This window comes from Python bivittatus, unplaced genomic scaffold (assembly GCF_059951505.1).
Source record: "Python bivittatus isolate LINGU-HERP-01145 unplaced genomic scaffold, Pbiv_v1 ctg000080_np1212, whole genome shotgun sequence".
In the NCBI taxonomy this organism is placed as follows: Eukaryota; Metazoa; Chordata; class Lepidosauria; order Squamata; family Pythonidae; genus Python; species Python bivittatus.
In genome coordinates, this window is record NW_028277035.1 from 27,203,530 (window position 1) to 27,275,618 (window position 72,089).

Sequence of the window (72,089 nt, forward strand, 5' to 3'; positions counted from 1 at the left end):
CGGCTAATGCCTTCATGTTTTCCTCCACCCTCTGAAAGAGAAAACTATCACCCAGACATCCTTGGCCGACTTTGTCTTCCAACAGATGTTAGGGTTTTTAACTCCCATTCTCTTCCTACTTCCTTAATGTTTTTTGAAACCTCTGCAATTTGTGTTTGGAAAACATCATCTACTTTTCTTCTTGGCTGATGGAGAGTAGTATACATTAGCAGCAGTGCTGTTTTATTCCATCCTCCATTAATTTTAGCCAGAATGTTCTCATTACGACCACCGAGTTCATTCCTTTGGATTTCTGTACAGATGTATTTTTAACAAACAATGCAACTCCTCCTCTTCCTTTTCTATTGCTTCTCTTCCCTTTGAACAAATTGTATCCTTCAATTTATGTATTCCAATCATGAAAATCATCCTACCAAGTCTCGGTTACTGTTTACAATGATTTTCATGATTGAAAATCTCAGTTTGTTTGCTTTCATGTAATAAGAATTCAAGGTCATCTTGTTTACTTCCCATATGCTGCAGTTTAGTACAGAGACAACAAAGGACGTGAATGTTATGAGTCAAAGTTCTTCCTTATCTTTCACTGAGTAATTTAATAGGGCCCAGTTTGGTTATTCTCTCACTTATGCTTGAAGCATACAGGTCCTGATCTGAAATTCTTACTTCTGAATTTCCACATCCAAACCTGAATATTTAATTTAAAGCCCTTCTGGCCAAGTGTAATATTTTGTCCAAACACAAGGATTGTTAAGTACAACCCTTCTTCTACCAGCACTTCATATCCAGGTAAAACAGATTGTGGTTCCAGGAACCAAATGTTTCCCATTAACTCTATTAATGAATCTAGACTTTCACTTAATTCCATTTCATGTCTTCTTCTATGGATCAGAAAGGATGGATGACTATACCACCTAAGCCCCAAGTTTCTTCAGCTCCTTTTCTTGAACTTCAGAGACCAAACCAAGGCATTTGTAGCTGCTATTAGCACCATCATTTCTCCCCAAATATATGAGCAGAAAGGATAATATCTGCAGACTTTTTAAGTCTTGACACCTGTTCCATGAAATCCTTGATCTATGCCTCTCAGAGGTAGCACACTTCACAAGTCAGTGGGTCCAGTCTGACAAATTCATTTCTGATCCTCATAACAGAAAGTCTACATCTTCTACAACTCTCCTTGTTAAGTCTAACAATACACCTTTTCTCAGTCCCCACTTTGGAAGGATGACTTATGACCAGAGTATTCCATGGATAAGTCTCACAGCAGATAATATGCGTCAGGGTTGAACCTTCCTGTGGGACTTGATCAGCTTCAGTTTCTACCTGCTTCAATGTACAGGAGAGTTAATGTCCATACAGAAAAATGTTGTGACACAAATCATTGGGGAGCAGAAAAAAATGACTTCTTCTTTAGTGAAAACTTAAAAGAATCCTAAATATTCCATAAAAAATAAAATAAAGAAAATAATGCACAATATAGCAATTAGCAAGCTTTAATACTACATACAACTTATACATTCTAAGCCTTGCATTTCAAAATAATCCTACATCAACATATGCCTAGTCTTACCCACTTAAAGCACAGCTGGGGGGTTAGGGTGGGGAAGAAATTAAAGGAGATGTTTGGGAGTTGGTGCTTTTGTGTGTGAACTCATAGCATATATGGACTCAAGGGAGTCTACTGCAGGAGTACTCCCTCTTATGTCTGCATGCAGAGATAACTGTGTAAAACATCTTTGAGGTGTTACAATAGGGAATCTGCCCAAAGTATTTTCCATCTTTTGAACTCTTGGCTTGATCCAGATTGACACCTCCAGGGCTTCTGCCTGAGTTTGCTATCTGTGTTTCATGCCTAAGTTAGGACTTTGCCCATTAATAATTTGTTATCAGAAACCTGCTCAGGAGTTGTAATTAACAAAGACAGCCTGCCTCCAGACATCCCTTTTCTGGAAAGCTGGCATGCAGAACTAGCTGGTTGATGCAACACCAAAATGGCTGATGAACTGCCTTTTTGAACATGATCTACTGGTCCCTTGCACATACTAGATGTGCTTTTCAGGGCTCCAACCTCTCAACCTCTGTTCGACTTGATCCTTTGTTCCTTCTCTAGAGACCCACAGGTTTTGTTGTTGTTTTTTTCCCCCTGTAACTACTGAAAGCTATTTCTGAAGTCCAGTGGTACAGGATATCTCTTGTTTCCAATTCTCACTCTGTCTGCTAGGTTAGCTCCTTTGTTTTATTTGCTTCCTTGTAGATAGTTATTTCTTCTGTCCATCCCTGCTATAGTGCCTCCTCCATTGTGATAGATCTTTGTCCTCTCTTATGAGCTGAAATGTGGCCATTAGCTGCTCCAGTCACTTACTTTTTCTTCAAGTACTGCTACAAGAAAAATTATTTTACCACTGATCAAGCCAAGCTGAATTATAATCCAAATAGTGTAGTTTTATAGTATGAAAATAACCACATAACAAGCTCCTCAACTGCAACATACAGAAGATACTTTACTCTAAACTATGCACTTTCTCACAATCTATAAGCAAATTTCCCTCACTTCTAAGATTACCAGATATCTGAACAAAGGAGGACACAGACAATTCGAAAGGAGGACAAGGGGGAGGACACACTGTTTATTATTTGTATTTACATTCATTGGAGAGGAAGGGATTACAAGTGAGTAAACAGACACACAATGGGGAATATGCATTGGAAGAATGTGCTAGGAAGGCTGTTTGCCTAGCCCACTTGCAGCAGTGAACCCCAAGTCACTAGGGGGCAAGAGCCTTCAGTGTGTAAGTGATTAAGGTCTTGTCAATTTCAGGCAGGGCTTGTTAACTTGCAGCTAGCACTTACTAGGGAAGCTGGGAGAAAAGCTGCTGTTAGATACTCAGTATTTGTGGAGTCCTTGGGGTTCTCTGAGCTTGGTTGTTTTCTTGCAAACATTTCATTACCCAGCTAGGTAACATCTTCAGTGCTAGAATGGAATGGGGTTTGCTCTCTGTTTATATACTGTGGCATGCCCTGCCAGTGTTGGCGTGGGTGTGGGTGTGGGTGTGGGTTTTGTTTTGTTTTATTTTTTCCTCTGGTAGTTCCTTGATTAGGGTATTGTTTACTACTGATTGTATGTCTGGTGATAATCTTAGTGTTGAGTATCCATAGTTTCAGTTGGAAAACTGTCAGCATCTCAGACCAAGCTAAATCCAAAAATGTGAGGGAATTCCTGGAAGCTTGGTGTTCAGACAAGACAGCCATCAACAGACACACAGAGATAAACAACATCTGCACACTATTCAAAAGAGACAATAGAAAGGAAAACAAAAGGCCAGAACATCTCCTCGCTAGCAATCATCACCCAGATAAGCAGAGATTAACACCAAGAATATCACCAGATATCATGGAACAATCATCAGCAAACAATACCCTAATCAAGGAACTACCAGAGGAAAAAATAAAACAAAACAAAACCCACACCAACACCAACACTGGCAGGGCATGCCACAGTATATAAACAGACAGCGAACCCCATTCCATTCTAGCACTGAAGATGTTACCTAGCTGGGTAATGAAATGTTTGCAAGAAAACAACCAGGCTCAGAGAACCCCAAGGACTCTACAGTTCAACCCTGAGCTACACATATTCGCTTCTATTGGTACTCAGTATTTCATTTTAAGACTATGTCTACTCGACAGAGGACATGTCATACTTTTGCCAGATGTCTGGTAACCTTACTCAGTTTCAGAAACCAAATGGTTTGTCATTCATTTAGCACAGAGCTGAAGGTGAAGTAGAAATCCACAAATGTCAATCACCATAAAACAGTAATAGCTCCTCATACATAGACTCCCCATACCTACTTTTTTATTGTTGTTCCGGTTTGGGGGGTTTATTGCTCCTGAAGGGCCTACCAGGTCAGCAAATGTCATCTAATTCTGCTCAAAAATGAAACATAATATTATAGGAGGCTCTCATCTAAACCTCAGAATCCTTTTTAATTTTTTTGTGGCAGTTGGCAGGCTTCACCTACTCAGCAAGTTCTTACATAACCACAAATTCAGTTATGTTAAAAAGTAAGGCTTTAGATTTTTCATGACATGAAGAAAGAAGACATGAACTTTCTGGCTTTGGGACCTTGCTTCAAAATCAGCCACCACTAGAAGTGAACAACTTCCAAGACTGTCTGAATTAAACTATTCCTTAATGTTGAAGATCTGAACTGAATCTTTATCTGTTCTGGGTTTCTGTGGAATAAAACCAATTTTCTGGACATTTTAAAGCTTACTTTTCTGTGGTATGATGAGCAACAGCAAGAATAAGCATAGAATTCCATTCCATTTCATTCCCTTCCCCTTTGTGACTTCTGGGCCTTAAAGATTCAATAGAGGCTCTCATGAAAGAACAGAAGGGTTTTTTTGTTTTTTTGTTTTTAATTTCCTCTTCTCTCAAGTATCCCTAGCACCACTTTCAGTTCTGTTCCATAAGATCCCTTGGAGTGTGGAAGACAAGGAAAAACATGCCAGTAACTGAAGATGAGAAACTGAAGATCAGAAAATATCAGTAACTAAAGATCACTTCATGTCACCATCGGCTTGTTTATTTTGAGGGGTCGGGGTCGATACATCTATTAAATCTTAACAAAAATCTGTTTCTCCTCTCCAAGATCAGATACAGATCAATCATTCTCCCATGTATTCTTCTAATTCATGTGTGAAAGTATGCAAAGCATATGTATAAAACCATAAACCTGAATGAATAAGTATCTATGTTATGCAAAAGAAAGTTCCATCAATCCATTTAAATTGCTATGTGCTAGTTCTCCACTGGGTGGACCTACAGCATATCTAATTGAATCTGCTTTACAATTTATTCATTCACAAATGAAACCCAAAACTATCACAGCCGATACTAGAAAAAGATTTATATTCTTTTTCCGTCCAAAATTCATCAAGAGGAATCAGTAACTGAGCTGCTAAATTCACAGCTTTAGCAATTCAGGCCTCTTTCCTGCAAAACACAAGGGATTTATTTTAATCATGGTCTTTCAAATTAGCACAGATACTATTGCAAGCCTGAGTGAGTTGGGTAACCCTGGTGATGAGCGAAAAAGCAATGCTATTTCATGGTATGTATGTGCTTAATGCTTCAGTTTTGCAGTCTAAGCCAATCTTCCCTCCCTCTTATAAAATCATTTCTGTGCCATTTAAAAAAAAAAAAAAATCTTTTCCAGCCTTTCTCCATTCAAGATTTTTTTTCTCATATAATTTGAATTCAGGAGGTATTCTTTTTATTTAGATGTGGCTAGATAAATACATTATTTTATTTTTTATTTTCTCTTTTCCTAAAAGTCACCCTCCAGGGGAGATGGACAGCATACAAATGAAATAAATAAATAAATAAATAAATAAATAAATAAATACCCCCAATTCACAAAGTGCCAGCGAGAACAGTAATTTCTTCTACCCATCTTATATAATCTCTCACTTTACTAACCTGATCCATACACATTAACAACTAAATTAAACCTATTTCCTATACTAAAAGAGAGAGAGAGATAGAAGAACTACCTTTACACAGTACCCTGAAAATATGCTGAATTTCAACTCCTCATAGAAGTTAATGGTAATGTGTTAGAATGGTAGTTCAAATTAGTGGAAGGGCCACCAGCATACCAATCTTTGCAAAAGTACGTTTTTATTGCCCTTCTGACACCACCACAGAAGGATGTTTGTGAATGAAGACAGAAAATTAAGTTCTTTTCAGAGCATGCTCTGCATTTGATTGACGGACTGACGAGCAGTGATTTGTGAAGAAAAGAAAACATGAAAACTCCATGTCTTTGAAAAATCAATAGACTGAAATGACTGGCACTTGAAGAAGACAAAATATACTTTTCCACCTGTTAGGTCTATGTGAATCAGACTTAGCTCAGTTAATTTTTGCAATTCAAGATTCAAAGTACAAAACAATTCAGTTTGTTATTCGAATTAGAAAAAAAGGTTTGTCCATTAGCTACAATGAGGAAGTATCAAAATACTTGAAGCTGTTTTATATTTTGGCAGAACTGGGCTAAAATAGCAAGAATGATAGACCTATTAGAAGATATTAGCTTCACAAAGATTCAGCCAAATAGTTTCAAGGGTTTTACCTCAATACAATTTTGCACCTCCTTTAAGGCAAATTAGAAAGTTACTTCTCCCACTGATAAAAGGGATGTCAGTTCTCAAAACAGTAATAACTCCTTTGCAAAATAATAAAGTTTTCAGCACTCTGCCTAGAAAAGTAGGATAACATGCTTTAAATTTTTGCCATTTTAAGATTGCCTATAAATGGGTGTCCTGTTTGAAATTAAGTTACTCGCTGGAGTTCTTGTAACTTTTACCTTCTAATAAATATTATTAATCAAAGTTCTTGGATTCTCATTATTTGGATTAACTGTTTCTAATCTAAACTGCAAAGAGAAACATCTATCTAACAGCAACAGTAGCATGGATGCTATCCAAAGGAGCCTATAAATCAATGTTTTTTTCCAATTTGGCAACTTTAAGATGCGTGGACTTCAACTGGCTGGGGAATTCTGGGAGTTAGTCCACACATCTTAAAGCTGGCTGGGGAATTCTGGGTCTCTTTGATTGCTTATCTGTTTACAGATTAATGACTGCCACCTTTGTTATAAGCCCCTTGTAACTTGGTGCAGCAATCTTATTCCCTAAGTCAATGTTGTCCAAACTTGGCCACTTTAAGATGAGTGGACTTCAACTCCCAGAATTACCCAGCCAGCACGGCTGGCTGGGGAATTCTGGGAGTTGAAGTCCACTCATCTTAAAGTGGCCAAGTTTGGACAACACTGCCCTAAGTACTTCATTGCATTTTGTTAAAATATGCTCCTCCTCCTCCTCCTCCTCCTCCGACTTCAGGCTTGGCTTTGTACTCACACACTCCTAAACCTCTTGAGGCCTGGTAACCCTTTATTGAGGAATGAGGAAACCATTTATTTAAAAGCTTAGTCTTGGCAAATGGGGATCCCTTGTTCTGCTCCATCCAGATTCCAGGTCAAGGGGGAGGCACGGCTCTATTTAAGAACAGGAAGAAGCCGTTTAACAGCCTGCCTCTGGTGAAATGCTTTCCTTGGAGGGAAGAGGGTGGAGATCCCAGGAAGAGATCTGGTAAGCTATATCATGTGTTTGCAACACTCCCTGCTATACGCCCCAAATTGGTTACGTGACCTTTGTAGCTTGCTGGTATTCAGCAGCAGAAGCAGGCTGACACAATAAGATCTATAAGAACCTGGCACATTACACACATATACACATACATTTAACTTCATAAAAGTTGTAAATGTTTAGAAAAGTGCCTCAGATTTAGTCTGGCATATATTCACTCATTGAGAAGAGGTTTAAATCTGCCCTAACCATGTAGAATTTAAAAGTATGGTTTGACCTACAATAAGAAAGAATATACTGGGCTGGTCAGCTTTGAGAGCCCTGTTGTGGCCAGCTGAATTCCCAGTTGTGTTGCTAGAATTATTAAAGAAGTATAATATCCCACTAGCTTCGAAGGAAAAGAAGAAGAATGAAATTAAGGCCTCTGGCTGGCAACATTCAAGAAGTTACAAGTTTAAAAAGTGAATAAAGCACAAAGCAATTTTAACTAACCCAGTGTTTCTCAGCCTCAGCAACTTTAAGATGTGTGGACTTCAACTTCCAGAATTCCCTAACCATGGTCTCCCAGCCATGGAGTTCTCCCACTGTGGCTGGAGAAATTCTGGGAGTTGAAGTCCACACATCTTAAAGTTGCTGAAGCTGAGAAACACTGGGCTAACCCAAGCCTTTCTTAGTCATGCCCATGACCCTAAAAATAAACCCATTGAACCTATTCTCTTCTTTGTAGATAATGTAGATTTTGTAGATTGTAGATTCACAGCCTGATCGCTACCTCATACACATTTGGGGAAAGCTTGTTGTTAAGCTGTGTGTCTGCCCATTCATTCAACATTGGCACTGAAACCTGCCCTAGGCCAATGTCACAAGTCCAGGACTAGCACTATGAGATCAGTGGCTTTTGTGGACAGGCAAGTGGCTTTGCGTGGCTCCTCAGAAACACCAGGCAAGCTTTCTGAAAATGACCCAGAAAGATTATCCAATGACAAATCTTGGCGTAATGTAAACTAGACACAAAGGGCTGCAGCTTGCTGGCTATATTCAGTGCAGGAATTGCAGAGTTACATTTCAGGGCCAGATTTCTTGACAGGCAGGCAAGTTTTAGTGAAGAAGACAGTCTGGACAGAAAATGAATACCACTCTCTCAGAGCTGAGAGGCCGTACTAATAAGCAGGCAGACAGCAGATGCAGGAAAGGGAGTTGGGAGAGGCAAGCAGCTGATGCAGACATGGAAAGAGTCACTCTCAGAGTTGAGAGCTGTGTCATGCAGGCAGCCAATGGGGGCAATGGAGCTGGCAGAAATGAGCAGTTGTCACCAAAAGAGAAAATGCCAGTTTAGCAGATTTGGTAGATCATGCCAAGCAGAGTAAGAAGGCTGGTAATAGCAGCGGGCGGTGGAGGGGCAGGAAGCAATACATCCACACACTTATTTTTTTAGTTGTGGTCAACAGCCAATTTGGTTTTCCTGTGACAATGGGCACTTAGGAAGATGAGCTAACAGAGGGAGGCACGTATACAGAAAATATTTGTATGTTCAGATTTCAAAGATTGTGCCAGGAAGTAGAACAGGCAAAGATAGCAGGTGTTAGAGGACAGCTAGCAGGCAGATGGGTACTGGAGAAGATGCCACATGTTCAGAATTAAAAGATTGCCAGGTGGTGGGCCATGTGGCCATGGGACATCCATGCATTTACTGGACCTCTGCAATCAACAGACCAGCTGGGTTACAATGGCATACCAGGCAGATTGAGAAAGATAAGTTAGGAGGAGTAGCAGAGTAATTGTATTTGGGGGCCTGGTCTAATGTTAGCCAAGGCACCTTGTTGCTAGAAGAAGTGAACATCTGCCTTCTTAAAAGTAATACATACTTGACAAGAACCATTAGTGGATCCTTGCCCTAAACTTAACATGTTTGGAGGGACAACAGTCATTACTCTACCTCTATATATAGGTAGTCCTTGACTTATAACCATTTGTTTAATGACCGTTTGAAGTTATGACAGCGCTGAAAAGAGTGACTTATGACTGGTCTGCACGCTTACAATTGTCACAGCGTTCTTGCGGTCACATGATCAAAATTTGGGTGCTTGGCAACCAGCATGTATTTATGATGGTGTTAGTGTCCCAGGGTCACATATCGCCATTTCCAACTTTCCCAGGGGGCTTCTAACAAGCAAGTCAATGGGGGAAGCTGGACTCGCTTAGCAACCGCATGATTAGCTTAACAACCACAGCAAAAAAGTTCATAAAAACAAGTGTGGCTCACTTAATGACCACATTGCTTAGCGACAGAAGTTCCAGTCCCAACTGTGGTCTTAAATCAAGGACTACCTGTAGAAGAAAACAAAGTATTAGCATAGCAGTGCCTGTTAGTTTGCTTCCCAGCAACACATACATAGGGCTAACCCATTTACTTACAGAAGTTTATATCTGGCCACGAAAAGTCTCTCTTTTCTATCTCTCTAACTTTTATGAAGCTCAGAGCTAACTTCACTGAGTTTCCTTTAAGGCAGAAAATCAATGTAGCAGTCCAGCAATGCTTATATATGTGGATTAACATCCTGCCCACCCACCTATTCCCAGAAGGAATAAAATTTGGGTCTAAGCTTAATGGTAGCATTGCCTCTCAGATAAATAAATTAGAGCTGAGAATATGTTTGAAGTGTTGCAGCCTAATTAAAATGATGAAAGTTGCAGCAGAGACACTTGCTCCAAGCCAGTGTGCGACCTACAGTCAGAGTTGCAACACTTGCATTAAATGGATTGCTAATAGCAAACAGAGCAATAATAATAGCATGCAGCAGAGTAAGGGTGGGGTACCCAAGGAATGGGAATTTCACTTTGAGGAACAGCAGCTGCTCTAAGTTGCAAAGACATATTAAAGCATGTTACATTGCCAGATCTGCTGAATGCCCTCTTGCTTGATATTAGTTGTGGGGGTATGATTGGTGCTCCTGAGCATAAGTGGCCATACTTTCTACATTTGGCTTTGGGCTTCTCCAGAATTCAGCAGTTTCTCAATAACTTTTTCAAAGTTTCTGTCAAACAAGTGGATGGCAACCTCTGTATTATCTGCCTTCCTTGACTGAGCACCTCAGAACTGCAGCAAAGAATGTCATCCCCTTTTTTTAAGTGAGGACACCGATGAAATTCATTGGCTAATCCTGCTAAGGAACACAGTATATCGTTGGCTATTGCTGAGGATGCTGGCTGAGAATTTAATGTCAGGACTGCTGCCTCTCCACTATTGCCAGCTAGCAATTCTCGGTCTTCTGAAAGTCCTGACAAACTCAACCCTCCACTGCTGGGACATGTTGATTCCATAGAGAATCCCCATTGTGCAATATACAGAACTTCTCCATAACCACTGGGAACAAAAGCCACTTGATCCCATCTTTCTGTTGCCTCACCAGATCCACTCAGGTGAGGCTAATGATTTCCCCAGCACTGGAACCTTGAATACACGGAAGCTGTCCACTCACTGCCAGAGAGATTTCACAAGGGGAAGGACTGGACTATAGAAACCAGTGCAGTATTTGCAAGAAATATCTTGAGCATCAACATGACCCAACGGATGATGTCCACTCCTATCTGCTAACTAGTGCACTGACACTAATCTCCTGGTGGGATACTGAGGCATCTGAGAAATAAATTCACAACCTGCTTAAGTGGTGATTCAATCAAACTTTCATCAAACTGAATATACATTATAGATCTGCTCAGTCCTACTATCTATCAGTGAATCATTTTTTTCTGTGTTCATGTTAGCTTTAAAGTCCCTTGTGATCATGACTTTTTTTTTTTTTTTTACAAACAAGCATATATCCAGAAAACCAGTGTGTTTGCATTCTTTTACTTCAAATACTTTTAAGAAGCACTAACAGCAGAAAGCCACCAAACTAACAGCAAGAGATTATCTGTGAAATTCACATTTCCATATACAAACAACATATGGGGCATACAGAAAATGATGCCAAATCATTTTACCACACAAGATCTGAATAATATTTTGAGAGCATTCACATGGACTCTGACAATCATACATATTAGCGGAGGATTTTTTTCCCCTGAGCACAAAGATTTCCTCCTTAAGGGATATACAATTTGTGTGTGTGTTCATGTAAAACAAATGTCAATTCTCATTTCACAGCTAAGGAAAATATTTGGATCAATAACACATTCAGTTAATGTATAACAATGTCACTCTTCCACAGTGCATTTGACTTAGGATTGCAGCTGTGGCTACATTTAATGTTCTAGGAAGGCAGCAAGTGATACAGTTTGGAGCAGAATTGCAAAGCGTATGTTATGGCTGTGGATAATGAGGACCCCCACCCCCAGGATTTGGAAGTTTGGAAGAAATCTTTTTTTTTTTAAAGTCACATTGAGCCAATTTCAGAGCTTTCACTGTAATTTTTGTGTTTCACACCTGAAGATGGTAGGATATGGCTTATTTATTTATTTATTTATTTATTTATTTATTTATTTATTTATTTATTTATTTAGCAATTGTAATGGGAGGGACATCACAGGTTGGCCTTTTATTACCTAAATGTATTAGAAGTAAGTTTAACTGTTCAATTTCAAAATCAGTGCCTTCCAAGCGGACCTTCAGAATCTAGGAACACAGTGGCATTGCCCAACAAAGCTTGCATCCCACTGGGTCTCTTCATCCAAGGGGTGGTATCTAAAAGGAGATATCTTCTTTTTGAATCTTTCAGAAACAGCCTTCAGAGTAATATTGAGAGCAGGTGGGCCATACCAAGAGCTGGAGAAGAATGGAAAATCCCATTGATTGCGTGACATTAGACATATGTACTTTTTACAACATTTGCACGCCTTCCATAACTAACTTCTCCAGATGAGTAACTTCATGTAATTCAAGCAGTCACTTGGTTGTATTATTAATTTAGTAAAAATTAAATACTTACCAATCCATTTTACCAACGATAGCAAGACCTTCAGGCATTTGCTAATTGGGTGGAGAGCTAAAAGTGGGGCATTGTGGGGCAAACCTGCCTCTCTTACACTTCCATGTATTCAGATGAAAGGTCTGAAAAGAAACTTTTCTTCTCATACTTGCAGTGCATTAAAGTGTGTTGGCAGGGATGGACTGTAAGACTTGGTTTTAATTACCAGTAAACCATGGAAATAATGCTAACAGGATGGTTCATGAGAACTTTAAGAAATTGATGTATTTTGCTTTGTTTATTTAATTTTGGGTTCATTAAAATGAGCCTTTTGGTTGATTTCCCCCACCTAATCCTTGCTTCAGCTGTTAATCATCAACAAGAAAAGATAAGCCAACATTTGGCAAAGCGGTATGGCTACTGTGGCAGCTTTACTGGGTCACAGCTAGAAACATTTACATTCAGTATGATTTTCTTGTTCTGGGGCTATTTGCCTTAATTAGAAACTCTTGGTTCAGACGAGGTTATGAGATGAGCGATGTACCGCATCTACAGTTAGCCACAGCCAGTGACAGATGTCACATTTTCCCTTTACACATCCTTGTGGCTCCCTTCCCAGATTAATTTTACAACATTTAGGCAAGCAATTAATTTGATTTCTGTTTATGAGAGCCCCAAGCTGGCCCTTAAAGGTTCTAGATTTTTATATTTCCCTCATGGGTAGTGAAACTAAATAGGACAGTCACCCCTTTGTCCTTAGTCATCTAATAAATCAATTTCATTCAGGTAAGGAGGATGGGAAAGAAAATGGATGATGCAAATATAGTTTGAAATAGTTCAATCTTTAAGTTTATTAGTATTTAACCCAACACTCCTACTCACAAAACTGATGTGTATGGGTATATACACACTAGTGTTGGGTTTTTGTTTTTTCATCTTAATTTGAAAATGAGACCCACAACATGGTCTCTTAATTCAAAATGTGCCCACCAGGCAAAAAAAAAAAAAAATTAGAAAAACAAATTAGAGATGTTCTCTACTTCTATAGTTACAGCCGTGCAAAAACCCCTGGTGGAAGAAGAGCTGAGCCCAATAACATTGCCTTCTTCAGGTGGCTTCCTCACTTTATCCCTTCAAATGATGCTAGGAATATTAATTTCCAAAATTTCCAACCAGCATGCTAAATGGGATTTCTAGGAATTTGGGCCCCATAGCTATCCAGCTGCTCCTTTTACCTCCAGTAAAGGCAAGTTTGAGACTTTCTGAGCCTCAGAATTATGATCTTGATCTGTCTTGATCATGATTTTCTTAAGGTTGATACTCTTCTGTTGATGAAGCCCAGAACTGCATTTGCTTTTTTTTTTTTAACTAGTTGCATCACATTGTTGGGCAATGTTCAGTTTGTGATCCACCAAGCCATTGAACTTCTTTTCACATACACTCATTGAGTGCTATTGTTCGATCAGCTCAGCATTGCTCTAATAGTAGTGTGTCAGTATTCAGCAGCTAAGGGCTGTGACATCCTGATAACATAATCTGGGAAGAAAAAGTCTACTTTTTTTTCTCACAGAGAGAAACTAGGAAAAAGAGCAGATGTGCTGACAAGGGGAAGGAGAGACTTAGAGGCTTAAAGAGAGACGTTGAGGGAAATAGAAGGATAATGGCTGGTGTTACACACGCTACTCCCAGGTTCGGCTTATGGTCACTCACTCACACACTCACAGCCTGTTGAGGCACGCGGATCTTGTCAGACCCCTTGCTTTCTACCTGGGTTTTCCAGTTAGGTGCGGCTGGAGCAGATAGACACACAGCCCTGGTCAACAGCTGGGAAATAATTAGGGATACACACAAATCACTTCCAACCAAACACTGAGGCACAAGAGGTTCTTTGTAATACATGGAGACCTAGTGAATTTAAAGTAACAGCAAAACTTTACTGGTTTCAAGGTACATTTGCTCTTTCTCATACACACACACTCATCCACACTTACCCACGTCCTTCCCAACTAGGCTGCCAGGCACTATCTAGAGGGACGGAAGCCACCAAGTCTGGATCCAAAGATGACTCAGATGACTCAGAGTGGGCGGGCTTTGGGACCCCTTTTATCCCCCAAAGTCCTTGCTTTGTTGATTCACAAGTCTGGCAGTTGTTGATGGGATTGGGGTTTCCATGTGCTCAGGCCCAACTTCTTTTGTCTGGTTCAGGTCACATTTTTCCTTTGTTTCCTTAAGGACTTACTTCCTTCTTATCTACCTCCCCGAAGGGATCTCATAGACAAGATTCCTGGTTTTTGTCCTCTCTGCTTATGTGCCTGCTTCATCTTTAGGTTATGGCAGCTTCAGCCTAGTCTCACACTGGCAATCCAAAATGGATTCTGGACAGTATTGGCTGCTGAAGCCTCATTAATTCCAGAGAAGGCTGGAGATGACTTGTGAAATGAAGCTGGATGGGCTCCAAAAACCATGAAAGAAGGAAGCTGTGTGATGAGGGACATATTCTTAGAGCAGATAGCCCATGGGAAGAGAGAAGACTCCATTCTGCCAGTTTGAGAGAGATTGCCAGCCAGCATAATTAATGCCCTTACTTAATTCTAAGTAGGGAGGGTCATAGAAAAATACGCATAATAACAAGATAGGCTTTACTAGATGTGGGCAGTTTTAGTTTACCAGTAAAGAAAGAGTTAAATTAGTTCTGTTTGACCAAGCAAACATAAATTGTTTCCACTTTACAGTATTACTGCTGCTTATCAGAAGGGATGTAGGAAGGTGGGAAAGCAGGGGACAGTCCAGCAAAGGCAGTTGTAAATGCCTTGGGCCACACCATTTAAAAGAATCTGCACTGATGAAAGAAGTTTCTCAACTTGCTTATGCTGAAATAAAAGAGAAAAAAAAATCACAAGAAGGATTTTTGGTATGCTATATGATGGATCATTTCCTTTCAGCCTACAAAGCCCTCATGATACACCAGTGCTTATTTTGTCATCTTCTCTACTAGAATCTGAAAGGAGACCTTGTCAAATGTTTTGTTGAGGTCATGGTATGCTATGTCCACTGTTTTCCCAAATCCTGATTTATTGATACCTTCCCTGTACAGGAATGTACCATTTTATATACTCAAGCAAATGATAAAGCTACAGCTATATGCTCAAGACAACATTCCAAAATGTGTACCAATAAATTCTGTTTCTGCATTCCAAACAATGAAAAAAAAGAATTTTAAAATTTTAAAATATATTCTAATTTTTAATGCTAAAGTACATTCTGATTTTGACAACAGAAAGATTGTCAGAAAGAATTCAGGTGTTCCAAGAAAGTTAGTAAGGAAATAGTTCAAGAAAGCAAGCTTATACTCCCACCTGAAATACAAAGGTTTTACCCAAAAAACAAAAAAGTTTAAAGATGTTCCTGAACATCATTTAAATGTTAGACCTCACTGTTGATATCTCACAAGAGGTATCAGGGGTCATTAAATACACTGATCTTGTTGTTAAATACATTGTGAATATTCATGAGGAGGTGCTTCAGTTTATTTCATTATAAGCACTCAGTAAGTTCTGTGTAGTTTACTTGAATGCTGAAAATTACTTACTAGGTCAATATAAAAGTTACATTTCATCCATGTACATGGTGTCATATTTTAACTATATATTGACCAAGTAGTTGTGTTCTATTCTTTAATATATATTTAATATATTATATTTACCTAACTGAAATGCTTTCTAGTCCTAATAATCAGAGAGGTATATTTAAAGCAAACCCAGGTCTCATCCTTGCCTCATATAAAACAGCATCTTTCTCTGGCATCTACCTGACACTTTAGACCCACCTTCAAAGTCAGTGGAGTATGGAGAACCCAAGAAAGTTTAACATTCATATACAGTAGGGATAATCTCATTTTATCAATATCCTAAATAACTATGTGAGGGTCAGTTCTCACAAGGTCAGAAGGAAAGAGTCTGAAACCAGACAGCCCATAACCAAACAAAGAACAAGTTTCTCCTGCTCAAAAGAAAGTGTCTTCCAGCCCGTTACACTATGTGGGTGGAAGAAAAAGGTGCAATACTTGATTTCACTATAAACTGGGCTTGCATTTGATACATAGCAGTTACTAGAATATTTAATAGTTACTTCACTAGCTTTCTACAACAAATCTGCTTTGGTGTCCCTGAATGCTTGTTTGTGCCAATTTCCAGTCCAGTTTGTTGAAAGAAGCCAGACAACAGAGCTTGGCAACTGACTACGTGGTCTAGGCATGTGCTTATTGGATTTATACACATAAACAACGGTGAAGTTAACACCCTGCATGGACTTCAGGAACAGTGGAGGCAGAAGAGCTGTATTAGATGGTGGGGAAAGACCCATTCCTGCATCACACCACTCATGTGGGACAATGCAACAACTATTTTCTGACTTGCTAGTGATCATTCCATTTCATTAGTGCTATGATTCCTTATTTACAGTATATGCTGGGTGAAATACATAAATGCATGTACAGTATCTTTCTGGAGCTATACTGATGTAACAAAAATGAAAATGGTTCAAAGAATGGGTGCCTAGACAGGGTTTTGAATGCCATATACAGATGGATGGATACCTCAGTGGAGAAACAGAGTTTTGTTTTGTTTTATTTTTTGAGTGAAATCCATCTGAGTTTTAAATTTGTTTGTGCCCTTGGTAGTCACTATAACTTTCTGGTCTTAAAAATATTAATACAAGAACTGCATTACCATATTATACACTTTTTTAGAAATTGTTCACCTTTCACCCAGTTAATAACATTTGTAAAAGCTCTTGTTTTTCATGGTATATATAAAATAACAGTTTGCACATGTGCTTTTTCATTGCTTGTCTGTACTGATTTTCCTATGGAATTTTTAGTGGGAAGGGACCACAGAAATGATTCCAATTTTATAATGAAGTAAACAGCATTTCATAGTGTTGTGTCAATAATAAACTGAAGAAGAAGAAGAAGAAAGAAAAGTAACCCTAGTAGTGTTATCTGGATCAGATTTCCAATGTGTAGCCAAAATACACATTTTGAGAGGGAATATATTTCCTTGGCTTTCCTACACATGTAGAGAAATCGTTATACTATACAGAGGAAACCAAAATTATGCCAGTGAATTCATTCCTTGGGGAGAGACAGAAAGAGAGAGAGACAGAGAGACAGAGAGAATTATTATTGTTGTTATTATTATTATTATTTCCCATTATTGTGTAGACAAAGAAGCTTATTCCTTCATATTAAAAAGTAGAATTTTTACATTTAAATACTACACATGAAAATTCAAATAAAGGTACAAAGTGTCAGATTTCAATATCTGAAAATTATGGTTAAATTGTGTGAAATTCTATAAAATGCTTAAATAACCCATTATATAAATTTGGTGTCTCTTACTAGTTCTTTTTCATACTGCAATACTTTGGCATTACTATCATCACCATCTTCATCATCATCTCCACTTCAGGATAGGATTACTCTAAGAGCAGGGGTATCCCTATTTAAGAAGACCTCAATTTCTGGCACAAACATAGCAAACAAAGTAATTACTCTAAAGGATCCTCCTGCTTTTCCCTATCACGGGTCACTGATGACATCCTGTGATGGACTGGAATGGAGGAAGGGGGGTGAAAACGGTGCTCTCGTTGAGAGCGTTGCTCTGGAGATAAGCGGAGAAAGCTGGCGCATCCCTAAACATTCCAGAAGATAGTGAATAGCTGTGCCTGGGAACTAGTGGTCAGTCTGAGAAGATTCCTGTAAACAGGCGCTGGCTAATAAACCTTGCTGATTGAACTTGCATGGTCTCCAGGAGTTCTTTGGGCTAGGCCTGACATCAATCTTCTCAGACTGACCACTAGTTCCCAGGCACAGCTATTCACTATCTTCTGGAATGTTTAGGGATGCGCCAGCTTTCTCCGCTTATCTCCAGAGCATTGCTCTGGAGACAAGAGCACCATTTTCACCCCCCTTCCTCCATTCCAGTCCATCACACATCCAGATCTTAGGGGTGAGAGGACTGCTCTGTTAATATCCTACTTCACATTTATTGCATATGAGGATGCCCTTCCATATGGTTCAAAAACATGACCCAATAGATAATGTGGCAGAGAGACCGAAGAGTGGGCTTCACCTGATGGCGCTGATCTTCATCTCTAAAGCTGGGATAGTAATGTTTGCCTGAGGGCCAAATTAGATAAGGTGCAATTATGGAGGAAGAGACCAAATCAGATGGCTGATCAATCCTTTCTCCCTCTGTCCACAAAGAAAGAAGCAGCCAACGGTTACAGTAAAACCTTGGTTTACGAGCATAATTCGTTCCGGAAACATGCTTGTAATCCAAAGCACTTGTATATCAAAGCAATCACCCACAATCCTGCAGCGAGAGAGAGAAGAACCATTGGCTCAGTTGTGATCATGTGACGTTCGGCATCACGTACTCCTATTGCAAGACATCGCTCGTTTATCAAGTTAAAATTTATTAGAAATGTTTGCTCGTCTTGCAGAACACTCGCAGAACAAGTTACTCGCAATCCAAGGTTTTACTGTATATGCGTATAGTCTGCCATTTTATTTATGGACCAGTTATGGAGATGAGGAAGCATGTATGAAAATGCTCTCCAGGCTTTCAACATCTAAATAGCTGCCCAACAATGAAAATTCTCCTCCAAGACTCTTTTTTGGATCCCCCCTAGTTGCAGAGATACAGCAGATCACTTTAACCGGGATGGCTGTGATTCCCCATCCTGGAAATAGTTCATTCAGGAGGATTTGCCCAATATTGGCAGCTTGCCTGCTGATTTTTTGAGAAGCAGAGGAAGATTTCTTGGAGCTGGTCCAGGGGTCTTAGGCCCTGGGTTTGTATACAATATTTTTCCAAACAGAATATCTGATATTGTGATGGAATGGAATTATGAAGGCCAGGCTCAGGGAGAAAAACATTTGGGAAGATTGATGTCAGGCCTAGCCCAAGGAACTCCAAGAGACAATCCCACAACATTGTGAATTCCTTAGGGAGGTGCCAGTCTCATCCTCTTGTATCTCCCACGCTCCTCCAGCGAGCTAAGAAAATGTTTTTCTCCCTGAGCCTGGCCTTCATAATTCCATTCCATCACAGATATATTGCTTTTACTGTTGCAATTATTGTATCGGTTCTGTTTATTTTTCATGTGTTAATGTTGCTTTGTGTTTTATTTTTGTTAGTGCTCTAAAGAGGTTTTTAGTTGACCAATGGGACCAATTTTTTTTTTATAAAATAAACATCCTTTCTGTTGCATTTCTTTCCTAATCCTTCCTCATTCTGCTCTTACAAATGGTTTGTTTTCTGCTGACTGAGTAACAAGGGTGAGATAGGAAGAAGAAAACAGGAAAGAATTCTGAATACTTTGGTAAAGCAAGAAAACTGGAGTGCTGGCAAAAGTCTATCAATTCTTTCTACTTAATGTTATCCTGATGAAGCTCAAAACACAGTCTTCTCTCTTTGTCTCAATAAGGCAGTAGAAAGTTAGTTTTATGAGAATATTTTCCATGGAAACAACATAATTCTGCCCCAACTCCTTCTATTGCAGTCTATACAGGCTTCATGTTTGGATAGCAAACAAGTTGTCAGTTTGGTTGCTATGATCATATTTTCTGTTTTCTTCCCACTTTTGATTCAAATAAGAATGATAAAGGAAACAGGCAAAAGGGAATTCAGTATCTGAAATTTTCATTCCAAATATTCTAGCCAGCAGGCTTAAAACAGGCAGGTACATTTTACACAGTTCTGATAACTATTTGAACCTGCATTAAGATACTGTTTGAGTAAAACATTTTTATAGCTGATTTCTGACATGTTGCAACTTATTTCTCACCCCATTTAAATCTACCATAAATTCTATCCGAAGACCTCTATTATAAGTCCCTAAATCCACCTAAGTGCTCAAATTTTGACTTTCTAAGTTTGCTTGGAGATACCACGTCCATAATTCTGAAGTGCTGCCCTTCAGAGGAAGCATTATGATGCGTGATGCTTTTCAAGATAGTGAGAGCAGACTCATGTTACACAAGAGGGCCTTTCCTTCCTTTATTTTCAGTGAAGCCTATGCATCCCTCCACATTTGATTGGGAGGTTCTCTCAATCTTCTAGAGCACATTTACAAAACATACAGAAGAAATCTCCATCCATTCTCACCACAATATTGGTTCCAACCGAGATACAGATAGCACTGGATTCCCAAATTTCTGAGAAACCTCTACACATTGTAAAATTGTAAAAATGGGTAACCAGAAACACTCACCTATAAGCACTCATGGAGAACCAGTTTCCAACCCAATCACTTGTGACAGAGAAATGGATGGAATAATTTTGTCACAAAAATGGAAAAGATTAATTCTGTCACAAGGGCAGCTAGAGATGATATTGGGTCCCACTATATTAATTCGTAGGCAACAAATTATAAACAGCACCTTACTGTAAGCTCAAATGTTTATAATAGTTCAGGAACCAAGAATTACTGAAGACATTTGACTTTGGAGTCCAATCAAGATAATTTTTCCCAATGTGGAGACAGAGAAATTTCACCCTCTCAGGCAGCTGTAAGAAGTATGAATCAAGGAAGAGAAGATCAAGCCACACAAGTACAATTAAACTGATTCTAGCTTATTTTAACGTAATGTGTTTTCTTTAACTGATATTTCTCTCAACTAGGAAAAAAAATCATGTTCTAAGAATAATGTTTTGAATGGTAACTGTGGCAAGATTACTGTAAGCACAAAGATGGAAGAATAATGAAATACCCACAGTGGACAATTGGATAATAAATTGACAGCGCTTGTGTAAATGGCAAAGCTGACCAATTTGGTCAAGGAAAAAAATGATAGAGACCTTTTTGAAAGACTGGAAACCTTATATGGACTTTTTGTTGAAAGAAGAAAAGACTGAGTTGATGATTGATGGATTTGGGACCAAAAGGGGTTAAAAGGGAAGGGGAAAGGAATTACAAAGTAAGGGGGGGAAAAAAAGAAGGAGGCAAAAGAGTAAGATGGCAACTACTCAATAGAAAGAAGGGCCAAAGTCATAATTCTATATTTCCTTCCTTCCTTCCTTCCTTCCTTCCTTCCTTCCTTCCTTCCTTCCTTCCTTCCTTCCTTCCTTCTTTCCTTCCTTCCCTTTTCTTTTCTTTTCTTTTCTTTTTTCTATCTTTCCTTTAATTCTTTATACTTTTATTGCATTTAAAAATTCTAATAAAAATAGTTCTAAACAAGAATGTTTTGAAAAGAAACCTTAACAAATATAACTCGTATGTGCATTCCCAGTACCTTTCTATACCAAGAACACAATTAGTATGGGTCTCAGACCAGCCCTTGACAATTGATTCCCACAGTAATTTCAAAATTGATATAAAATTACATATGTATGCCATCTTGAGCTCCTGAGTGAAAGGTGGGATCTAAATCTAGCAAATAAAACTGACCTCTTATATTATAAATACACATTCAACTGTTCTAGGGGCTGCTTTTAAATCAAAGTTGGCTGAAAATTAGTACTAATTGATAAGTGAAGAGCTTACTGAGTAGAAAGTGTTGAATCTAATTGTGCCAAGATTTGGGTTGCAGCTGTGGTCCTCTTATAAATATTAAACTCCTGTGGATAGAGTCTTGTTCATGAATGCAGCAGTTGAGAAAGCCTCCAGTAAAATCTCTTTGTTTATGATCTGTTAGTACTTAAGGAAAATGGATTTGGTGCAAAGGCATTTAGCAATCATCCATTCAGCTTAGTTAAAATTGCACAGAAATGGCCTCTTCCTGCACTACAGTCTTCAAAATGATTTCAAACCTCCACCATGCTAATTTTCCTAGTATGTAGCCTGATTCTGTATGTTTGCTCAGCCTTCCCACTAGTTTGATCGGATTCGTGAGTAAGGGGGCAAAGGAAGAAAGCCTTACTTAATAGATTGAACAACCAAAGCTTTGTTAATGAATCAGTGAAGATGACTTTAATTAGGGAGGGCAAGTTCTAATTAGGAGGCTAAATGGCTAAATATTTGCAGGTTATTTTAGTTCTGGTGTTTGTATTGGTCTGTGTTCCAGTAAAGTATCAGCTCAGGAACAAGGAAGAATGTTTCTTTATTGCACAGTGAATATAATTTAATCAAGATCACATATGTAATCTAGCCAGGGACATACAGAACTAGCTTTTCCTTCTATCCAGCAGCAGGATGAAAAAATCAAGATGGCAGGCAGGCCATGCAATTGAAGCCCTACCCCTTTGCATGTGCATGCAACATTGATGCATGCATGAAGAGCAGGGCTTCAATTGCACAGCTGTGCCTGCCATCTTGACATTTGTGACTACCCTTCTGTGGATGCCCCTCCTCCCATCCCAAAGTCCATTCCCATTCCTCTGTTCTTCTGTAGGGAGCCATAGAGACGACCTTGGACAAACTATGCAGCAACAGTTACAAAAAAAAACATGCTTTAAGCCTGAGAAAGAAAGGCAGCTTTAGAAAGAAACTCAAATTGGCTCCACCTTACCTCCATGGGATGTAAGAGGGACTGCAGGGAAAACACAGCCAGGCTGTCAAGCTTCTGTTACTGTAGCCTATAACAACAAAGCAGAATTCCAGTCATTCTTAAGGAGTCTGTTTTCTGACCTGGCCTACTTGAAGGGCTGACATCTTTGGACTGGAATATCCCTCAATTATAACTATCACATCTTCTCCTCATGAAAAAAAAAAAAAGCAAATATAAAACATTTCTAGCTAACCTCTGCAGAATAGAGATCATTAACGCTTGACTCTAGTTGCCAGTGGGCCTTTACCACCCACATCTATCTCCTATGCTGAGCTGTTTTCCAGCTTTCTGTTAAGACCTTCTGGGCCTTCACCTTCAGCTGCTGAGATTTTTCTTCAGGAATGTTATAACTTGCAAATGCTGCCTTTAGGCCAGCAGTCACTGAAGGGCTGCTAGCATTATGCAGAGAGTAAATTTCCTGGCACAAAGGACCATAATCTCCTACTATTAGATACCCTTCCAATTCCATGGGACAAGATCAGCACCAACCTTCTCAAATGCCTCAAAGAACTTGGTGACAGTGAGAGGCTCAGACTGCCAGCACAACTGATACTTTAGCTGATGGAATAGCTTATGCTTTTATTGGCAGTGTCTTCATTGATTCATGGCCAGAATAGCCATCTCAAGCTCATTTCTTATACTTTTCAATCCCTAAGTGACAGTGGCATCTGCTGCAAACCACAATGACATCATCATACAAATGCTGCCGTTACATACTTGTGTCCCAAAGTCTGATGCAAATATGTAAACTGCAGCCTTTCCAAAATGACCTCACTACTTTCTCCGCCATGCTAAATGACCTTTGTGAAACTTCAGGAGCATCTCATGATAGAAAGTGTATGCGTATAATTCATATGTGTGATTCAAATACACCTACATAGCAACAGCACACCTGACATGGGTTTCAGGCCAGTCCTTGATAATACGTTCTCATAATAACTTCAACAAATCATCATGGGCTGTCTCATCTTTGATGTGTACAGCATCCTATCTGCAATAGGAAGGGATTGCACAATCACAACAAAGTCAGTTTCTGAGGTTGGCTCATTGTGCATGGAAAGCAAGGTATCTCATGAGAATGCATCTGCTATGAACATCAATTTACCTAGGGTGTAAGAGAAACACAATTCAGATTTTTACAGCTTGATCATCATTCTTGAAATTGAATTCATTCAAAGGTTCGTCAAAACTTTGATCACTGGTTTGTGGTTTCTCCACGCACTTCCTGTCAGTAAACTGTGGTCTCCTACATACACAAGCAATATTCTGCATCAAGCTTGGTCTGCAAGGCTGAGATGTTTCTGGATTTCCCAGGAGCACTAATCTTTAACACAGAAGCAATCTATAGCTTTTAGTTCAAGACCACACTTCTTCCTGCAATACAGTGCAGCACTATTCTTTTTTTATTATTATTATTTCAAGAATGGCTCACACATTTTGCTTAATGGCCAAAGTAAGTAAAAAAAAAAATGTTCAGGTCATTAATTATTCTCAGAAATCTTTGCACATTTTTCTTAGGTATACCCCCACTGCACTCCTAAGCTATTCCTGTCCTGTGCTTATGTTGCCTTGACTCTAAACCAGCTTAAGAAAATCCTGCCTGGACTGAGATATTCTGGCAACAGTTTGCAAGGTACTGTATTTATTTCAGACTGCAGACTCCCATGTCCTTCAACAGGACAATTCTCCTGTTGCAGTGCCCTCCCATCTTTTTGTATCAGGAAAGCAATGGCCAATCATTTCCTTCCTGTGGATGGATCTTCCTACACAGATATGCTTTTATACGTTTGCTCACACATGTAAAAGCATTTATTATTTTACCACTTTGATACTTCACTGAACTTAAAAGACTCTGAGTGGGTTACAATAGGTCAAAATAATAAAAACAATAGACAGGAATCAAAATTATTTTTTTATAAAACCCACAGCGATAACAAATCAAATAATATGCCAACTTGGTAGATGCATATGAAGTTAAATTAAACTTACATATGCAAAGCTAAAGCATGAAAATGTACACATGTGCAGGAACAACAGCCAGCTTTAAAATAAAAACATAATTTCTTGTATTTTCCCAATTTTTCCTGAATGAAGTCTGCTGCAGCCTGTTATAGCATATTTTTCTAACTAACATATAGGTTATGACATTTCTGTAACATGCAGAATGTCCCCAGTTCAAAACCTGGAAGAAGTTATACAAATATATGTATACATGGTATACTATATATTTCTTTTTCTCAACTATCTACTTTTCCACTAGGCTTTTTTTTTAAAAAAAATAAAATCTGCTTGTGTTTTCATCATTTTTCCAATGAGGGATTTGGAAAGTAGGTATCTCAAGGAGAGAAAAATAGTAATAAAAAGAAAGAAACAAAGAACATTCCTAGCAGGTTTCAAACTGGGGATATTCTGCATATCAGGCAAGTATAATTATTGTGCTAGTGAAGAAGTTCTGCAGTAGCAAAAATTTCAGCATACATTTTTCAGGAAAAGCTGGGGAAATGGTGAGGGGATTTCCTGCATCTGAGAAGTAGCCAATCCAAGTGCCAGGGATGTGCTAGAAAAAAGTAAAGCCCAGCAGCCAGGCAGATGCTGCACCTGACCTGACAGAAGCAGAAAACTGATGGATTGATTATGTGCCATCAAGTTGTTTTCAACTCCTAGCGACCACATAGATAGATTTTCTCCATGACAATCTATCCTTAACCTGGTCCTTCAGGTCTTCCAACAGTGCATCCATCACCAGTGTAACTGAGTCCATCCGCCTTGCTGCTGGTCAGCCTTTTCTTTTCTTCCTTCCACCTTTCCCAGCATTAGAGCCTTTTCCAGAGAGCTGGGTCTTCACATAATGTGTCCAATGTAGGGTAATTTAAGCCTGGTCATTTGTGCCTTGAGTCAGAACTCTGGGTTGATTTGTTTGATGATCCATTGGTTTGTTTTTTGACTGTCCATAGTATTCTCAGGAGTCTTCTCCAACACCAACATTCAAAAACATCAATATTCTTCCTATCCTGCTTCTTTAAAGTCCAACTTTTGCTTTCATAGATTGTCACAGGGAATACCATGGCTTGAGCAATTAGCAGAGCAGGACAACAGGCCCGGAAATTGCATTTGTGGTGGGTGATGAGTGAGCGCAGGGCAAATTCTTCCATTCCTGCCCTCCAGAAACAGTTGCTGGCCTGTACTGTGACAGGCAGACAACATGATAGTTTTAGATAAAGCAACATGCTTTAGACTGAGGTCCAAATTTTTTTCTCCTCAGGTTTAGCCCTTCACTAGCAATGTCATCACTCAAGAAGGTAAGTTCTGGCACCTCACTCATATATTTGTCTAAATTTAATTTTAGATTGGTAGCTTGTTGCTACAAGATTTCCTGAAGTCTTTCCCCCCGTGATGGTCCCGTATCATAATGTTATTTACTGAGGTGGCAGCATTATGTGTGGTAGAGGCCAAAGCAATTCCAGATGGGAGCTGAAAAAACTAAAGACCAAACCGAGTATTAAAATATACAGTGTGGAACTCTGTGAGTTTCAGTTGACTAAAATTGGGTGACACGTGCATTTTACTGGGAAAAAAAATGAACAATTGGCAAATTGTGCCATGATTTCTTCTCTAGTGAGGGATTTGAAATGCATTATTAGATAGCCTTGTTAAGATTCTTGGAATCTACACATTCCCTAATTTACTATTAGGTTTATACAAAACGATTTTAAAAAATCACCTGTTCTATAGGTTCTTGAACTTTTCATGTGACTCACATGTTTCTATCCTCATGACCTGTTCCTTAAGCTGATCATAACGTACCAGTAGCACTTTTCCTGATAGAACCAAGTGCCAGGAAAGTACATTTATCTACCTGTAAGTGAAGTTCCCTTAGTAGGCTGCCTAGTCCTATAAAGACATTGTGATATATGAAAAGAAAGAATTTGTATTCTTGCTCAACTACAAAAACAGGTTGGATCAGATTAAGTTTCCTACAAGCAGCCACACCTGAAATAGTCCACCTATGTTTAGGTGCTACAGGAAATGGCAATTTAAATGATGCCTGCAATTTACAGTCTCATAATGATATCTGCAGGCTTAAGTAGGCTGCTATAAGATTCACCCAAGTGGGAAGAAATTTTAGTCTGGGATTCAGGGCTTAACATTCATACATTGGAAAAATGTTGAGATCAGTTGAGATTACTGATTTTGTAACCAGTTTAAAGAAGGAATTTGTTCCATGCACCTCAGGAAGCTGAATGCATCTTCTATTTAGAATTCTCTGAGTCCACAACAGCTGTATGTTTCCCTCCAAGCAGTGTTCAACCATTTGAGCAATGTATGTGTTCTGCAGCATACTAAAGAATCAGTATTTCTCTCTGGCATAATAGAGCTTTCCAAATGCAGTACATTGTCCATACCTATGGGGCATGCCACAATTCCTGCATTTGATTGGGGGGGAAAATGAACAATTGGCAAATTGTGCCATGATTTCTTCTCTAGTGAGGGTTTTGAAAAGTGATGTTCACACTTTCTGCAATACCAAAACCAAAAGCAGTATTGTATTCTGAGGTGGGATTGATACCAGTACTGTCTTGATTCCAGTCTACTTCCTCTTGTTCAACCCATATAATAAAAGATACTGTTGTGGGGCATGTAATGCCTAGTCAGATGCAGCCATCCACTGTTCAGGCTAATCACATTTTTAGGAACCAGGAGACACCACAGTATTATAGCATGGCTTAGATCCAGACTTAGTCATACTTTTTAGATGGCTTGAAACCAATGGGATTTTAACTACCCATAGTGAGAGAGCCAGTTTGGTGTAGTGTCTAAGGTACCAGGTATCAGCCCTCCCAGTAAACTAGACAGGAAACAGAAGCAGATGAGCTAATTCTACTTTATTGTAAGGCTACATTAAAAGAATCTTGCAAATCTGAAAGTACAGATTTCCTGCCATCCCTTTTTACCACCTAATCAGTTAGGGTGGATCCTTTTTAAGTTTCTTTCTCTGCCCATTACTCTGTTGAGGGCTACTCCCCCTTTTGTCTGATCATTCCCTGGGCAGCATCTCTTCCCCCACACCCCCAGCATCCAAGGTCATTTCACATTTCATGACACCAGGCTAGAACCCTAGAGATTGTGAGTTCTACCTTAGGCACAAAGCCAGCTGGTCACCTTGGGCCAGGCACACTCTGTCACCTCTAGGAAGAAGGCAATAGCAAACCACTTCCAAAATTGTGCCAAGAAAACTGCAGGGATTTGTCCAGGCAGTTGCCAGGTGTCAAGACTGACTCAAAGGAACCAAAAAAGAACAAATTGAAGGCCTATGGTTTTCAATGGTTTGCTCCTCTAAGTATGATTAAGTCTGAATCCAAGAGCATGCATTTTCCCATTCTTTCTCCTCCAGGAAAACTGATTCCCTAAAAATGATGGACTTGGTGGATTAACAGCATCATCAGAAATATTCAACAGGCCTGGCAGCATATTTCTCAGTTTTTGCACCCATTTCTTGCAGGCAAGCAAAAAAGGGTCTCTTATACCATTTCATCTACAAGGATACTGATTACATCTGGAATATTCAGTTTTATGGAACACTTATTCTCAAGAACACCAACAGATCATTTATGTCCTCTTTTGACATGCTGATTCACAGGGTTTCTCCCCCCCCAAAAAAAAATTAAGTTTCGATAATAACATCTCTGCAGCTGTCACTGTCAGAGGTTTGTTCAAAACCAGCAGACATGGAGCACAGAGTTCAGTATCACTTAATGAGTCAGGCAGCATACAAGTTTAATAAATTATTGTTATTATTAGAATCTTCACTGCACACTTCCTTGCTGTGGTTGTAAGTCTAAAGTCTAAGATCTTCTAATAAACACACACCTGTTCTGTAATGATTCGCTCCCTGACCCAGGCAGCGGTCCCTATTTTAGGCTTGCTCTTTAACTGTAACCATAACACCAACCATAGCTGCCCCTTTATAATGGATCTCTTCTCTGCCTGGGTAACAGGTGTTTTGCTTTCTAACTAATCTCTGACCTCCATTATCCACTCCATTTAATTCATCTGAGAGCTGTTCTGTATATACTAGGTCTTGACATAAGGATTACATTTAATTTTTATATTACCAACAGCCTAAGGCACCTTGGTAATAATTTCAATCCATCCTACTACTAGGCTTTGAAATGATTACACGGTAGAACACAACAAGGACTGAAAATGAAAACATGTTCCAGGTTGTTGTTTTTTTCCGCAGCCATGCGCCAGTGAAGAGAAAAGCAAAGCAGAAAGAAAAGCTATGTGCAGGCCAACCTTTTGGCAAGCGAATAGACTTTCCCTTCTTGTATCACCAGCTCTGCACATTCAGCTATCTGCAGAAAACAATACCGGAAATGGGTAGGTTTCTTCCATGTAAGGCTATTTCCCCTTTTAAAAGTAACTGTGTATGTATTTTTGCTTCCTTGTAATACTTTAACAGAGAGATGTTTAAATACAATTTTGGAGGGCTCCTGCTGCTGCATGCCCCAATCTGACAGGCCACTGAGCTGTTGGAAAGTGAGAGTGTCTCAGATTTATGTCTTCCTGGGAAAGTTGACTACTGCAGTTCTAATTGGCGGTGCTATTAATTCATGAATTGTTCAAGAGATGATTAATGGATTTCTTGATGCTGATTGTTTTGCTTGCATCCTTGGCTCCTGACTCACATGCAGAAATCTCTCCCCATGCAATGATTTGCTGACTTAATATAACACTTTGTGCTTACATTTGTGTCTAATTCCATGAATAATTTTCCTGAGGTTATTTCTTATTTTTACAGAATTTCCCACAAAAAGAAAGAAAAGATGTTAATGAGGTTTCGTCTAACGGGGGGGGGGGGTGTGTGGAAATTAATGGTACCACAGCATCTAATTGATGATGGGCCAAGCTCGTTGTCTTTTAAAATGTTTAATAATAATACAAGAGGAATGCATCAAGCACATTATCCTGGATATGACATTTCACATAAAAGGCATAAAGACTCCTTGTAAAGTAGCTCTAAAAAGCTGAAGTCTCAAAATGGTAAACAACCCTTCCCTTTTTTATGCTGAAAAAAAGGATAAATGTATTCGTATCTGCTGTTGCTGGTGCAAGTGGGAATTACAGAAAATAAGTATGGTTTTCTTCTGTCTCATCACACATGATATAGACTGAACACAAGCTGCAACTTCTTCAGCCAAGTTCTGTATATTCATTTATGCCTTAAGCTATGCTTTATCTTTTTTTTTTTTTTTTGGTAAAGCATAAAAGCACCTTGGAAGGAATAGGAACTATGTTATTCTAGGAGTGAACAAGCTTTTCCCACAGATGCAGCTGGGGCCAAAGTTGGATGTTTCCCTGCTAGCTGATCCATGTATCAGACTTTCTCCAGACTAATACTGGAACTGAAAAGCTTGCAGCAGGACATTCAAGGACACAGCTCTGATAAGGTACAGTACTTTTATTTGCAGATACTAAAGAAAGCTTAGTGTCAAAGAAAATCAACTTCTGCAGACTCTAGGATTCAAGTCCACTGATAGCAGTCCCAAAGTTCAAATCCTATGTCTCATTCTCCCTCCCTTATGCCAAAATGAACAGAGAGTTTCTCATTGTTCAGACTGAAAAGTGCTGGCACTTGTGCGGTGTTATTGTAACAAACACATCTGCTCTCAGGCACGTTGCTTTTGACCCTGGCCAACTCTGATGGGATGAGACCTGTCTAGAACAAAATCTGGCTAGCATTCATCTCGTTCTGAAAAAAATCCACAGGGAGGTGGGCAGGGTTACACTTACTTTCCAAAAACTACAAGGTGGCCAAGGAGTTGCTTTAATCTTTCTTCTACCTTAAGAAGCTCAGTACATTCACAGCAATTTCAAAATCTTAGAACAGCAATGGCTTCTGCATGCTCATGTGATTGTAAATGTGTAAACCAGTGCCTATCAGTAAGAAGCATATAGACATTTGGTGTTCTCTGTGTCATGCTGATAGCTAGACTAGCAAAGGAATGCTTGCAAAAGATTGTGCATAAGAAGTCCAAAGGCACTGAGATCTAGAGGCAAACCCAGGTCCAGTTCAGCAAGTCAAACGGATTAAACAAGGGGAAAACATAGGTGGTCTGAATGGACAGCAGCCAGGAAGGTCCAGAAGTGCCTGTTTCTGAATCACATTAAGGGTAGAGGCTGGACAATGGCCCCAAAAGTTTCAGATGTGTGCAATTGAATATTTGGAAGCAACTGCTTATACTGTATATGGAAAGCTGAGTCATTTTCCACATTGACACAGCTGGAAGTGATTTATAACTTCAGGAAAGACACAGGTCCTGCAATAGTTCTGTTTTTAGCAGGCAGTGAACCTCAGAACCAGCATTTTAGGAGACATCTCTCTTTAGGTCCAAGGGAAGGGGCCTCCTCTGTTCATCATCAGTTGTTATAATACCCTGATAGCAATAAAGACCTGTCCAGAAATCCAAGTAGTTTGTGAGTGTGTTTGCCCCAAAGAGTTTCAAAGCCTCCCTAGATAATTCTCCTGCCCAATTTATACCTGATACAATTAAGATGGAGTTACTGAAACTCTTCTTCCTCTGTCTTACTTCCTCCGTCCCTCAGACTAAAGAATCTTTTCTGCAATAGTCCTGTTCCCTCCTTTAACTGTCTTGCTACCTCCTCTGTGTTCCCAGGGTATGGTAGTCCTTCGGGTTCGAAGAAGACACACCATTAATGCAGTTCATCTATGGACATAGAGGTGGTTCTGCAGTCCCAGTCTGGAAATGCAGAGTTTAACACAATGGGGGCACTGGAAGTCCACTGTTATAGTAACTCTGGTGTTATTCTGTGATGCTGCTCATGGTTTTCTATCAGTTTTTGGCAGTGCCTGTCTTCAAAGCCAGTGGAGGCTTCATAACACAAGGCTGGCCAGCAGGTTCTGTCAGCAGCTGCAGCTTCTAGTTCCCTTGGCCAGATCGCATAGGGTTTCTTTCACAGCGTTTTTGTAGCACTTGCATAGTCAACCTCAAGGTCTCTTCCCAGACTCCAGTACACTATAGAGCAACTGGCGAGGCATACAGTGGTCATCCATTCTGATGACATCCCACCCGCCACATCTGGGCTTTGATCCAAGACCTCCAGGTTGGAGACACAGTCCTGTTGGCTACCCTCACCTGGTTTGGTCCATCTGCTGAGACGGTTTATTGGGGTGTGCTACAGCATGTTACAGCTATTTGGAGCCACAGGTGAGTGCTGAGCACCAGGTGGGGACTAAAGGTGAATGAGCAGCCCTAGAAAGGGCACTACAGGCCCTTCCACCAGAGGTGCTACCCCTCCCTGGACACCCCATACACTCCAGGTTCTGTTAGATATTTCATCACAGTACAGTTACCTGGGATACTTTACTGAGCACAACGGAATGTACATATATTCAGCATCAGATAGATCCCATTTCTTCAAAAAATAATGCAGGGGACTATTATTTACCAAACATTGTGCTCAAAACATCAAAAACATAATTAAGCAACCATTATGTATCTAGTGGCTTATGTAGATGTTCATGTATGTGTATTAGGGCTAAATTGAAGCTTAGAATGGGTGATTTGATTAAACAACCCTTTGATCACATCACCCCATTATAGCATATTTGTGACTCAAAACAGGCCTTTGTTTCAAAGAAGCCATTCAAATCTGGTGGCTCTGAAGCCTGTTGCAACTTTAATTCCATATGTGGAGAACAGTGCGGGGGGAGTAAGTAAGTGCCTGACTAGACATGAGCAGCCACCCAATGTGATTCATTTCTCTTTTGGAGAGACAAGACTAACATTGTCACAGTCAGCTCTCATTTTTTTTAATATGTCCAACCATAAACTCTGCTCTCTGTTGTACTAATGGAATGTCCCATTTCCAGGCTGGTTCTACCATTCTAACCAGGAGCTCAGCCAAGCTCTTAGCATTCTAAACATGGGCTTATGGCTGTTTTTGCTTTTGAAAATCCTCTAGGCTAAAGGCAGAACTGATCATGAGTTAGCCGCCCCATATTTCGGCTGCTGTAAATATAGGGGCAGGGTGGTAAAATTTCAAATGTCACTTTATCTGGGCTAGCGTCTTTCTCTGGGGCTTGCAAGTCTATGTGGCATTATATCTCATTGCACTATACTACTTCTGCTTCTCCTAGGTAACACCAATAAGTCTGAACCCTGAGATTCCTGCCAGTGATGAGGGGGTCCTTTCTGGGGGGGGGGGAAGCTTACCATACAGGTATGCCCACACTCTTTGCTCCCAAAACAACCATTGAGCAGAGGCAGTAAAGCTCTATTACCCCAGAAGGGCAAATCAGTTATCGTTCTTCCAAGTCTTGCTCAGAAGAGTTTGAGCTTTGACAACGTGTCATCCTCAGACTGACACCCCCTGAAGCCAGTGATGAAAGGACCATCCCAGAAAACCCATTCATCACAGGCAGTAAAGCACAAGCCTGTGACAACCTAGAAAAACAAGTGGAAAAGCCAGAGCTTATTTTCAATACAGTTTTGAATATTTGTAGTTTTAAATTGGGGCAGGATACTTTCTGCACAAATTCAGCCAACCGCTCTATGGGCTTTTTGCTAGACAATGTGGAAGGTTCTTTTGCTATCCTTTCCTCACCTCTACTATTGCTGCCTTTAAGGGAGGGGACTGTTTCAAAACAGTGTTGGGGTGTGAACCCTTTCAGGTATCCAACTGACATTGGGCATCCAGTTGTGCCAAAAAGTGAAGCACTTCAGATGTTTTGAACTGCCCTCATTATGGCTTATGGGTGAAACCTTTTTTCTTTTTTTAATTGAACCTTGAAGTAGGTTTGCTATCAAATCTTGAATCACAAACTACAGTCTGGAAATCTGCTGGGAAAAGAAAGCAAGGAGAAGCAGCTGTGCGTGCACATCCATACACAGAAAGTTGGGAGTAGCTCCTGGACAGCCATATAAGCCTGGAAAAAGACATGGTTGCTTTAATGAGTCAAAAAAGGTGCTTTGTAAGCAGTCTTTTGTGCCCTGTGAAGCACTTCTTTCAAAGCATTTGCACAGCCCAACTATAACATTGCAGATATTAAAATAACAATGTTTAGCAGTCAACAAACATTCCTCTTAAACCCAGAAATACTGTGGATTTCTTTACCCTTTGAAGTATCTATGGAGGTAGTTTGGACAACTTTATAGCATATCAAGGCTCTCAGGGGGATTAAAGCAAAGAAGCAAAACAAAACCTTAGAAAATGAACCCTAGTTCCATTCTTGTTTAATATTGGTTGTCACATTGATTACTTAAAAAATGCATGTGATATAATTGTGTATTCAGCTAATGACAAATAATGTTCTGTCATACTGTATGTGTTATAGAAGACAAATAAAAACTGCTTCTCCGATAATGTGACAAACAAGTATATATTTGTACTGCATACATATTACTCTGGCAGGGCTATCAAAGGAAAGACCATTTTGTTTTGGAAATTAAATGTGGGACAGCAAAACAGCAACAAGTTTTTGTTCTATAGTACCTAGCACATAGGACCGGAAGGCCTGGCGCAATATGGTTCATGGGGTCACGAAGAGTCGGACACGACTTAACGACTAAACAACAACCTAGCACAGGTATTATAGCTGCAAGGTACAATGTTTATTTGTTTGTTTATTTAAAATAAACATCCAGGAGAGTAAAGTACCCAAAGGTTATGTAGTGTTATGGAACAGAGAGAGGGATGACTATCAACAACAAGACACTATCAATTGATCTGTTACAGAATCAATTGCTAACATACCAATAGAGGTGACAGTTGATAAATGAGGGGGTTGTAGTTCATAAAGCACTATGACTTATGGACATAAAAGCTTATGAGTTGATGGAGTGGCCAAAAACAGTCAGATGGGAGGGGTGACAGCATGGCATTTCTTTGGGAAATGCAGTGATAAATAAGATAGCTTAAGGAATCTAAGATCTTTCCAGTGATGGTTGAGACTGGATTGCCTTGAATTCTACCAGCTACTCAGCTAATGCTAGGGTGAAAACAATTCAGACTTGTGGTGCCTTAAAGTTCATCATTAACAAGTCAGAAGACCCATGGAATGCAATTCGTATTTGAGGATTGTGTGTAGAAGGATGTTTGACTCTAGGCAAATGTGATGGAATGGACTTATGAAAGCCAGGCTCAGGGAGATAAGCGTGTTCTTAGCCCCCAACAGGAGCGTGGGAAGTTCAAGGCTGGCACCTCCCTAAGGAATTCACGGTGTTGTGGCTGGCTGGCTTGGGAACTAGGGTTCAGTCTGGGGAGATTTTCTGTCTGGAGGTTGAAGCTAATAAACGCAACAGAACTGTATTTGCATTGTCTCTTGGAATTCTTTGGGCTGAACCTGACAGCAAAGTCGTTGCTGGCATACAAGGCACCATTGTGCAGAATTTCACTTAGCACCCCACAAAACATTTTTTCAATATTCAAAATTTATTAAATTTATGGAAGGTCCTGCTGGATCACCGTTGTGGGCTCTATCAGCAGTCTCAGTGGCCAAATGCACATGAGCAAAGTCACTGGGGCTGTGCTGTTGATACTGTTTCTCTTATTTTACTTGCAGTTGCCACCCTGCCCTCCAGTGTTGTACCCCTGGATGGCACACAGTTTTCAACTGGGTTGCCAAGGCCCTATCTCCATAACTTTGTCTCACTGACTTTTCCAGTGTATGTAAGGTCTCAGAACAACAGGACGATGACTAAATTGGAAGGTTAGCTTAACCTGTCTTGGCTTGGTCTTCACCTAGCTTAATTCCACATTTGATTACAGCCCATTAGCTATCATTTCAGACTCCACAGCATTTGCGTAATTTGGTCATCATGATGTTTTTTGCAGTGGCTTTTTGACACTTTCCCATTGAATTCTCTTATTTATGGGTGATTTTTTTTTTTTAAATGCCAGTAGCTCAAGTCAAAAAGTGTAATGCTAGATCTAAAAATGATATGTATGCATGAGTTTTCAGTAAGTTGGCAAGGCTTTTCACAGAATGTATTATTTCTCATTTAAAGGCAGAAAGATTTTTCAGAAGTAAAAAAAAAAATCTTTTCTCAGATATGAGTTTTATTGAATCTCGTGGTAGATATTTCTTATTACTCCCATGTAAGTGTGCATAGAAGTTCAAATTTACCCACACTTGCCCATTATTTTCTATGAGTCACTGCTTTTTCTCCTCAGTTCCTATCCCCACACATCTACTATGACTATTTGGAAAAAAGCACTATATGAAACTCTTACCCACTGCACTGAATATGAGCTTTTCACCAGAGTGAGGGCACAGAAGCACAGATGTTTCCTGCATTCTGACATAAAGCCTTATTATATAGTATTTCTGAGCACATTATTTATACCAAGTATTTGCACTCTATACGTGTTTTAAATGCATTTCTATTCTTTCCCAGATCATAAAGAGACAAAGGTCTGCATCCAACAGTGTGCAAATCTGTCAATGCTTCAAATTGTTAAAATAGTTGGTCCTTTTACCAATTTGCACAGCTGCCTTGGAAGCTGCTGCCAGCTGTTTTGGGGTCACCTCCCCCCCCCCCCCCCGGTGAAGCAAGATAGCCAGGCATGCACATACTGTACATACAGCACAGAGACAGGCAGGAGCAGCTTCTGAAGGAGTCATGAGAGCTTGGGAAAAGGTCTGGCTGCTATAACAATTCAAAAAGAGGTGTTTTCCATGCATTCTGAAACATCCCTTCTGAAGAAGCTGAAAATCCCCAGATCTCTGCCAATGCAGCAAGATCTCCCCTTTCTTTCTTCATCTCTCTTGCACACCTTCATGTCCCAAAATTTTGGTCCAGGACCTCTGGAGGAGGTTTGAGCATTCAGAAGTTTGTGTACGGTAAAGGAAGGTCCATTTCACCAGTAATACTCATTCCATTTGTATATCAGCACAATTGGACACAGATATCTAAAGATTTTTGTGTTCAATTCAGTTGAGCACATTCATTTCTCATGTTGATTCTTCTGGGAACAGTGAGTCTTTAATATTGAAACCTGAGATCAAAGCCTATTAAGGAGACAATGAAACAAATCCATTACTTGGGAGAAATGATTAATATGTGAAAAAAGAAAATAAAGAGCTATTTCAAACCTTTCAGTAGTTTTTCAGCAGCTTTATAGTACAATGTAATAGGTCTCAGTTTTCAGTGGGTTCGCTGCTAGGAAACGAATAATTATAGAAAAATGGTATAAATTCTATGCTTATTTTTCTCCATTACTATCATTGTCCAGCTTCACATAATGCTTTGAACACCTCTTTAAAACTCCTCTGAGAAAAATGTGGGTGATACGTAGAATCAAACATCCCCATCAACAAACCTGCAACCTTCCCACTTATTCCCTAACATACCTACTACAAACCACACAAACACTAACGAAGCACACTCAAAAGCTCTTTGGGGATGACAGGGTCATTTAAAACAAACAAGAGAAGACTGCTTCTGAGCTGTGTCACTTACGAGGTTTGGAAGACAAGGTGGGGCTTTCACCAGAGTGCTGTCCTTATCATGTCCAAATACACCTTTCTGATCCCATTCTCCTGCTGCTGGCTCTGCAAATTAGAGGTGTCTTTTTAAAATATATAATTATCAGGGAGTGAGGTTGAGAGCTGAGTTTCAGCACAGCCTCCACTACTTCTTACTGTTCATTTATTTATATTAATTTCTAAGATTTGTTAACAGCATCGATCTCACACAACTCAAGATTAATAGAGAATAAGTCCACTCCCTCCTTTGTGTGACAGTCTGTCACATATTTGAAGACTGCTATTATTTCTCCCTTCACTTGTCTCTTTTGTAGGCTAAACATACCCAGATCCTTTAACAATTCCTCACTGGGATTGATTTCCAGATCCCTTATGTTGGTAGCTGTCCTCTGAGCTCTGTTTTCTCTGTTGACCAAAGAAATATGGGATCTCTTCCACTAATACTCACTGCTATTTTTTTTCTTTAATCTATTGATTTACTTTTAGTAATTCTGCTAGTCAGGATCATAGAAGAATGTGTTACCATTGGATAAGACTGTTGACTAATAAATAGGGACTGGCCCAAAGTCATCCAGTGAGTTTCCACAGCTAAGGATAGACTTGAAACTTGGCTATTCCTTGTCCTAGTCTAACACTTTAATAGTAACAATAGTCACAATTTTAACTTTCAGCCTGTTGTACAACGTGCTTTCTAGAGTGAAATAATGGTAATTTCTGGTCATAATGTCCACTGCTGCATTTAATTCAGTGGAGTGTACTTCTGAGTAGATACCCATGGGGTGGTGTTGTTAATTCCATAATTTCAACTACAAAGCAGGTATTATGGGATTTTTCTCCATAGGTGCTGAGCCACTAAAACATTTTTTGCCTATGTATTTTTCTAATACATATCTTTCATATGTGTATTTTTAATTGAAACACCATTTCCTGGTATATAAACTGGATGGATGGGCAGAGATAAATAGAGGGTACCATCTGCTCCATTTTAATTTAAAATCATAGAGGTGTACTTTTGGGACCACTACCTGAAATAAAATGTATAATGAACAAAATTGGTCCTATGAACAGAGAAGATAACAGAAGCCATTGTAAAAATAGTATAGCACCAACAGTTCAGGTTTTGCAGAATATCCAGTAACATCTCAAGAACTTCATGGTAGATCAAAACAAAATCAAAATGAAACTCCTTTCCTTGCATATTCTTGGTCACTGCATACATATCCCATTCATATCTACTGTCTGTATTTCTAAAAGATTTTAAATCATCTTTCACAAGCTACTTTTTGTGCCCTTTGGGATCAAAATAAGAACCCATTCTTTTTATTTCTCAAAAGTTTGAAATACCAGCAAAAGTAGAAAGTATGTGAACCAGTCTTCCAAGGGGGCAGGAAAATGGCATAACACATGTGGCAATATGATCATGCAAATGCTATATTTCTTATGTATTTGTATCACAACATCCCACACAAGTATGTAAATTGTGGCATTTGTCTGATCAAGTCACCATGCATGCTTGATGTTGGCATCATTGTGACTGGCTGTTGATGCCACTGCTTCTAACCACACAGTTTTTCTCAAATGTTTACATATACCTTGAACAAACATTAATGGTGTTCTCTATGTTCCTTAGTGTCTTTCACATCAGAATTGTGTTGTCAGCCAGTATAATAGTTTAATGTTGATTAAAAATAGGAGTACATTTTGTACATGCAGGTTCTTTCTTCAGTAATCTTTCAGCAAAACACATTTACTTGAATATTCATAGTCAGAATTCAAGATGATCCTATGAACTCAACAAATAATAACCACTGAAAGCTAACTTCCCTCTTTATTGAAATTTTGTCATTTTTACATCATGATCATAAGCAATTTTGAAAAAGAACTCAAGTGCAAAAATTATGTTTGTGTGGACATTTGAGAAGAAGATTTGATCTAAGGGCACTTGCAGACATAGTTCCCATTCCCAAGCTCTCAACAGTGGTTCGAACCAACCTACAATTGTATTGGCTGGCACCAACCACAGTAAACTAAAAATAAATGAGCCAATCAATGGTCTCTACCCAATAGGGCCCTCTTGCTCCATGCAGCATCATCCATGGGGAGAGGGTAGCTGAGTGTTTGATGGATAGCAAACCAAAGACTATTGAAGGTTTTGTCAAGGAAAACTCCAGGAAGTCCAGGTCTTTGGGAAAAAGTTGCAGACCCGGGGAAGCATGACATGTAAGTTCCTGTTTTGTGGGGACTTTGGGGTGGGACTAGTAACTGAAGGCTCCAGAGAGATAAACTATAGCTAAGTATAGAGACAGCAGCTGTGTCAGAGAGGGGGAAGTCAATGGTGTGTGGACAAGATGTTGAAGGAGTTTGCTTATTATCACCAGTGGTTAGAGAAGTCAGTGAAAGAACATCAGCAGCTCCATTAACTATGATCCACCTGGTAACAGAAAAGCTGTGGCAAGTGGGGAAGGGCAAATACCGGGTTGCCATTTGAAAAAAGTATCACTTACAGCAGTAAATTCCAAGCAGGTGGAAGAATTCAGTTGTGCAGATGTTGTAGCAGTCACTAGATCAGACCAGCCATCCACCAAGCTAGAGCCATCAGTAGTTAGTTGTAATAAAGAATAGTAGCAAGGGGAAGAAAGAGAGCTCTTTCTCTTTAGCTTCAATTCTGGCACTAGTCATAATGTTAACCTATAAACTATAGGCAGGAGGAGAAATCCAACTTCCCACATCACCAAATATCCAGGTCCAACCAGTGGTGGGATATAGAGGCTATCTGCAAAGGACAGGACAGGCAATGGGGAAGGAGTGGATAAAAGCATCTAGTTACCAGAGTCAAATGGATTCTCTTCCCCAAAGCATTGCCTGCCAGTGGGAAAACAATCCCCAATCACTCTCCCTAATGCGGGGCAGGACAGAATTGGGCAAGTATACGAATGTACTTAAAAAAGCAAATTTAGCTGCCTGTCAAGTTGCTGACTTCTGGGTTGTCAGCCAAGCCATTTCTGAATATGGGTGTAAGTGCTGCTTTGAAAGAAAACCAAACATGTGAGGTCACAAATGCAGAGGAGGGGATTGCATGGAGAAGTAGCATCAGGAGAGCTTCCCCACTTCATCATACACCTCTTTTCTGCACCTGCAACTTGTTGGCTATCTTTGAACATGGTTTTAGAGCTCTTTCAGAAGAGTTCTAGACATTTATTGAGAAATAACCCAACTGAAAGGTCACAGGTGGGAACAGCATCAAGAAGCTGCTCCCTTCTGCTTCACCCCAGACCCATTCTTTCAAAAGAACACCAAGTCCATGTTTAAAAGAAACCTTATATAAAACCAGAATAGCAAAAGAAATTTGAATCCGCTTCAGATAAAGCATGAGATAAGGGCAAGAGCATGAGGACATGGCATTAAAAAGTGGTTACCAGAGCATGTTCATTCTGTGGTTAGGGGAACATGCAGAAGAGCTTCTGACAATAAAATGATAAAATCTCTTCTCATTCCATTTTTAAAGGAGAAGAAACATCTCTGCAGTAGGCAAAGGCAAAGTAAAGTCAAAAGTAGGCTTTCTCCTGGACACCTCTTGTCTTATGTTGTCTTGTATTTCCTTTGTCAAGGAACATTTTTTGCCTTGGGACTTGGAAAGGAGTTTTGAAGGTTCAGGGAGAAGACAATCCTGATCAGAGCAGGCTTGGAAGAGGAATTTAGTTTGGCATTAGAGTTACAGGTTAACTCTTTTCTATAAAGAAAGAGTTATCAGAATAAAGTCAGAGTCAAACTCATTTTCTAAAAAAAGCAGTTTCTCATTTAGAACTTCAAAGTTCAAGAGATTAGTGTTCAGTTTCAGGCTGGTTTTCAAATTAGTGCTAGAACTGGTTTCTACATTTAAAATTAGGCAAATAGGGAGGATAGAGATAGATCTTCAGTGCTGAAAATGGATGGTGCTGAAAATGGATGGTTACAACCATACAGATAATGCCTTCAGTTACAATCCCCCTGACTAATTAATAGTTCATAGCTAACAAAGAAAAGTATATGGCCCAAAGTTTCAACAATTCTGCAGCGAGACCATGATGTGTAACTTGGGCTGTTTGACAAGCAGCAAAGTATTGAGTTTGATTTAAAAAAAAAAGAAAAGAAAAAGAAAACCTAGTTAATATCTTTTCCTCTTCTAGGAGAGTTTAGCAAGGAACAGATGGTTCTCAGTTGCTATTCCATCTCAATGTCACCTCAGATAATCCTTCTAACAGATTCCAGATACTTCAGAAATGTCCTTTTGCCAATTTCATCTGCTAATGCAGAGATTAAATTCAAGTTCAGCAAGAACAATTTTGACAGGGGAAAAAAATCAATGGTCTTTGTAATTTCTTTAAGCTAACAAATAGCATTGAAAGGCTATTCAACGTTAGGTGGTTATTAGAAATGAATATTTAAATAGACTTGGGGGAATATGATATTACATTCCTGTGGCACAGAACAAAAGTCATTGTCTGAGAGAGACAGCTACATGTCTTTTCGCAATGGCAATCTGTGAACACGTTCTTAGTTCCTGCACTTTTCTCTTAAGTTGTAGCATTCTATACAGTTCCTTTATTCATTTGTGTCATCTCTGTAGAATCTCACTAGAAAGTGATGTACCGTAAGAGTGAAGGGAACTTTTACGCTTCTAAGTGGGTTTTTGTGAATTTTTATTTTTTGCTGTAGAACAATGGAATCCTCTTACAGAATATTTGGTTCATAGCTCCCCCCAGTCCATTTTGTTACTGACCATGATAGATAGTATGTCCCCAAACCAGCTTAAGGATTCCAAACTCTAGAGATAAACCACAGCCATTTTTTTTAAAGGAATAACATTTTGGCTCTTCAGATTATGCGCTGTTATGGAGAGGTTATAGGAAATTTTCAAGATAGATTAACATTATTTAATGGCCTACACATACTGAAGAAAAGCTTTTTTTCCCCTTACAGACTTGGTAGTTTCCTCTTTAAAAAAAAAAAAAAAACCTTTTTCAGAAGATCTTTGACTGCAGATTATGGCTTCATTATAAAAAGCTGAGAAAGTTGGATATGCTCTTACTGGTGAACAATCTCCTCAATAAATCAACTCCAACAGAAAAGATAACTCAATATCCATATAAATGTCAGTTTCACTGACTGCAGATCATTTTTTTTCATGCATTCCTCTTGAATAGACCTCCACCAGCTATTAATCAGATTTATGAAACAAGTTTATGAGAAAAACAAATCAAATTAAGGAAGTCTTTGTCCTATTACTACATTGAGCTCTTATTTGCACAACTCTGGTTTTTGTAGACAATGGAAAAAGAAAGGACTCAATATAAAAGAGCTTCAGATCCTAAAGAATAGTGTGTTAATAAATTGTTCATGGAAAATTAAGCATAATCTGTTAACTGCCTCAGCATATTTAATGTTTCATTTGCAATGTGATATTTACATTTGTTATTTTTGGCATCCTAATTTTCTTCACAAAGCCATCGTCTCAGTATGTAATTATACTACACTCCATGATGTAGTTGGTTGGGATTTACAGAGAGAAGCAGTGAACATGATTAATCCCCATCAGAATGACTTCCACCCTCCTGTTTATTACAAAATTAATCCACACTGCTGGCATAATTATTGGCCATAAGGAGAGCAAGAAAAAGTGCATTATTAATTGCAAATGTAAAATACATATTGTAACAATGTTATGACATTAGTAAATATTATTCCTAATTTTTAAGCCTATGTTTGTTAAATCCAATCCAGTTTAGACTGACAATCTGATTTGTCAAGTTTGCAAGTATTATATTGCAAAGAAATCTGCATTGTAATATCTTGTGTATTTTATGGATTATAATGTGGTTTATGGAGTAGATTATAATGGGATATATTCAGATTTCTACATACAGTGTTATTTCAACGTTGCTTTTCAAACTTGCAATATACATTACATAAATAATTACTGAGCCTGTTAGAAATTGTGTATATTAGAGAAGTTACTTCCCACCGATGAATATTTGCACAATTTTTGTGTGAAATACAGGAGAACCCGAGGAGTGGGAAAAGTTCAGTGAATTTATAACAGTGCAAAGCCACTTTGAAGAATCTATTACAGTCAAAGTGCAGAGACAGATTCTAGTCTAGGTTTGCACCATGGAAAATTTGCAAACGAATGGAAATCTGGTGTCACATAGTCCACATGGAAGCATTTTGAATACTTGGCCCTGACAGCCAGTGATATAGAATGTTTTTTTAAAAATAAAACAAGTACAGTTAAATGATAGGAAAAAAGAGAGTTAATAATGGGACAAGAGTTACTTTCTCAGAAGGGATCCTTCCATATATGCAAGAGCTGCTACTGTGAATGAGAGTTAATTTCATTCATATCGTGACAGCATTGGATGCTGCTGCCATATAGAAAAGGTAGTACACCATACAGTAAATTGCTTCCAACTAGCTTCAGCAGAAGTTTCTATGGATGAGATGGATTAAGTGTCCATCATTTATGTAGAAAGCAGAACTTACAAGATGCATTTGTAAAGGTCCACCTCATCCACAATGGTGATCGGAGAAGGATGCAAGCAATGGAGATAGGGAACCATATTGTATGGTTTTCTATGGTTGCCACAAATGGACAGTCTTTAAAATAGAATCTGGGGAGGCAAGAAATACCATTTGTGGTGAACATAACTAACTAAACAGCTTGATGCTTACCCCAAAAGTCAGCTGAGAAATACCTGATGTTTTCTGCAAGGGAAAACACTCACCATGGAGAAAAGGGTTGACATTATTATTGTTGGTCACACAGTCAGCCAGATGTTTAGACTGGATTTGGCATTTTTATCCATCTATTATTATTATTATTATTATTATTATTATTATTATTATTATTATTCACAACAATATGAAATCACAGCTGTCAGCTCTTTAGCTGGTGTTGGCCTTCATTTGCATCAAGTTCTTCCCAAGAACCTAGGATGTCATAATGTATTGGCATACTATATGCGCAGATCAAGCAGTGTGGCCTTTTGTAATTGACAGATGGACATTTTGTCAATGCGCAGATTTTCTAAGTGTCGTCCATTTTTTGGAATGGCACCCAGTGTGCCGATAACCACTGGGACCACCACTGCCAGTTTGTGACAGTTATAATCTTTCAACTTTGGTTTTCAGATCTTGATACTTTGTGGTCTTCTCCAATTCTTTGTCTTCTATCCTACTATCTCCTGGTATTGCCACATCAATTATCCACACTTTCTTCTTTTCAACTACAGTTAAGTCTGGTGCATTATGCATTAAGACTTCATCACTTTGTATTCTGAAATCCCACAATATCTTAACCTGTTCATTTTCAACTACTTTTTCAACTATATGTTCCCACCAATTTTTCATTACTGGGAAATAATTTTTACAGATGTTCCAATGAATCATTTTGGTGACTGTGTTATGTTGTTGTTTAAGGTCAGTTTGTGCAATCTTCTTGCATGAGCTGAGTATGTGATCTACTGTTTCTTCTGCTTCTTTGCACAATCTACACTTTTAATCATTTAATTATTTTTTTAAATTCTGGCCTTGATTACATTAGTTTGAATAGCTTGCTCTTGAGCAGCCAAAATCAAGCCTTCAGTTTCTTTTTTTAATGTTCTTTTTTTAATGTTCCAGGTTTTATCTTTATCCACTTTCCCCTCAATATTTTGTAGAAATTGACCACGTAATGATTTTCCTTGCCAGCATTCTGTTCGTGTTTTTATTACGTTATTTCAATATTCATGTTTTATTTCCTGTACATTCAGTAAATTCCAATTTTTAACTTGTATCACTGATTGTTCTTAACTGTCTTTTATATAATCAGCCAATGCAAGCTTTTCTTCTTTGACAGTTTGTTTGACTTGAAGTAAACCTCTGCCTCCATTTCTGTGGGGCAGGTACAATCTATCAATATCACTATGGGGATGTAATGCATAATGAATAGTCATGAATTTTCTTGTTTTTCAGTCCAAACTGTCCAGTTCAGCTTAATTAAAAGCGTTTGATTCATTACCACATAATAAACCATCATTACCACATGGCCAAACCATCAGGAGCCATCAGGAGAAGCCTACAAGTATCTGGGCATTTTACAGTTGGATAACATCAAACATGGACAAGGTAAAAATGTGATCAGTAAAGAATACATCCAAAGAATGAGAAAATTGTTAAAGACAAAATTGAATGGGAGAAACACCATCAAAACCATCAATACCTGGGCCATACCTGTTATGTGATACTGGAATTATTAACATAGTCCATGTTTGATGTTATCCAACTGTAAAATGCCCAGATACTTGTAGGCTTCTCCTGATGGCTCCTGATGGTTTGGCCATGTGGTAATGATGGTTTATTATGTGGTAATGAATCAAACGCTTTTAATAATCAATCCCAACCATATGTAAATTGGTTTTTTGGCTTTTGCAATTCTCCAAAAGCTTTTTATCAATCAGAAGCTGATCTTTTGTACCTCTGCTTTTTCTTTTATTTCCTTTCTGTTCTACTGGAAGGATGTTATTTTCTTCCAAATAATCTTGGATGTTGCCTGCTATTATGCCTGTGAGTAATTTAAACATTATAGGCAAGTATGTTATCAGCTATTGTTTCCTGGTGTTGTGACTTTCACTGGGTCTTTTTGAATCAGATAAGTTTTGCCAGTTATTAACCAATTGCTGATCTCTCCCTTATGCAATACTTCATTAAGCTGTTTAGTTATAATTGGAGGTAAGCTAGTCAGATATTTCAGCCCAAAGCCATGCAATTTCCAGGAGACATTTCCAGGAGCCGTCCAGTTTTTAATCCTTTTCACTCCATTTTTAACTGTTTCTGCTGTTATTATTAGTTCTTCCATTTGATTTTTACTAAATTCATCTTCAGATTCTTTTATCCATCCAGCATTTTGATTATAATCTTTTTGAGTTTCCCATAGATCTTTCCAAAACTGGATTGTTTCATTTTTGTTTGGTTTTCCATTTTCAGAATTTCTGTTGCCATTTATACTTTGGTAGAATCACCTCTGGTCTGATTGGAATAGCTGATATTGTTTAAATTGGATGATTCGTGCATCATAGCATTCAATTTTCCCAGCTACTGCTTTTATTTGTTGCCTTATGATTTCTAAAACTTCTTCAATTTTTCTGGTGTTGAGCCAATACTTTTTTATTAGGCTTGTCTTGATCCTTACATTCTTCAATTTTTGCTCTTTCATGTTCTTTAAAGTACTTGCATCTGATCTTAATTTCTTTATCTTGGCCTCCAGTCTGATCTTCCACTTTGGGACTGAATATGATTTTGCTTTTTTTAAAAAAATTTTTTGATACCCAGTTCTTCTGTAAACACCACTGCTGTATTGTAAGTAAACTGATTAACCTGTTCGATAGATGTTATTTTAATCCTTGCAAGCACTTTATTCACATCCTTCATTATAGGTGCCAGGTCTTTTTTAGGCACCATTTTCAGTGCTTGCAAACTTTGCCTTTCTACTGGTAATTGTGCATATGCCATAATCTTCTCTTTTAATTCTTCTTGTCAGAGAGTCAGTTCATAGATTGTTTCAGTGCTACCCTGTACTGGTTCTGTTGTTATTACTTCTTCTAAACTATCATTTCTGTAGTTCATATTAACTGTTTCCTCTATATTTCAAATTGTTATCTGAGTTTCTTCTACTATTCTGATATTGTTTTGGGGTCTTCCATCTTCACAATCTTTCTGAATTTCTTCCGGTTCTGCATCCCTGAATATTTTATTTCTGGTAACGAATGTTCTTTGATCTGCTAATCATTGTCCAGTGATATCTGAGTCTGGATAAATTCCTTTCCCCAGTTCAAACATTTGCTTTAAGTAGCCCCACTTTGTTGGTTCTGATTTATAATAGCAGACCATAATGGCGTGGTTTTCAAACACAGATATTTTCCTCTCTTCTGTAGTTGTTGTTCTCCCAGTAATCCTACAGGGCTAAGCCCTGGTTGCCCAGCCATAGCTCCTGAGTCTTGTTGCCCACTTGTCAACAGATGTTCCAGGAACTCTAACATCTGATGCGGTCCTTGTTGATCTGGGTGACAACCAATCCGGTATAGAATTCTTTTTCTGTTTTCTCACCGTAATTAATGGGTTGATGGATACACTTAGTCTAGTTCTTCTGCTGAGACTTCTCTGGTTTGGGTGATCTTTCTGGTAGAATACACTACCACCAACGTAGCTCTCAACCTCATCAGAGCATCAGAAGCCTCACCCCTATGACAGGGGGCTATCCATGGAGAAGATTATTATTATTAGCCATCAAATTGGTATTGACTCTTAGAAACTACATAGACAGATTTTCTTCAGGAGGATCTGTCCACAACCTGGTCCTTCAGGTCTTCCAACAGTGCACCCATTGCCACTGTAATTGAGTCCATCCATCTTGCTGCTGATTGTCCTCTTCTGCTCTTTCCTTCCATATTTCCCCACATTAAAGATATCTCCAGAAAGCTAGGTCTTCACATAATGTATCCGAAGTATGATAATTTGAGCCTGGTAGATGATCCATTTGTTTGTTTTCTTGTCTATCCATGGTATTCTCAGGAGTATTCTCCCACACCAAAATTCAGAAGCACAACTAGTCTTTTTATTCTATTTCTTGAAGTTTCGCTTCCCTAGAGTGTCACAGGGAAAACAATTGTCTGCATGATTTTAATCTTCGTAGACATAGACACATCCCAACATCTGAATATCATTTCCAAAGCCTTTATTGCTACTTTACCATATGCTAGTATGTGGCATATTTCTTGACTGCTTATTCCTTTATTGTGGATAGTTGATTCCAAAAGGCAGAAGCTGTTCACCACTTCAATATCTTCATTGACAATGTCATAAAATCCTTCAGAAGATTTCCCCCAAAGAGTGAGAGTTAGGGAAAATAACCCAAGAACTGAATGCTTGTGAATGGTGACACTGAGTGGTAAATGTGAGGGAAAGAATGGAACTTGAAATAAATATTACCCATGCAAAACATTTCAGGAGGGGGAGGAGAATTATTGGTGTAAAAAGCATTCAGAGAGCTGTTTTGCAAAATAAATTGAGTTGAGTGAAACATCTTTCCTCACAGCACTGAGGCAGCTGAATCCTCAGCGTGGTTTTCCTTAAAGCAGCTCCCCAGAGACAATCATTCTGCATGGGGCTTCTGGCCAAACAAAACAGCTGTACGTGCACAGGCACATGGAACTGACCTGGGGAGGCCCTCAAAGCAGCACACTGAGCTTCCCTGAGGATGTGGCTGCCCTTCTGCTTTAGGACAGGTGCTTTGTCTGTACCAAAGTGCTCCTTTGAACCCTTTGCCATGAGGATTATTTTCAGTGAACAGAGTTTTTGAAAGGATTAAAAACAAAAAGCAGAACTGGTGTGAATAGAAAGAATTCACTCTACTTTAGAAACTGATACTTTAGAAACTTATATACTCGCGGATAAGCTGAGCCTCAAATTTTTAACCAAAATACCATGAAAAATGCACCACCTGCCAATAAGCCAAGCCCTCAAAATGTTCATATGTTTTAATTTCCACAACTGTCTTATCAGTGGGTGGCACATTTATTATGGTATTTTGATTAAAAATTTGAGGGTCGGCTTATCCGCAGATGGGCTTATATGTGAGTATATATAGGATATACGAGTAGTTTTAAAAAGTATGACCTTATATACTTGCAGATAAGCTCATCCACAGATAAGCCAAACCCAATTTTTTAGGTGTATTTTGGCACCTAAATTTTTCAGCTTATCCGCAAGTATATACAATAATGTATAAACAAAACAATCAAAATAAGGCAATCAAATATTTTCAGGACTTGTCTTGTGTGCCATATGAAGTACTTTGATCATCATGTCTCCCTGCTGTAAAAGAATATTCAGAAACGAGTATTTTATAATTGACATCAGAACTGATTTGGGTTATTGTGGGGTAGTTATTGAAAGTCCAATTTGGTTAAAAAAGAAAGAAAAAAGACCAACTCTTTTAAAATCTCTTTGAAAGACAAACTGCCCATATCTGTTTCAGATTTACAGTATGAGGAGGGCCTTTGTCATAAGTATTAGCAATATTTTAGGGTGACGTCACTTCCGTTTCAACAATCCTTTCTTAACCTGACGTGCAGTATAGACGGTACTTAAGCCCCTTAAAATGCACCAGATGCTACAGCCTTTTTTTCAGAAAGTTATACTGGTGTGGGAACCAGATACCTGCATTGAATGTTCAAAGATTAGTACATTTTTCAGTCATTAGAGGAAATACTCTTCAGAGTATTTATACAGAACTCTTGCCCTGCTCTCATTATTTGTAAAAAAACCCAAATTCCTGTGTTATCAGAGCTTGATTCGTGTGGCACGTATGGAAATAGGAGCTTTGTGGTATTCAGCCACGCATCTATCATGGCACGAATGGATACAGAGTATGTGGAATATGGCACTTTCAGAGAGTTTGACTTCAATTTTTTCTTAAAAAAAAAAGAAGATGCAGCATCAACCGAATTGCAAAAAAAAAAAAATTTGAGGAACTCAAACTATAAGGTCATATTTGTTCAGTTTTGGTCTCTTTTTATTTCATTTTATATCAATTCATCAGGTGAACCCCAAGCACCCTAAGTAGCATTTTGGGGAAAAAAAAGGGTAGTCCTAAACCTGTTAACTATCTTTGTTTTAGGTTTATTTTTTTCCCTTTGATTGCAAATAATGTTTTATTTTTAAAGAAAAACTAACAACAAGGTCAGCACTGAGATGAAAGGGTGCATGGATGCCATTTAGGGGATCTGAAGAATTGTTTGCAGTTGTAATATAACAACATACAGTGAAGGATATCAGAATGATTAAATGGTGACACTATTGGTTAGTTTCCTGCTACTTCTATTAAAAAAAAAATCAGGTCAGTCTGCAAGCTAAGATTTTAATCTGTGGCTAGCCACACCAGCTGTAGACGTTCTGTAGATATTACATTTTCAGGAAGCTACAGTTAAGCAACTTAGATTTCTTTTTCCTCAGAAACACCCACAGTTTAAAATAAATGTGATATAATCTCTAGTCCATTCCCTTTTCTCTTGCTACAGATCCATCCCTGGAGTTTGGAGAATCAGGGAGTGAGTAGGTAGGGTGAAAGACCTGTAGCACAGTTTACTATAGTTAGGATAATATATTACATATCTGTACTTGGCCAGCTTTCTCTGGACTCATCAGGTAAACAGGTTAGGCTTGGTTAGTAGTTAGATGAGAATCCCAGGGCTATAGGCTAGATAGGGAAGCTGAAAACATTCCCAAAGAAGGCATCGGCAAGCCACTTCTGTATTGTTGCCAAGAAAATGCATGGACGTGTCACATAGGAGTCAAACTTGACTTGAGGGAATCTTTACCTTTATGACACTATGCTACAAGCAAATACTAGTTGCTTGCTGGAACGTAATGAAAAAATATGAGACTTTTTACAGTATATTTTTGTAAATTTTAAAATATTATCTTGCTTCAAGAGAGAAAAGGCATCAAACTAAGAATCATTATTCTTTTAGTTTATAAGAAAACAATCCTTGTTTCTGCAAGAGAGAACTCAGTTCTGCCTCAAGAATTCCCCAAGGAGCTGAGACTCATTCAGTGTAATAAATCTTCTGACATGACGCACATTCCAAGAAAGATAACCTATACATTTAATAAGATGATTCATCCCCTTTGTCTATTACAACACAGAGAAAAGGAATCATTCACTTTCCTAAGTGGCTACGGCAATTTCCAGTGGTTAAAAACAAAGGAAAAGCACTAACATCTGAGAGCTTTAATGCTAACATTAGAGGGAGCACTTAAACCTCTGAGAGGCCAAATTTATCTCAAACACATATTTCTGTTTTAGAAGTTAACATCAGATTTCCTCCTTCTGTGTTACACTGCACTGTTTTGCAGTTTCCGATACAAAGCATCCCAACTGTATTAATTTGAGCTCTAAGGTTTAGGCCAGTAACAGCAATGCTCTCAAACGCATCTGCATTACAGAGCCAACAGCTTTCTGATGGTTGTTAGCATACAGGAATAGAAGCATGCAGACTGCTCAATTCAAGATGCCATACAGCTGTTAAACAGCCTACTGGGCCCAAGGAAACTGATCCCCTATGTCAGCTAAGCTAAATAACCTTATGCCTCAACCACAGCCTCAAACATTCTTCACTAAGTGAATTATTAGGGTTGGCCGCAATCAGCCAGATGTTCAGACTGGATTTGGCATTTTTGTCCACCTATTCAGTCCTTTCCAAGGACCTGGGATAGGCAGACGTTGTTTACTAATATTAATGGTATCATTGCTGGATATAAAATGTTCCAAGTTTTAAAAAAAATCCTTTTGCAATTGACTGGTGCTGATTTTGCCAATGCTGATGGTGTTTTGGGATTGCACCCAGGGTGCCTATTATTATTGGTACTACCTTTGCTTTCTTTTGCCACAGTCATTCTATTTCTATTTGCAGATCTTTGTATTTTGTGATTTTCTCCAGTTCTTTTTCTTCTATTCTGCTGTCTCCAGCGATTGCAATGTCCACTATCCAGACTTTTTTGTCTTTCTTATCAACAATTGTTAAGCCTGTGATGTTGTGTGGCAGGTGCTTGTCTGTTTGAATTCTAAAGTCCCAGAGCACTTTGCCTTCTTCATTTTCTATTACTTTGCCTGTTTTGTGGTCCCACCAGTTCTTGCTTGCAGGCAAATGGTATTTCTTGCAGATATTCCAATGCACCAGTGTTGCTACTTTGTCATGCCATTGTTGTAGTCAGTCTGTGCGATCTTCTTGCAGCAGCAAGTCTCCTGTTTCTTCAGCTTCTTTGTAGAGGTGGCATTTGCTGCCTGTTGCTGTCTTCTCAATTCTGGCTTCGTATGCATTTCTTCTTAAGGCTTGGTCTTATGCAGCCAGAATTAGCCCCTCTGGCTCTTTCTTCAACTTTCCTGCTCTTAGCCATTGCCAGGTCTTCTTGTTATGTGCTTTCCCTGCTAGTTTTTTTGTGTACCGGCCATGTCATACTTTGCCTTGCCATGGCTCTTTTCTGTTCTTCATTTGGTCTTTCTTATAGGCCAGTTTGGTCTCTTCAGTATTCAGTAAGCCTTCATGGTGTACTAGCTTCAGTGCATCTTCTTCACTGTCCTTCAGATATTCTTCCAGTGCCCTTTTTTCTTCTTCAACTATCTGGTGAACTTGCAACATTTCACACCCACCTATGCTCCTTGGTAATGCAACATTGTCGCATGGATGAAGGGCATGATTCATTGTCATTATTTTTCTGGTCTTCCTATCCAGGACTTTTAGTTCTGCTTGAGTCTAGTCCACTATTCCAGCTGTGTATCTAATGACTGGAATTGCCCATATGTTAATTGCCTTGATGGTATTTCCTCCACTGAGTTTGTGCTTTAAGATCTTCTTCACATGCATGATGTAGTGACTATGAACCTTCTTCTTTGACTTCAATGTGCTTGATGTTATCAGCTTGAAAGATGGCCAGGTATTTGTAATGATCTTCATCTAGACTCTTGATGTTATTTCCATAAGGCATCTTGATTCCTTCAGTTTTCACTATTTTTCCCCTGTTGATGGCACATTTGTCCAGTCCAAACTCCATTGCAATATCTTGGCTGTATATTTAGACAATGTTGAGCAGTGATTCTATTTCAGATGGTGTTTTTCCATACAGCTTCAGATTATCCATGTAAAGGAGGTAGGATAACCTGGCAGATTGCAGAAACCCAGTATATCACCATTGACCAGCAACTTTGTCTTCCACTGTGCCATTGATCTTCTGATGTTTCTACTGACTACTGTTATTTCTAGGCACTGGATTACCAATCACGTGGCAGCGAGCCAAATGCCTTCTTGTAATCAAGCTAAGCTACATTCAAGTCGGTCTTCCTTCTCTTATGGTTTTCCAAAATCATCTTGTCAGTTAGGAGCTGATCTTTTGTTCCTCTGCTGTTTGGGCAGTTTCCTTTCTGCTCAGATGGAAAGAGCTTGTCTTCAACTAGATGCTGTTGAACTGCATCAGCTACCACACCAGTTAGCAATTTGAAAGTTGTTGGCAAGCAGGTAATTGGCCTGTAGTTGCCTGGTGCTGCCCCTTTTGTTGGATCTTTCATTATCAGGTAGGCTTTGCCAGATGCTAACCAATCTTCAATGTTACCTCCTTGCACTATGTTGTTAAACTGCTTAGCAATGACTGGGTGCAGACCAGTCCGATGTTGGAACCAAAAACTATGAGGTTCATCTTCACCTGATGCTGACCAATTCTTGATCTTCTTTACCCTTTTCTAACCCATTTCTTCTGTTATTATAAGTTCTTTCATTTCACTTCTTTTTTATTCTTATCTACCTCTTTTATCTAAGCTGCATTTTTGTTGTATTTCTTTGGGCTGTCCCAGAGCTGTGCCCAGAGCTGCACTGTTTCTTCTTGATCTGGTGTTGACTGGTTCATTGCAGTCTCTCCATTGATGGATTGGTAGAAAAGTTTGTGATTTGACTAAAATTGGAGATTCTGCCTATAGTGGACAATTTGAGCTTCATATCTGCTGATCCTTTTGGCTATGGCTGTTATTTGCTGCTTTGTTATTTCCAGTGCTTCTTTGATCTTCCTTATTTCCAGGTGGTATTTCTTGATCAGGTATTCTTTGGTCTTTTTGTTCTTCAGCTTCTTTTCTTTCATCTGTTCTAGCTTGCTGATCTTATTTTCCAACCTGATCTTGCATTTTGGTGGTGCACTGACTTTTTTTCTTGTTTGTTGATTTTGCCTCCAAGGTATTCAGTTATAACTGCAGCCATGCTGTACATCAGTTGGTTTGTTTCTTGCAGTGAGCTGGTGCTTATATTTGATATTACAGTGTTGGCATCTTTTAATGCTTGTGCTAGCTGTTTCTTTGTAACAAGCTTTAATGCAGGCAACCTTATTCTTTTTGTGCTGTTCTAGATACCTAATTATTCTCTGTTTCAACTTCTCTTGTTATTTAGTTAGAGGGCTTTGTTCTTTCTGAGGAGAAGGCAGAGGAGAAGCTGCCTGGTTTGGGAATGAAAATGATTCAATAGCTATGCTGGCTTCCTCTACTGCCAACACCCCCTGATTTGCCTCTATAGTCTGAGCTACTTCTGGCAAGGCTTTGATTTCTTTGTCCTGGGTAGCCATTTGTAGTTCTTCCAATTCTACTTCTGTGAATACTTTATTTCATGTTATCAGTTGATGTTGATCTGCTAGCCTCTGTTCTGTTATATCTGATTCTGGATGTTGTTCTTTCCAGAAATGTATTCTTTTCAGATATCCTCTTCTCATTGGGCTTGATTTGTAATAGCAGATCATTATTTCTTTGTTTTCAGTCTTCATATATTTGCAATGGGTAAACAACTTTTCTTCCAGCAGTCATGCAGCTGCTGGCCCTGATTGCTCAGCCAACAGTCCTGAGTCCTGAAACCTACTTGACACCAGATGTCCAGGAACTCTAACACCTGGCATGGTCCTTATTGACCCAGACAACGACCAATCCGGTATAGGTTTTTGTAAATTATGTCTCATCATATTGTTTATGGGAGAGACACTCTTCGTCTGGCTCCTCTGATGAGTCCTGTCCAGTATGGTTGAACCTCTGGCAGAACTCTTATCCTCCTCAGAGCATGCAAGCTCCACAACATCAAGGCAGTGCCTCATTGGGGGATTATTATTGTTATCCTTATTATTTAAATTTGTCAAGGCTACCCAACTCCAAAATGACTCTGGGCAGCTTACAAAATATCAAATATATATTAAAACACAGTTAAAACAAATTTTGCCTGCACCCTAACCACAGGCCTTGGAATATAGCCAGGTCTTAAGGGACTTCAAGAACACTTGGAGATTGGATACCATATGTTGTTAGCCCTCCAAGGTAGACCAAACTTGGAAACTGAAGATATGCAAGTTAATGATACTTTTATTATAAATTAGTATAATAAAATATAAATCAGTAAATCAGTAAAAATAAACAACAGAATCTTGCAAGTCTGAATGTGCTTCTCCCCTCCTTCCCTTTATCTTCATGAGAACTAGGGAGGGTCATATCTGAAACAATTTCTCAAATTACATTTCTGCCCCAGGCTTAGATTTCTTGTATCTGACCATTATCTTGGTTGTGGCTTTTCCTCCTGTTCCTCAAAGTTATTCCTTCTGCACATTACATACATATCTCCAGGCCAATGCTATTCCAGAAGCAAGAGGCAACAGAGAAAGTATACTTCCCCAGTTCTACAAGATAACAACATTTAACTGAGGGGACTAGGAGCACACCCCTCTACCTAAACATAATGGGTGGCAGAAACAACTGGAGACAGGAGTTTCCTCAGATAACCAGCTCCTATGCCATGAAAGGCTTTATAGATGATGACCGGCACCTTGAATTGCATGCAGAAGTTGACTGATAACCAATGCAGCTTGCGTAGCAACAATGGCAGGTGGGCATTATGAGAAGTGCCCATTACAGCTCAAGACATTGCATTTTGAATCAGCTATATCTTCTGGAGAAGAGAACACTGAAGTTCTACCAGACATTTCTTGATTTTCCACTTGCTAAGGGAATCAGCTTCTGTTCTACCAAGCAAGAAAAAGAAACTTGGATATTCACTGCTGCGATGATTGCCTCATGATTTATCATCACTGATGTATCAATATATGTTTTTACATATATGTGCATTCACATTCAATAGGACTATCAGATGTGAGCTCCAAAAATTGGGATGACCTATTTTTTCTTATTTAGATTTAGAAGGCCACCTGACTCCCAAATGACTCAGGGTGGATTACTTAATTAAAAGAAAAGAAAAAAGAAAAAGAAAAGAACACATACACCAGGATAAAACACATGTTGCATTACAAAAAATCAAACAGAGGAAGGAGGAGAACTGCCACAATATGGTTCTTCCCACTCCCAATCCCTATAGTCAGACCATGGTCAGTAGTGAAAGCCTTTGAGAGGTCAAGGGACACAAGGATGGATGCATCACCCCTATCCCAACCTGCCAAAAGTCAACAAGTGCAACCAATACTGTCTCCATTCTGTATCTTATCCTGAAACCCGACTGAAATGAGTCCAAATTATCTTTTCCTCCAACCGCACGGCATCACCATAGCATACAAACTAACTAAAGCCCTCCAGAACATTTTAAACAAACCAAAAGACCTAGTAGTCCAAGAAGAAAAAACTGGGGTCCTCTACAACATACAATGCAAGGACTGTAACAGGCACTATGTAGGACAGACAGGCAGAAGACCAGCAGAGGACATCCACGAGCAGCTGTCAGAAGACATGACAAAAACTCCTTAATTTCACAACATATGGGTAGACTGAACCACAGTTTCAGCTGGGATTCTATTAGCATCTTAGACCAAGACAAATCCAAACTATACACATTTTCATACACACAAGTTTCTGCAAGTGTTTTTTTCCTTACACTAATTTTCATGAGCGTGTTTCCCTAATATGCACATTTTTCTATGCTGCAAAATTCTGAAAAATGGACTTCGGTGTGTTATAGGTTGGGGGGTAGTTTGTGAACTAGGAAATTGAGACTGAACAAATCTTTCCTCCATTCCCTCTCAAATCCCAGCAACATCTTTTCAGCAGGCTGTTGCCTCTCAGTATTCAAGTGTTACTGCTATTGCTTTCTCCATACAACCCTAAGTAAAGTCTCTAAGCTATTTTGCATCTCCTTTACCCTGGGCTTGAGAGAATAAAGTGTAAAAATACTGTCTTTCTCAAAATAATCTTCAGTCTTTTTAAAATACTCAAGCAGGGATCCTAAGCTTACCTGCTGGCTAATTTATCAATGACTGAAATGCATATGCACATGTTATGGAGCTGTTAAACCATTGGGATTAGTACCATGGAAACAGCTGTTGCTGTTATTATTTGCAAACACATCGCAGCATCCTTTGGCTAGACTTTGGGTTTTGTATGCGAGAGGTTTGCTATTTTCAGTTCCAATAAATTAACGGCAAGACAGAACGGAGCCCAGACTTCTCTTGAAAGGGAGATCTAGCTGTTCCAATTTATTTGGGTAATTTAAAGCTATTGTTGTATTTAGTTATTGAAATAGTAACCAAAAAGTACAGATAAAGCAGAGGTGAGGGAACATGAGAGTACCTGTCAGAGGCACAGGCCAGCAGTGGGCAGAGCTGGACCCATAATGCCCGTTGCAGGATTGCATAAGCCTGTGCCAATCATCTGGGCATATGTATGTGCTGATACCTCTAATATTCTACCTCTTGCTCTCCCTCTCTTACACATAGGTGCACATGCATGCACACACACACAACCAAACACAGTGCAGGAATAGAACACAGGAGGTCCACAGGAGCTAGATGACTACATGAAATCAGGTAGAATGGGTCCAAACATCATGAGCTACTCAATCTCTTAAAAAATGATACATATCAATGCATGAAAGACCCACATTTGTATATTTCAAATGGAAAATAGCAGAATAGATTAAACTGGCTAAAAGGAGGACAGGTTTCTGTAGAGAGTGAAATATTAATTGGGTTAAGTTTATCTTGATCATAATTTTTATTTGGATGGGCAATTACTTGTTATTTATCAAATATTTTAAACCCAGAAAAGCATTTGATAATTTTTTTGGTTTTATCACTCAGTGGCACTCTCAGTCATAACAGAAAAAAAAAATCTTTGAATTCTGATGAATCACAATTCATGATAAATGCTTGGATTTACTTACATCTGCTTAATTATTCCTTAACATATCCATCTTCCTGATTCTTTTCTGCATTTGATTTAGCATTTGGTGTGCTTTTAATTACAAATATCTAATTCTTTATTCAACATTCAATTTTCCAAATGAAATAAATGATCTGTTTGCATGCGTCATTAGACCATCTGGTTTCATAGGAGAATTCAACAAAGAATCTATTAATTATCATTCATGTTTATTCAGCAGTCTTAATTCCTAATTCTTACTAATGATTAAATCACAGGACTCTTAACAAGCAACATCCTCTTTGAAATTTCCATTCCCATAGTTGAAAAAAGGAAAATATTACAGCTAAAATCAGTGTTCTCTTAGATTACAGCTGCTTGAATTAAGTACATCCGCTTACTCTAGTAATAGAACCCATTTCATGGAATATGAGCAGAAGACAGGATATTTTCCACTGGAGCAGAGAAATGGTTAGCACAGATTGTCAAACAAATGTATTTGAATATCTGAAATACAAACATGGTGCTAGTAATTCATATAGATGTGTTAAGAACAAGATAGTGCCATCAGCCCACCCCAATTTTCTCTCTCTTTTTTTTTAAATTTAAAACTCCCTTATTCACAAGGACAGAATTATGTATTAACCAGAGCATTTTACACAGGATATACAGACCTACAATAAAATACATTCTTATTGGTATATTGGGAAAATATGGATATGATACAATTGCATACAATTGTTTGAAAAATGTCACAACAATTATATAAAAGCATAGTGATCTGTTGCGATGATTTCTCCAAGATTCAGAGGTGCTTATTGTCTTCATGGTTATAGAAGTTCTGCTAATATTGAAGTGATAATTCTAATTATAATATACTTGTGTTAGATTGGAGAGGTACAAAGTTAATTAGCAAGCCAGCTATTTTTAAGTTCAGAATCCACCACAGGGTAAGGTTTCAAACTACACCTTACAGTATTTAAATAGAGAGTAACTGACCTTCTTTAAGTTTTATTTTTCCTTTGAACTCAGTGTGCAGTGTATCCCAGTCCAGATCACCTAGCACGCTTTCCACAAATCTACCTTCTCTTGCCCCAGTGGAGTTTTAAACAACAATATATGCACTTGCGTGTGAGTGCTTATGTGTTGGGTGAAGGGATTTCATGAATGAGAGGACGAAAAATCTTTTCATTTCCCCATCCCATAAATGGTATTCCTTGTTTAGATCAGGATACGCAATGCTTACTTTTGAATCAAAACACACACACACACACACACATGCATTGGAGTTTAGATTACTTTAGAACAGAGATAAGGAATCTCTGGCCTATGGATCTCTTTCAGACCATAATCTAGTTGATATGACTTGTACAACTTCAGGTATATGCCTTAATTTAAGTTCCATCATTTGATATTATCTTGCCCATTATGGTTGGTGGGGAATTGATTCTAGCAGCCCTCTGAAACAGATTCCTCACTGTTGCTTTAAAAACATGATTAATTTGAGCAAGTCCTAGCTGAACTTTTGTTTTGATGAACATATTGAATAGCTGATAATCATTAAACTGTGAAACTATTCTATTTTCAAGCTTTAGGAGAATGCATCACCCTTATGTAGTTCAAACCAAATAGGTAACAGCCATACACAAAAGGGAAATATAAATAAATTTCAGACAACTTCAGAGCTTTCAGGACTATAAGGGGGGAGGACTAAACAGACTATTCCATAAATATCTCAGTAAGGAATGAACATGCTGGAACGCTGATGGGCTGCTGGGAAAAGGACCAGAAAACAAAGTGGGGTCATAGAATCAAGTGGTGGTGGTTGTGATGGAGGAGGAGGAGGAGGAGGAGGAGGAGGAGGAGGAGGAGGAGGAGGAGGAGGAGGAGGAGGAATAACATTGTTTAATAAGTAATATCTGAGGGAATATCTGAAATCCCCCCTAGTTGAAAATAAGAACTGCTAAGATGTGAGAAATCCAAAATGTTAATATAGCTAGGAGGTATTTATCCCATCAATCAAAAAAGTTACTGGAAAATTAACAATTTTCAACATTTCTAATTTAATTTTTTTTTTAATCCTGCCATGTATGTGTGTATGTATATATGTATATACAGTATGTCAACTCAAGGCAGAAAACATACTTAATACTCCTGCCTCCTATTTTCTCCAAAACAACAAGCCTGTAAGGTAGGTTGGGCTGAGAGTGTGTGACTGGCCCAAAATCACCCACTGACTTTCATGCCCAAGGGAGGCCAAGAACTCCAGTCTCCTGGTTTCTAGTCCAGCACCTTTACCACTACACCAAACTGCTCTCTTAATCCTTTAGCGTGAAACAATTTTTTTAAAAAAAATCCTACTTATATTATACACACATACAGACAGATGCACATGTATACTGTACAGTATCAATTTGTTGTGAGAAAAAGGATCAGAATGAAATTTTCCATAAATAACGTACCACAATTTTCAAATTATAACATTTTGAGAGTGACAGGAGATGCATCTGATCTGATCTATTATATTCTGAACCCCAAACAGTCCAGTTAACTATAGAGCTATATATGAATTTGTAAAACTACAGAGGCAAAGAGAGCTAGCAGGGTGTAATGATTAAGATGCTGCCCAGGCATGGGAAGATACAGGCTATAGTCCTCCCATGCCATGGAAGCCATCTGGGCAACTTTGGGCCAGTTTCTCTCTCCCTTAGCCATAGACTAGAAAGTTGAAAAGCATTATTTATCCATACTAGAGTAGTGTGGTAAATTATGGTCCATGACCTTCAATGAAGAGGGCTTCATTGATTGATTTGTGCTAATTACTATCATTCTTATGTATATATTAGTTATGTTATTCTTCCCACTGCAAGTTGGAGAACCACAGAGAAAAAGAGCAAGCAAGAACTGAATTGACGTTTGGTTGTGATTAGAAGTGAATATCAAGGGCTTAATCGGCTGAAATACGTTTTGATACATCTGTAGTGAGTGAAAATGCTTGGGCAACCACCAACAGCTGAAGATACATTGTGAGTGACTTACTGTTTTCTCATTTCTCAGTTTAATTGCATGGACTTGACTCTACATGATATTTTCTAAACTGCTGTCATTTCAGGAAGATGGTTTTTCAAGTTCTGTAAGCCTTTGTTTCAGCTTGCACCTCTTAAATATGTCTAATCCTGACATCACATTTTCAAAAGAAACTGTAACAATGCAGTTACTTCAATACATTACTGGCGACTTATGTAAAATAGCTGTCATATTCCTTGGACCCCAAATCAGTGATGAATAACTGGAGAGGATCTTGTCTCCTGAGCAAATGTTTATTTCATTATTGGCTTCACCACCAGTGGCACAGAAAAAACAGATGAGGCTACAGGAAAGTGTAGACGTTTAATTTGTCAGTTGAAAAATAGCTACAATTCACTACATTGGAAACTATTTTGCAGCTGTTGTTAAAGGGGCAGGCAACCTTTCCCCCTTCAGATGCAGACACATCTCTCACAGCAAAACATTATGGGAGCTGTGGTAGGGCGATTTACCTATCGCCCTTGAATTCTTGTTTTATTATCAATTTATATTTGCTTTAAGATGATTATGACTTTTTACAGTGGAGAAGGAAGACAAATCCTGGCCAAAGCGCTTCTTTTAGGTCTTCCTTTAATTTAATTCTTCTCTCTCTCTCGGCTTAGCCAGCAACGAGGCAGCAGCCACAGTGTTAAGGTATAAACACAGCTCTTCAAATCAGTTACAAGCCTTAACTCCAGAGCACTGTGGGAAATGTAAATCGTAATTTGCAAACCCAACTGGCAGGCGAGGTTTCATAGTTGGTGGACCTTGTCGGGGTCTGGAGGTTCTCTTTCTTGCTTCAATAGGATGCGTTAGGTGGATGACAAGCCTTTAATAAATAATCTCCTTCCTAGGTTAACGTCAGGTCAATTTAAGATGAATTTGGCTTCATGTGTATTTTAAAAACTTGTTTCCAGAGATGTAAACAGGGAGTGGATGACAGCTCATCACTAGTCACCAGCTTACTGAAATTGCACAATCTTTTGGTGGAGATCATTCATCCAAATTGTTTTTACTGACTCAGAAATATTTTGTATGGGAAAAGTAGAATCACCTAAGGCTAAAGACAGATATGAAGGGAGTCGATGAGCCTTTCCAACATAAGCTCTGAGCCCATTTCCACAGTGAAACTGACTCGTACACATATTAGCAAATTAAGCAGTGCTTCAAATGATCAGTTTTGCTCCTCACCACCCTTTCACTTGATGCTGCCTACCATTGCAATGATTCTCCCTAGAGCATATTAGCAGAATTCTGCATTCTTTATTATAGGCTTCCTTCCTCCAAGGGTGTCAGGGAAACAGACATATTTATCTGCCAGATACCTCATTTTATCCTTGCAGAGTCCTGTGAAGCTAACTGGACTGAGCGGTAAACTTTTAGGTAAGCAAACATGCTACCTCTGCCCGTGTCATCTCCATCAGCTCCAAGGATCCATCTAATCAACCATGCAAACCCTGTGGTTGGAAGAACTACATCATAATGGTTTCCGATGGTAGGGTGGATTCTAAGCACATCCAGCCACATGCTTACAATCTTCCTCAAGACTTCCCCACTTAATATGGGAAAGACAGAATGGGAAAAACATCCATGGGAACTTCAAGGTGGGTTGGCATGCTGAGGTCATGGATATCTGCCTACCAGGGGGTAGGTATAATGATATCACACACACCTCACATCCTTACGCAAACGATACAAATTATATCCTGTACATCATTTCTGTCACGAAGTAACTTTTTTCATTTGAATAAGGACATCATAATACACGTGAACTCTTCATGGACTCTATTGGATGCCTGATGTGATGGAATGGAATTATGAAGGCCAAGCTCAGGGAGATAAACATTTTCTTAGCTCACCAGAACCGCGTGGGAGGAACAAGAGGATGAGACTGGTACCTCCCTGAGGAATTCACACTGTTGTGGGTGGAGGACTTTGGGAACTGGGGTTTTAGTCTGGGAAGATTCTTGCTAGAGGTTGTAGCTAATAAACATAGCTGGACTGAATTGGCATTGTCTCTTGGAGTTCCTTGGGCTAGGCCTGACATCTATGGTTCAGTCCCCTGAAGTCTTTAAATGCCTAATCCCAGTTTTAAGGTCGTGTTCAAGGTTCTAGTCCAATAGCCTGAGTTGCTGCACCACTCTGATAGTCTGCCTCTATATTTTAGGAGCATTGCTAATTTATTCCACCTGGTATAGGAGGTAGGAAAATTTCATAGAGGTTAAAGGTTATTTGATAAGGATCCTGCAATTTAATCCTTAGTAGGAATTAAGAATTTCTCTACTTCTCTATCCAAATTTGATTTGCAAAACAAAGGCAGATTTACAAAACAAGTTCCTTCTAGGGATAAAATGGTCCTCTCCTTTAAATTAGACAAGCAATCTGGCTTTTGATCATTTCAGTTTTCAAAACTTTAAGCCAATGACTCGTTTATACACACCAGTTGTATTTGTTATAGATTGGGAAAGTTTACATGGTTTTTAACAATGACAAAAGTGAAATGCTTGTTTCCTTTCAAGGGGAACATCTAAGCTCTCTGCCACACATGAACACACACATTTACAATTGATCACAATTGCACTGTGATGTGGATTCCTATTAGAAAATATGCCATCAGTCACTTTTGAAAGTGCCTGATATTTCTTGGAACTCTAATTGTGTTCTCCGGAAATCCCTGTGTTTAATGACTGTTATTTGTCAACTCTTCCTAGCTGGTCTTAGAAAGTGGTTGAGTTTTAGCTTTAGTTTTTGTTAGTTTTTTTATTTTTTGTTTTTGTTTAGTTTTACTTTTTTTAGTGTTAGTTTCATTACCTTGAGGTGTTAGAACTGAAAAATGGTAATAGACATGACACAGCTGAAAAGTTCAATCCTGCCCTCAGTAATCAATAATGTTAGGTAAACCTAAGTTTAAGCATTAGCAAATAACATATCTTCTGGATTTTGATTTTTCTCCATGTATCAGACTTAGACTAGAAACACTTTCCTCATATTCTCTGTAAGCTACTGTCCACTCCAATGCATACTATTAAACAAACAACACTGGGGAATCTTTTTCACTTTTCACACATAAATAAAGCCAGGTTCCAGCGTTACTCTCTGTAGTTTATAACTAAAGGAATTAGGGGAACTGCCTACTGCTTTCACTTAACCTTCCCCTTCTTATTAAACAGCTTACCGAAAGGCATGAATGTTCTCCTCACCACTATCTCCTTTAGCTTACTTTACTAGGGAAAAAAAATGTTATTAACAGTTCTAAAGCCATTAGGCTTGAAGAAACCATAGTGCCAAGCTTATAGACCTTTCAAAGATTTATTTAGCTGTCGGTGACTAGTACACACACCCTTGCGATTATCGTTCAGCCGTACATTTACCGGAGTCACATTCTTTTTCTCTGGAGTGGTGTCATTCTACCACTGTGCAGAACTCATTCCCTTGAGGAACTCGCGTATTTCAAATAAAAGGCAATGGAGGGACTGAGGAATCAATGCTCCCAGATCACAAAAGACTGCATTTTTGTATAGATCAGGCAGAAACTTACTGAATATTTTGTCACTGCTAAGAGAAGTACTGTAATGGAAAACATTGATTTTCAATGACCATTTGTAAAAGATGCAGGCATATTTTTCAAATTTGTTCCATACTTCTTCAGGCCTTTGTGTTACTTTTTGTAAAAGTCAATTGTACGTAGTTGAACTGAGTTACATTTACATGAGCACATCTGGTTAGATAAAAACATCAGTGTAGCTGTATCTCAAAGCAAGTGTATTATATATTGCCAAGAAAAAGTAAATAAGTAAAGGTAATTCAGTGCCAAGCAAAAGACTAAAAATACATATGATGAATATTAAAAGCAGAAGGAATGTATGTAAAAGATAATTAATCAGGGATGGCATGCTGCATATTGATAACTCAGTCTGGTGGAACACACCTAACATTTCTAAAATAAAGAGTATGAGAAAATAATTAGTTTTGTTAGGCGTACATTCTCTAAATATGTGTGTCTTTAGCATATTATTATTTATATAGTTTGCATGTATGGTATAAACAATGCAAAGACTCCAGGTGTTGGAAAATCCAGAAGAATATTTTTGAATAAGTCTCTCATGTCAATGTCATACCAGGGAATCAGCCCACAATGGAGATTCCTGCACATAACTGTAAGCAATATTGAAATGAAAGAAAAAGAAAGAAATGAAGGGGTAGTTTGACATATTTTTTTTTTCATTCTTAAGTAAATAAATAAATCAGTAAAACTGATTTCACTGTGAAATCGTTAATCACAGTGATCTTTAACTCATTTGACCTTTGAAGCCCCCCCCCCCCCGCAATCTGTTTAAACTTTGCTTAGCTTAAACTATTGTGATGGAATGGACTTATGAAGGCCAGGCTCAGGGAGATAAGCGTGTTCTTAGCCCCCAACAGAGCGTGGGAAGTTCAAGAAGATGAGGCTGGCACCTCCCTAAGGAATTCACGGTGTTGTGGCTGGGTCGCTTGGGAACTAAGGTTCAGTCTGGTGAGATTTGTGTCCTGAGGTTGAAGCTAATAAATGCAACAGAACTGTATTTGCATTGTCTCTTGGAGTTCTTTGGGCTGAATTACAGTTCTGTTGCGTTTATTAGCTTCAACCTCAGGACACAAATCTCACCAGACTGAACCCTAGTTCCCAAGCCACCCAGCCACAACACCGTGAATTCCTTAGGGAGGTGCCAGCCTCATCTTCTTGAACTTCCCATGCTCCTGTTGGGGGCTAAGAACACACTTATCTCATCTGGCCTCCATAAGTCCATTCCATCACAACTATATAATCTTTCACATTGTATATTTCAGGAGTGGTTTCGTTCCACCTTTAAAAAAAAAAAAAAGTAATAAATGATTAAAGCAATCTAAGATAGATGGCATCATCCTCAACAATTAATAAAAACATAAAAGCAATTGTGCTAGATCAGTCTAATGGCCTTTCAAGCTTAGTTTTTGGTTGCTTCTACATTCCAGCTGAGCCTAAAGATTAGGATACACATAGAAGATACATAGTATATTTTGCCTCTTGATTTAGACTGTTGCTTCTGTCCTTAAACCTTTTAGTTATTTCCAGTAGATTGTTTTTCTCCACTTGTCTTTAATACTTTTGATGTATCTCTAGATAGATCAGCAATCTTGACAGCAGCGCTGCAAACCAATACATTGATATGTGAATGGTGTGATTACAGATTTGTGCTTTTAGCCTTATATTGGTCATTATAAGCTTTATTTCTTTTCTTCACTTGCAAAACAGATTCCTGCATATGCTAGAGTTTAGAATAAGATGAGACAGAAGGAAACGTAGACAGGCTTTCAAGATTCTGTTATTCTACCTTACAACAGTGAAGAACATTCCTGGAATCCTTGCCATGCTTGTTTCTTGATCTGGCCTACCTCAAAGAGCTGACAAAATTATGTTTATTTAAGGAGTAAGTGGATTCTGTGCTTTCCAGTTAGGCTAACTCTTTTATGAATTCTTGCACCCATAAGGGAAAAATCCATCATTGTAATATTGTTACAATTATTGTTAATATTGTTATTTCTAATGCAGCCAATAACTAAAGTTTTCTCTAAGTCCCTGAAACCTAGAAACACTGAGTGAAACTTTTAACTCACCACCCACTCTCACAGTAAATATTTTGGAAAACTTCTATTATTTAGAATTGACTAAGTTAGTAGCTGTCATACTACAGGAGCAAGTTCCCAAAGAGAATGATTAATTTCTTTAAGTTAAGAGAAGCAATTTTAAAAAGAACCCATTAACAATTCCATTATTTTTAATGTCTTTTCACCATACACTCAATATACTTATTACTTGAAACTGTAATTTATACAAGTTTTCATCTACATCTATTTATTATCATATAATAGTATGTATATGCCACAGGACTCATATCTATCTTTGCTAAACTCACTTTGGTGAAATAAATTAAAATGATCTTCTGTTTTTGCATTTACATGTCCTTGGCATCATAAATAATACTTGCCATCTCCCTGCTGTGACTGTTTAAATGTGGTAATTTGAGAACTAAAATATACTGTGTTGATTTAACTTTGACACAATAGCACATCAAGAGGAAGCATGTATAGGACATGCTTTCAGAAGAAGTTCTAAATAAATGTTGGGCAGTTCTGTAAAATAAATGTTTAGTCCAAGAGAAATTTTAAACCTAAGTTCTTAAAAGTTCAACATTTTAAAGTGTAAAATTTAATATAAAAATAACTGAATTCACAATTTCCCTAATAAGAACTGATTTGCTTACAGAACAATCCTAAATCTATTTAGTCGGAGATAAATCAATACATTTTTAACTCTGTTTAGGATTGCAGTCTTAAGACACTATTGTATCAAAGGAAAACATATATATACAAAGGGAGACAAAACAGGCACAAGAGTTTCAAATTCGGCATTCATGGAAGCCTTGTTCAAAATGTACATTTTGTATAAATTTTGTATAAATATTGTGTAAATGCAATAGATACACATGCAAACTAGCATATAACCACTTTTATACATTATTAAGAGGTTCCTGGAGATGCTTTGCCATCTGGTTTGCAAAGTCTGCAGATGTTTACTTAAGTCTCAGATGGATGGAAAAAATATTGGGTTTCAATGGTGAAATTATATGGGGGATAAGATTTAGAGAAGGAATGAACATCAGAAGTTATTTTCTTATCAATGCTATGCTCAATGTGTATATTTCTCAGTATGTGGTGTGTGTGTCCACCATGGGATATCATAATTCTTACAATGAAAAATAAAACCAACATTTATTTGCTTTATTTCTGAAGTTTTCCATGATTTCTGTAAGAACACAAACCAATAAAAAGAAATAAAATCAGTCAGAGATATTTATAATTCCTTTTTCTTTTCTTATACATACCAGTTTTACATTGGAAAATTAGTAAATTTTCAACAGGAGGGAAAAACCTGGAATCAGAGGGTTGGAGTGGCCTTTGAGGTCTTCTAGTCCAACTTCCTGCCCAGGGTAGGAATCTTAGGACTATCCCAGACAAGTGGTTGACCAACCTTTGCTTGGAAACCTCCAGTGATGGAGCACCCATGAGTCCAGGAGGCAGGTTGTTCCACTGCTTAATAGCAATCACAGTCAGGAAATTCCTCCTTAATTTGAGCTTGGATGTCTCCCTCTATAATGCTTCTACTCATCAGTTCTTCTCCTATCCTCTGGCACTATAGAAAATAAAGCCACACTTCCTTTCTTGTGATAGCCCTTCAAGTATTTGAAGACTGCTATCATCTCTCCTTTAAGCCTTATCTTCTCTAGACTAAACATACCTACTTCCTTTAACCATTCTTCATAGGTTTCAGCCTCCAAGCCCCTCACCATCTTTGTTGCTCTTCTTGGCACTCTTTCCAGTTTCTCAGTGTCCTTCTTGTATTGTGCAACATTTCTGTCACCTTTTCTCCTTCTCTTCCTCCTTCTTTTGCTATTATCCCTCTCATTTTGGACATTTTTTGCAGTGATTCAGTAGAGGTGCATTTGCTGTTGTGACTGATCTCTTAAATTCAGATAAAAACATTAAGTAAATATATTTGACATTTACCCTCACAGAGGATTTGGGTTTTCTGAGTTTTTATTGGACTGATTGTGGCTCTTATTAGTGCTTTCCAAAATACATACCGAAGTATCATACTCAAATAAGAATAACTGATTATTGTTAAACAATATTCCTCCTTACAGGCAGAGAAGAACCTCTGCTATGAACAACATGAATACATTGCTTTGTTACAGTATTGGTCCTTGAATTATTTTTCATGCTTCATTTACTACACTACAGTTCCCTTTTTCATCCAAAGTTGGAAAATAATGAATATTGTGCTGAACAGATTCTATTTCTACATGATTTCAAGAACAGGAGCTGGTAAGGTCCTCTAAATGTATTCTGGAAGAATAATAAACACTTATTGCAAATTTTTGTTGTCTAGCTGAATGTTATATTGATACTGAATTATTCATTCTATTCCTTATTCCACAAGATGGTCTCCACTCCACAAGGTGATATCCTACTTCATATTTCTTTTAACATATGATCTAAGATTTAAGAAATATTATTACTTGGTGTTAGAACCAAACAAAATGATGTGTTAAAATATGTCCGCAAGACATAGGCAAACACAGGGGAGTTAAGGTTGGGATATAATGAAACATACTTCATGATATCATGATGCAAATCTGACAACTTATGCACTTGAATGACATCAGAACATAAGTACATAAGGGTAGGGTTTGTGTTGTGATATCACCATTTATGTGTCATGATCATGGTTAGCTGAAAGTACTGTGCCCCAATAATGAAATTGCCTAATTTTTTACTTCATACATCATCAAAAGAATTCAGTTCTGGTTACTTCAAGTTACTGCATAGTAACATCAAATGTTGCATTTATTATGATGAATTGCATCTTCACCTGAGTTAAAATTTGGACTCATTTTTGTGTCTGGATAACTTTAAAGTTGCAGTCATATTTATACCTTACTTCAACTGGATTTAATCTTAGTTATGTCTTGAGTAGAAACATAAATATCCATGAGAGTAAGGTAGTCATGCTAACTTAAGTCCCATTAATTCAGTGAGCCTTTTAAAAATATCATTGAGTCTGAATATAAATCTTAATGGGATTTATCTTCAGTGAACATGCATATGACTAGACTGCTGTAATGGTATGTGGGAATGACTTTGGGAGACAGGAAGAAGAGCTGCAGACTAGACAATGGTCAGACAAGCAGCAGCTGAGTCTGCAGAAAGAATGGGGACATGGCAAACATCTCAGAAGGGATCCTTCCTAGTTTCTTGGGCTGTAAAGGCAAGGGGGGAGAGATGTATTTTCAGACTTGCAAAAATCTGTTAATGTAACCTTACAATAAAGTTAGAGCTAGTATCTGGGTATGCTTCTTGTCTGGACTGCCTTGCAAGGCTAAGAACTGCAAAGTATATTTATTTACTTATTTAGCCTTAAGAATCTCATCCCGTAAACATGGGGGGATGTCTGGATATGATATTAAATTAGTCCTCAATTCACTTGTACCCAGAATGGAGTACTGAATTGTCTTATTTCAGCTTTTCAGGGGCAATGAATTTGATATTGGGAATGTCTATTTAAATTAATCATATGTTTACAAGGCCAAACAGTATTTACATGAATTCTGAACATGATGGACTGGAATATTTAAGAGTTTAAAATATAAAGGAATGTGATTAAATTGATATAGAGGTTTATTTTAATGCTTATAGCATACACACAAAAAGCTTTGAAGTCATATGCAAGTTGGCTTCCTATCATTGCAGTGAAGGATGGACACCATCAGCTTTTGATTCTATCACTGTAACTCTCTAGTTGAGGGGAGCCACCCTGCTAATTGAGTCATGGATAAACAAGGGACAATCAATTGAACACAAGCATGTTCAATAATTTGTTCATTCAGTCATTATCAAAATGATCTTCACTCTGCCTTTCCTCTACTGCCCAATGACCAAGCCAGCTACAGTCATAACAATATAATAGAGCACACAAAATCAAACATCATGCCCATCTTTCAATCAATCAATCAGTGAAAAATAGAGCCAGTGCAAGCCATTGTAGTCTACTCCTTTTTCCTCTCTTTTGCCTTTTAATACCACATTTTAAAGCAGTGGTTCCAGAAATGTGGGTAATTACCCCCAAGGTGGTAATTTGAGTATATCCTGGGGGTAACAGAACAATTTAAAATTGCTTGTGTTTGAGCCAAGGATTGAGCTGCTGCTGAGATGCTTGTCTACAAGAACAGAGACTGGGGGTGTGAGTTCGGGGGTGGGTGGGTAATGATATGATTTGAGACCAGGAAAAGGGGTAATCAGGTCAAACAGTTTGAGAACAACTAGCCTTAGGAATGCAGAGCCTGTACAATTGGCATTACCATCAAAAGGGACTCTTTTATGTCCATATCCTAGAGTGATGGGCAGCATATCAATTTAACAAACAAACAAACAAATAAATAAATATCCATCACACATCATAAATTGGGAAGAGATGAAGAAGAGTTTCCCCCAAGCATCTCTGTCTATAGGCGGCTTTACCTTGCATTTCTCCCATGCATGTTTTATTATTGGACAACTGATGTTCTAAGCATTTCTGCTTAGATTTTTATTATGTTAGTAAAGGTTTTATGCATTTGGCTAGCGCTTTTAGTCTTTGTATCTTCTTAATGCTTCTCAGTCTTGACATACTGTGCCATTGGTGCTCACTTCTCTTTGAAATGTTTTTGTTCCCGTTTGACTTTCATTTCCTTCTATCAGCTTCTTAATGTAGTTTTAATGCTAAAAATGTAACGCTTATCTAGATAAGTCACGTATGGATGGTCCCTTAAAGATTTCAAATGTATTCCATAGAGCTAGTATCCTTTTGCCTGCTAAGCAATTTGAAGGATTCTGTGTTTACATTCCAGGTTGTTCAACCAAATGAATAGAAACTAATGTGTCTATTCAAACAAAATATGTTCCCTTCAATATGTATAAAACCTGGAAGAGCTAAACTACTCATATGAAGAAAATTTAGAGTGTTTCTTTTTTTTCTCTGGGACCCAGTACAATTACTGGCTAGGATTACATATTGCACTAAGTCATGGTTTCTTCTTCATGGCTGGCTGGGGAATTCTGGGAATTGAAGTCTACCCATCTTAAAGTTGTCATGGTTGAGAAACACTGATCTAGATATTACAAGAAATGAGAGCTCCCTCCACTTCTCCTTTGCTGGAACACAAGGGATTTAACCCTGTAATGTAAGAGAGGCTGGATGGGAATGAAGGTGACATTCACAAATCTCCCATTGCTATTAATGTCATGGCATGTAGCAAGGATGCACACCTGCTCATTTAAATATTTTGCCCCACCTTTATGGACATGTCCTCCTCCCTAGCTTTCACAAGGTTGGCCACTTCCTGCAGAAGGCCATGTGAGACTGAGATTTATGTCTCAAGTGAACAGGCTGTTACACAGGTCTCCATCCAAAATACTGGCCCATTCTAAGATATGCATTAAAAGATTGTAGGTTATTATTACCTGTTATCACGCCAAGCCATTCAATTAGCCTCTCCCAGTAAACTAAGATTACAAATCTAGGTCAGGATTTAGTGGCACCCACGAGATGGCACCATC

General features: G+C 38.5%; 1 long non-coding RNA gene across 1 annotated transcript; it reads left to right on the forward strand.

Moving 5' to 3' along the window:
- The first annotated feature begins 11,166 nt into the window (after positions 1-11,166).
- On the forward strand, positions 11,167-34,625 carry LOC148216648 (uncharacterized). The gene is made up of 4 exons (XR_015794745.1): positions 11,167-11,590; positions 28,856-28,995; positions 29,944-30,065; positions 31,293-34,625. It is a non-coding gene; the product is annotated as an uncharacterized LOC148216648 (long non-coding RNA).
- Positions 34,626-72,089: the final 37,464 nt, after the last annotated feature.